This window comes from Equus asinus, chromosome 2, assembly GCF_041296235.1.
Source record: "Equus asinus isolate D_3611 breed Donkey chromosome 2, EquAss-T2T_v2, whole genome shotgun sequence".
NCBI classification, from domain to species: Eukaryota; Metazoa; Chordata; class Mammalia; order Perissodactyla; family Equidae; genus Equus; species Equus asinus.
The window spans coordinates 163200747-163272835 of record NC_091791.1 but is presented as its reverse complement, the minus strand read 5'-3'; the positions used below and the strand labels follow the sequence as shown (position 1 = coordinate 163272835).

Here is a 72089-nt window from a genome sequence, read left to right as displayed (position 1 = left end):
CAGTGATATTACAGAGATCTGGGATTGCCAGACTGAGCACATGGCCTGGGGAATTATTGTCCATGATTGTTTCGGTTTTCCCAGGGTAGTCAAGCAGAGAAGCTGTTAACGAGAGGAAATAAGAGGTTTGTACTTTTGTTATGACAAAGAGACTTATTGCCATATTCTAGAGCTATTTTGAATCTTTATTTTATGGTGACTATATAGTCATTCCATAGAAATATTTAAAGTGAATTTTTAAATTTTTAATCATTTTATGATAATTTGAATAGTGCATATTCATCTTAAAAATGTGAAAATACAGAAAAGTATTTTTAAAACCTTGCATACATAATTTTTTGAGCTTACTTTAAAAAGAAGAACATTTTAAGATGTGAAATTAAAGCAATTTTGGAAATCAATCCTTTTGTGTGTTATTTCATTGAATCCTCAGAACGGCATTGCAGAGCAAGTCTTGTTTTCACTGCATAATTTCAATCTATGAATTAAAAGGAATTATATAACTAATAACACTTGGTTTCATCTTTAAACACAGAAGTGAAAAATTCTGTCCTGTGTTTCTCTATGGCATACCTCTTTGACGCAAATTCTGTCAAAGTACTGAATAAAGGTGCAGTGTCGCCCATTTATTTTATAGGGAAAAATCAAAATATCAGGCATGAGCAACCACCGCAAGAAAGAAAATTAGCTGTTAGATCAATTTTGAGAAAAGGTACAGAATTATAGCTCACTTGGGCAGAAGAAAAAAATATTTCCTCCTCTCTTCCTTTTAAGGCAATGTAACCAGTGTCTAAGTAAACCCTTACCTCATTCATTATAACCCTTCCCTCCTGTGCACTCAAGAACCACTCTTGCTTTTCCTTGGTCGCTTCTATATGATCAATGTTTCCGCTGTGTTTTATCATCCCCTTCAGCCCTCACCATGTGTTATATCTCCTACCATACTAAAATCTCTTGATCCACCTTCCCTTTCTGGATACTGCTCCATTTCTCTAAAGACCTTTCCAGCAAAATTTCTCAAAAGAGTTGTCTCTGCTCCCTTTGTCTAATTCTTCTCTCCTTGTTTTCTTTCAAATCCACTCTAATCAAAATTTACCAAATGTACCTCGATTAAAACTTGTCTTTTAGTTCCCCCGTGACATTTATATCTAAATCCAGTGATCAATTCTCAGTCTTCATCTTTTGATCATAGTTATTTCCTCCACCCTTCACACAAATTTTCTTTGTTTGTCTTCCCAGGCACCACACAATCCTGGTTTTTCTTCTATGTCACTGGGGGCTCCTTCTTAGTCTCCATTCATAATTATTCACCCTCTTTCTGATCTCATAATCTTTGTGAATACCAAGGCTCAGGTTTTTAACCTCATGTATTTTCTCTCTGTACTCATCTCTAGGTTATCTCATCTAGTACCATGCCTTTAAACAACATCTATGTGTCAATCTCTTGCTCAGATTTCTACCCTGTATATCACACTTGCTTATCCAGATGCCTACTTTACATTTTCATTTGGGTATCCAGTAAACATACTGAATTCAATATACACAAAATTGAGCTTCTGCTTTTACCAGCTCCTCTATTGTAAGTGATGTCAAATTCATCCTTCCAGTTGCTTAAACCAAAACACTTGGAGTCATTTCTCTCACGTCCAATATCTCATCAATCAGTAAATCCTGTTTGCTAACCCTTCAAAATCTCACCACATTTCCCATCTGCATTGCTCCCCAAGCCACCATCTCTCTCTTCCATTAATTTCTGCAATGCACTACTAACTTTTCACTCCCTGTACCATTACCCCATCCTTCCACAGACTATTCTTAGCAGGAAAACCAGATACAAAAACAATTTTAAATGTAAGTGATATCACGTCATCTCTCTGCTCAGAATCGTCCAGTGGTCCCCCCTGCCTAAGAGTAAAACCCAAATTATTTACAATGGTCTAAAGAAACTTACATGACTTGACATCGTTTAACCTCTTTGAATATTCTGCTACAATTTTCCCTCTTTTTTACAGTGACAAAGTCACACTGGCTTTCTTGCTATTTCCAGAACACAGAAGTCACTGTAGGCCTTTGTACTGGCTATATCTTCTGCCTTCCTCACTGATATCTGCATTGCTCACTCACTCGCCTATATCAAATGTTTGCTCAATGACATCTGCCTGATGCCTCCCCTGACTACCCTACTTAGAAGTGCAACCTACTCCCCCAACTCTGGAATTTCAGATTCATCTTAACCTATACTAACATATTGCTATTGCACTCATTTCTTTTTAACTTACTTTAAAACTTGCTTGTTTAGTTTCTTTATTATTTATTCTCTGGATAGCTCTACTAAAATATAAGCTCTACAATAGTAGAAATTAATTTTTATTTACTGATGCATCCCAAAGCATACAATAATGCCTAACACTTATTAGGCATTTGATATTCATTGCATGAGTAAAAAATTGAGAGAGAAAGAGTAAAGGGGGACGGAAGGGAGTGGGAGAGAATCAATCTTGGATATCTCGTTTCCGTGACAGGATAGATGATATCGCAGGAAGATACAGTTTTCAGTGATGATCATGAGGACCGTTTTGAGTCTATTCAGTCAAAGGGCATACGAGGCATTCAAGAGAAGATGTCAGAAGGGGTATTAAGTATGGCTCTGGATCTCAGAAGAGACAAGGACCATATTTTATGTAACAATATAGCATAAAAAGGTTACAAATCTGAAGGAGATGATTATTCATTAAATGGCACTGAGAAAATTAATAAGTAAACTTTAAACATGTATATCCTCTCTTATCTTTTACACCAAAAAGAATTTTCATGTGGATTAACTATTTTAGAAATACATGTTCATGAATATTCATTAGATACTACAACAGCAAAGGGCTTCCTAAGAATAAAAATTATGAAGTCATAGTTAAAGAGCTTCACAGAGTTTGAGTCACAAAAACTACAACTTTAATATTGCAGAATATGATAGCTAAAATTAAAAAGAAAACCTGGAGGAAGTATTTTGTACACAAATATGATAATAAAGGAGTTAATATTGTTAACATATATTGGGACTGGTAAATCAATATGACAAAACTAATATGCTCCCTATGAGTATGGGGAAGATGAAGCCTTCAGCAAAAGATATTAATTTCTATTTCAAATAAGAAAAAACATATGTGACAACTGTTTTTGTCTGCCTTGAGTCACTTTTCACTTTGCACTGATGGCTATACCCTACCTCCCCTATTTGGGAAGTGCTCCTCCTCAAATTCATGTAATTTTTTGGAGGCTGTCAACCAGGTAACCTTGGCCCCTGCCCATTGTGTTGGGTATGTGATCCAGACCTGGCCTGTGAGACACCTGGCATGGAGCTAAAACAATGCCAGTTAGTATCCTTTCGCTGGGTTTTAATAAGGATGCTGGATAAGAAAATCTTTCCACATTCTATGAGATTGCTCTACTGGAATGTTTTAAATTTTGAGTTATTTGGAGCCTCTCTCCTCTCCCCATATCATACATAAAGAAATCCATGTAAAAAAAAGAAAATAAGGCCAATGAACAAAGATCAACAGAGTTAAAAGACAGAGAGGGAGGAAAAAAATTAAGGAGAAAAGAGAAAGAGAAAGAGAATGAATGAGAGAGCAAAATCTAAAAATGTTAAATTGAGTGAACCCCTGGAGTCTACGAGGCTGGCTCTGTTACCAATAGTTCAGTTTCTGATCCCGATGCCAAGCCAAATAACGAAAATAGAGTCTTGGGTGGAAAAGGAAAGGCTTTACTTTGCCAGGCAGAGGGAGTAAAGCAAGGGCCAGAGCCCCAAAAGTTCCTTGCTTCCCATTAATAAGTGGATAGGGGTTTCTATTTGGGGTTTTAGGCAGGGGACGCGGGCCATCATCAGCATTTTCCCATTGGCCTGTGTCTGGGGCTGCTTCCAGCAAAGGAGACAAAGGTGCCAAACACTCAGATGAGTGTTTTTGGCTGTTTATCTCCATGGTGGAAGGTAGACTCTGACTTCAGGGAGCCAAGCAGTTGGGCCTGGGAAGCTTCAGTTTGTTGATATTCTCTGGACGTTAGTTTCTCTGTAAAAGAAATTCAAGGTCCTGTGATTAGCCATAGCTTTAGTGGGAGCCCAGTGTGAGGTCTTCTGGATTTTAACAATTTGTAACTTTTATTTAGCTCTATAGCTCAGGGAGTTGGAGGTTAAAGAACCATATATTTATGAATCTTCCTCACAAAAAAAAATGCATATATATGTTACTATTTTTAATTGCAGTAAAAAGAAACCACACCCACATATAGCATAAAATTTACCATTTTAACCATTTTTAAGTGTACAATTCAGTAGTGTTAACTATATGCACATTGTTGTGAAACAGTTCTCTAGATCTTTTTTCCTCTCACAAAAGTGAAACTACACATTTCTTTTTTGTTTTAGTTATTTTAAGATTGTTTTGATAGGATTCCAGACACACACAATTCAAAATGTTCGTATTAGTAACAACATTTGAAAAGGAGACGCATACAAAACTTGAAGAAATTTAAAATAAGATTTTCATCTGTTTTGTCTTCTAAAGAGAGAGATTTTTTTTTTATTTTCTTCTTCTTTTTTTATTGCAGTAACAGTGGTTTATAACATTCTATAAATTTGGGGTGTACATTGTTATATACTTTGATTTCTATGAAGATTACGATGTGTTCACCACCCAAAAGACTAATTACAATCCATCGCCACACACATGTACCTAATTACTCCTTTCGCCCTCCTCCCTCCTGCCTTCCCCTTGGGAACCACCAATCCAATCTGTTTCTATGTGTTTTCATGTCATTATTTTTATCTTCTACTTATGAGTGAAGCCGTATGTTATTTGACTTTCACCCCCTGACTTATTTCCCTTAGCATAATGCCCTCAAAGTCTGTCTATATTGTCACAATGGCTGGATTTCATCATTTCTTATGGCTGAGTAGTCTTCCATTGTGTACATCTACGACGTCTTCTCTATCCATTCGTCTCTTGATGGGCACCTAGGTTACTTCCAAGTCTTGGCTATTGTGAATAAATCTGCGATAAACATATAGGTGCATATATCTTTATACATTCATGTTTTCATGTTCTTTGGATAAATACTCACCAGTGGAAGAATGAAACTAGACCACTATCTTACATCATACACAAAAATTAACTCAAAATGGATTAAAGACTTGACTGTAAGAACTGGAACCATTAAACTTCTAGAAGAAAACATAAGCAGTATGGTCTTCAACATTGGTCTTAGTGGCATATTTTCAAGCACCATGTCTGACTAGGCAAGGGAAATAATAGAAAAAATAAGCAAATGAGACTACATCAAACTAAAAAGCTTTTTCACAGCAAAGAAAACCATCAACAAAATGAAAAGAGGCAAAGATATTTAATAAATGATCATATTCGGTGCTTTGGGATGGGTCCTAAAATGGAATACTTCTCAGCGGGTACAAAACTTTGGGGAGTAAGTACAATACAAATAAAGGGTTTAAAATATTATTATACTCTATTAATTCCAAATAAATCAATCTACAAAGGAAGTAATACGAAACATAGACAGAGGTATATGCAAGCGTTTTTAAGGCAAAGCAAAACTAAGGACAATATAATTGTTGTTTGAAGACAATCAGACAAGCAAATCTATCGTTGGATAGAGGAATAACAAATATAGTATAGCCATATGTTGTAATACTACGTATGTGCTTAAAATTATTTTGTACTGCAAAATTTAATAATCTGAGGGAATTGTCAGAATATAATATTAACCAAAAAGGCAGAATAATGGGGCCAGCACTGTGGTGCAGCCATTTATTTAACACGTGCCACTTCAGAAGCCCTAGGTTCACTGATTTGGATCCTGGGTGTGGACCTATTCACCACTCATCAAGCCATGCTGTGGCAGGAATCCCACATATGAAGTAGAGAAAGAGGGGCACAGATGTTAGCTCAGGGCCAGTCTTCCTCAGCAAAAAGAGGAGGATTGGCGGTGGATGTTAGCTCAGGGCTAATTTTCCTCAAAAAAAAGAAAATTAATTTTAAAAAAGGCAGAATAAAAATGTAGAGATCAAAACTTCCAATTTTCTAAAAATTTATTTATATTTAGGCATAGAAAAACACTAGAAATAAATATACCAGGAGATTATTAATAATTTTCTCCATATGGTGACTTTATAAGTGATTTCTATGTTTTCATCTCTAATTTCCAAATAAATTTTGCATAGTGAGTATGTTTTCCTTCTATTAGAAGAAAAAATAATATTTTCTTAAAGAAATAAGAGTATAATAAAGGGTGTCACCTCAGAAGTAATTGAAAATACAATCTCCTTAGAATTGGAGAATTATTTATCACTACCCTTTTAATTGTAGATGACAGAACACAGCTTAAATTTAAGGAAGAGGGTGCATGCATTATCTCATTTATCATTTTAGCTAATAACCATATTGAGTGGAGGGCTCATATGATGAAGATGAATGCCCAAGACAGGTGGAACCAGGAACTTGAATATCTCCAAGCATCTCTCTTTGAATGCTATACCTTTTCTCACATATCTTTTTTCATTCTCCAAAATTTTATTTCTGACAGCAGAAAAGATGATTACCAGCAGTGTCTACATAAAGCAAGACTAAGGCTTGCTTTCTCTCTATTTTCAAGTCCCATATCTTGGGGAAAACCTCAGATTTGGCCCCCGTCTTGATCAGAGGCTCATACTTGTACTATTCAACTCTGGCTAGAGATACATTCCTATGCCTTGGTTCAGCAGCCCAACTTTTGACCAAATAGTATTTATCAGAGAGATAGGACCTATATGTCATCTTTTAATCATAACACATGGTTACTGCTAGAGAAAGATACATTTACGAGAAGAAGGAACTTGCTGATTTGGGCAAACAACAGAGCAGATTATCTCTTTAGAGATAATCTAAAAGCAGTTATCTCTTTAGAGTAAAAAGAATGACCTTTAACAAAGTTTTACATCAATGGTACAGAAAATCTTCAGTCACTAAGCAGTTGGGGAATCCATCTTGTCATAGATACAGACCTGGCAGAAAGGCAGAAAGAGAAAAGATTGGTAGGAGTGTGCACGTTTTCTAAATTAACATACATAAACAATGCAGAATCTGGGAATCCCTACTAGATCTATTGGACATTATTTAATCAATAGAAGAAACATCCAGAGAAATTTCCATTTTAAAAAGTGCCACTTCCAAGCAAATTATAAGGAGGCTGAGTATAAATGCTAGCTAGTAAACTGCATATGCATGTATGTATTGGTATGCGAAGTGTCCAAGGAAGGACTCAAAGAATGAATGAATGATATAAGGGCAATGGAAATCAAGAAAAAGACAAATAAATTATCAAATGATGTAAATTAGGAAGTAAATAAGGACGACTTATAAGACAATAGGAATATTGATAAACTGATTAAGTTGTATGGAGTATGTATCAGGATGTACAAGGTTTAGAGTCATTTGCTTTATATCTCTAGCCGAGAATGAGCCTTGGTTCCTTTGTTGAAATAGATATGAATCAAAATTTGTAAATCTATACATGCAAATCCTTCATTCCTATAGAATGGAATATAGTCGTGTCAAATACTTCTCAAACTAAAATTTATCTTGCTATGACTCAACTCATGAAAATGCAACATGAATATCTTACATCAGCAGAAGGAAAAGGAACAACCTGGCTAGTTACATACGGAAATAAGAATGAATCTTTAAGAACATAGGGGTTAGCCAGCCTGGAACATAGTACAAATGAGAATCAAGAGGTAAGTCTTGTGATGACTAGACAGCACCGTCCAGACAAAAGGGTGGCCTGGACTAAGGATCTTATTTTTCAGATTATGGTGACACGCATATCCTAGTGTGGAGATATAGGCATTAGCTATCAAAATCTGATATGATTAAGTGTTTGAATAATCCAGCTAACTCCTCTTGCTCTGATTCCCTGGTCATTAATGTTCTCATCATCACTTGACTACCCAGAAATTTTCCTATATTGAAAGAATGCGCTAGTCGTATCTGGAGATCCAGACCACTTGACCAATTATTTTGTACAACATTCATAAACTGGCATCTTGATGTATATATTTTCTTCTAGTGTCAATTTATTTAATGTCAATCAACATCCCCTTATCTACCTCACTCTGACACTGAAGAGACTCACTTTTGAAGTCTAGACTACAGTAAATTCATCGAGGTTAATGTCTCCTGAAAGACAAGCAATTGGTCTTCTCCAAGAGATACCTCTTACCACATCATGTTCTTCCTTTAACCATAGGCAGCAACACAATTTCTGAGTTAAGATTTTAAAAACAACCGTGTTGTTTCAATCTGGGACAGCTTAATATTAGTAAGGTACTTGGAAACTCCTGATATTGAACTAATATAAATTTAATGTTACTCCAAGTCAGTAAGGAAACTTCATACTACTTTTTTAATTTATGAAATCCTTCTACAAATAATGAATTTACTGCATTCTTTCCTCATTGCCACTTTCAGTTCTTTGTTCCTGGATGTACAGGTGACTGAATTTAAAAAAGGAGTGAGAGTTGCATGAAGAACAGCAACAAATTTGTGAAGGTGTGATTTGGGGTGAGGCCAGATATAAACAAAGATTCAAGGGCCGAAGAACAAAATCACCACAATGATATGAGTTGACAAAGTGGAGTGGACCCTGGATGAACCACTTGAAGATTGTTTCTGAATAGAGATCAGGATAAAACTGCAGGAGATAATCAATATAAAGAATGAGCCCAGAGATATAAACTCACTGTTGGCTGAGACCATGAACTCTAACCTGTAGGTATCTGCGCAGGCAAGTCCGATGAATTGAGGAAAGTCAGAGTAAAAGTTGTGTTGTACATCATGGCCGCAGAATGGCAATTTTGCAACAAAAACTAGCTGAATCACAGAGTGGATCAAATCATCATGTTATACACCTTAAACTTACACAATGTTGTATGTCAATTATATCTTAATAAAGCTGGGAAAAAAGAATTAGCAGTTCAAGTAATTTAGTATTCACTAATTCCAGAAATATTTATTGAATACCTACCACGCGCCAATCACTCTTTCAGATCCCAAGGATATTGTAGAAACCCCAAAAGTCCTGTATTCATAATATCTACATTCTATTGGAGGAAGAAGAAAATAAATAACATAAATAAGATAATTATATAGTATGTTAGAAAATAATACAGAGAACAAATGAAGCATGAGGAGGGGAGAGCCTCTTAGGATGGGTGATTATGATTTTAAATAGAGGGGTAAAGAAAACCTTAAAGAGAAGGTGACTTTTAAACAATATCTTGAAGTGAGAGAAAAAACTTTATAGATATCCAGGGGAAATGCATTCGAGGTGAAAAGAATAGTCAATCATAGAAACCAGAGATATAAAGAAGTGTAAGATGCTGGAGAAACAGCAAGGAGGCTAGCGTGGCTGCAGCACTGAAAGCAATGGGCAAAGTGTAAGACGTGATGGCGGAGAAAGAATAGGTGAGAGCAGATCATTTATGGCATCATAGGCTATTGTAAGGACTTTAGCTTTCACTGTAAGAAAGGATCAGGGGAGGTGTTTAAGCAGAGAATAAAATGATATGGCTTAAGGGATTTTTAAATTTGAAAATATTGTACCTACAGTTATGCATATTATAATTATAAAGTTTATTGAATTATTAAGGTGTGCACATCCATTTAACTATCACCTTAATAACAGAAATAGAACATTACCTAACATCCAAGATGCCTCATTGTGACCTTTCCTATTACTACTTCTCTCTCCAAAGTTACCTCTATCTTCAATACTATAAATTTGCCTGTTTCTGAAATATACATAAATGAAAACATAACAGCATCTATTCTGCATTTGGAATTTCTCATTCATAATTAAATTTGTGATGTTTATCCATGGTCTTTCATAAACTGTAGTTCATTTATTTTCATTACTGTATAATATTCTTTTGAATGAATATACAACGTCTCCACTCTATTGTTTGGACACATGGGTTGTTTCAAATTTGGGCTGTTATACAAAATGCTGCAATGAATAGTATTCTGCAGATCTCTTGGTGTATACTTGCAAGAATTTATGTTGCACACACACGAAATCAGTTGGTCCTATGGAAAGCATACATTCAACTTTTAACAGATAACATCAAAGAGTATATTACAAAATGGCTGCCCAAATGTACATTCTCATGAGTAGTAAATGATAATCCCTATTATTCTGTCATTTTTGCAAGACTTGGTTACGTCAGTTTTTTTAAAAAAACATTTAGGAAACACATCCTGTGCAATATTTGGATATACTCTTTTTTTGAAATGACTTTTCAAGAATCTTGCCCATTTTTCTATTGGGAATTTGCTGCTACTTTAAAGATTTAAAAAATACATTCTGCAAATAAGCCTTTCAGCAGTTACATGTATTCACACACATACATATGTATATGTATTTTCTCCCATTTATGTGGCTTATTTTTCCAGTTTCTTAATATTTTTTAAGAAACAGAAGTTCTTAATTTTAGTGTGTTCAATGTATCAATCAAGTTTCATTATAAGTAATTCTTTTTTGCTTAAGGTCATGCAAACATTTTATTTATTTTTTAGCAGTTTTAATGTCTTTCCTTTTACATTTCTGATCTGTAATCATCCTGGGCTTAATTTTGGTGTATGTTGTGAAATAGAGGTCAAAGTTCATTATTTCACGTGAAAATCCATTTGACCTAGACACGTTTTGGTTATATTTTTGCTAAAAAATCCTTCATTCCACCCCTGCTATGCAGTGCTAATCTTGTTATAAATTGTGTCTATACATGCATAGATTGGTTTCTGGATTCTCTATTAAATTCCATCTTTCTTTTTGTACCTGTTGCACCTGTAGCACATTCTTTTAATTATCATAGCTCTATAATAAGTTTTGACATCTATTAAGGTAAATCTTCCCAATTTATTTCCCTTTAAACTTTTTTGTCAATGTTATAATACAGATAGATGATGATGGGGGTTGTAACATGGAGATCTGTAGCCAATTGCTAGGATATTTTTAGAGTTTATGAACTGGCTTGTCGACTTCATTCTGAAATTGGCCAATTTGAAGTCAATTTCTCATCACCTCCTCCTTTATTCCAGTTGGGGATCCTTCTAATAAATGAAACAGTGGGGCTGGCCCGGTGGCACAGTGGTTAAGTGCGCATGCTCTGCTTTGGCAGCCCAGGGTTCGCTGGTTCAGATCCTGGGTGTGGACATGGCACCGCTTGGCAAGGCATGCTGTGGTAGGCGTCCCACATATAAAGTAGAGGAACATGGGCACAGATGTCACCACAGGGCAAGCCTTCCTCAGCAAAAAGAGGAGGAGGATTGGTGGTAGATGTTAGCTCAGGGCTAATCTTCCTCAAAAACAAAATAAAATAAACAAACTAACGAAAGTAAAAATCAAAGCAGTGGGCAAGTCTAAGCTTTTTCCAAGACTGGTATCAACATTCTGATTCCTCAGAGTTTCTGTGTCATTTATCCCCTGTTTCTGGTTGCTCACTGTCTGGCTGAGGTCCCCTCACTCCATTTTTAAAAATTTTTTTTCTACCTTGATTAAGAAATAATTCTCATACATCACTGTATAAGTTTAAGGTGTGAAGCATGATGGTTGAATTTACGTATATTGTGATTACCACAATAGGTTTAGTTAACATCTATCATCTCATATAGGTACAATAAGGAGAAAAGCATTTCTTCTTGTATTTAGAACTCTTATAAATCTACTCTCTTCACAACTTTCTTATGTGTCATACAGCAGTGTTAACTATATTCATCATGTTGTACATTACATCTCTGGTACTTATTTATCCTATAACTTAAAGTTTGTACCTTTTGACCACTTTCCTCAAATTCCCCCGACACTGACCTCCACCTCTGGTAATCCCAAATCTGATTTCTTTTTCTGAATTGTTGTTGTTGGTTTCTTCTTTTTTTTTTTTTAAATTCCACATATAAGTGAGATCAAACAGTATTTGGCTTTCTCCATCTGACTTACTTATCTTAGAACAATAACTACAAGGTCCATCTATGTTGTCACAAATGGTAGGATTCATTGTGCCTAAGATCTAAAGACAATCTCGGGCACCTTGTGGTGTGGGGTGAGATTCAAGAGGACAATCAGGAATGATTCCTGCGTATCTAAACAGACAGGCCTGGAAGGATATGGAGAAAGCTAAAGACACAACTACAGAGGAAATTAAGCTTGTTAAATACACAAGTCAGGTCACTTTCCCACACACAGTGCTGATGCTGATAGAGCCCTGAGGAGGACACTGTCTCAGGGAGACCACTGCAAAGGCCTGAGACTCGCCAGCCTAAATCTCTCCCAAAATACCTCTTCTCGTGCACTCCCATCCCCACAATAACACCAGTAACATCATTCACACTTATATAAAGGTTTTAATCATTTCAAGTTCATACCACTGCAGGATGTTTCCTCTTTGACTTGTTACTAGGCAATTACATGGTGTCAGAAAATTATATACAATTTAAATGACTAGTTTAGAAAATAAAACTAAGAAAAACTGACAAATGTGACAAAACATAACGAAGTTATTAATGGCACTACTAGTCTATCTAAATCAAATTGTTATTAATACCTTGCTGCATTTTTCCCATTCCTACTCTATTTTGAATCATACTACAATAAATTCGAATCTTATTTTTCTCATTTCAAAGAGTATCTTATGTCTTTCCCCATTTTTTGGGACAATCTTTGAAATTATTTTAATATTGGTAAAGTATTCTATTATTTATACATACTACAGTGGTCTTAACAATTTATTAATTGGAGGATGCATAGTTTATTAGCAATTTCAGATCATTCTGCAGGGCTGATTTTCTATGAGGAAGCTTGAAGTGTTGAGATAGATAAGAGGAAATGCAAATGATATAAAAGAGAACTGGTTTGAGGAAGGAGCACAAAGCTAGAAGTGGGAAATCCTGTCCTACGTAATCTACTTATAAGTGATGAGTTTATACCACCTGTGCTATTGGGAGGACTCTGATGAGGTCCCCAAAACAGCACATGCAGCACCAACACAGAACCTTGTGTCCTAAAAGAGTTCAGAGCAGCAAGTAAATTTTCCAAGAAAATTTGTAGGAAATACAAGACACAACGAGTTTGTTTGTGTATTTTATGTATATGTTATTTTGTCCTTAAAGGATTAGGTATGTGTTCAGTGTATTGATTCTGAACCAATTTTAGTTTTGGGGATAGGATCTATCACCCAAATTCTTTCTAGATTTTACTGATGAAAGTTCTTTAGTGGCTGCTGCAGCCAACAGCATGTGGACGCCAGACCATTTCCCACTGTGTTGACTCAGCTTCAGTTCCTGAAGCAACACCCCCCATTTCACTCTGAGGGAGCAGTTAGAAATAAGAATAAACCTTCTTTAATGGTGTTCAGAATTTTGAGCTAACATTTTTTATTTCGGTGAGAAAACATAAGAAGCTTATCATGGTAAATTTGTAAAACACATTAAGAAGCAGAACAAAATCACCCATAATTTTATTAAAATATTGCAACCATGAAATTTTTTTATATATTCCCTTCCTGTACTTCCTTAATTACAAAATAAGTTTGGAAACAATTATGTAAGTCCTTTCTATCTTGGAAAAAGAGAAATTAAACTTAGCATTACATTGTTAGCATTTTCCCAACTCATCAAATGTTTTTCAAAACATGATTTTTACTGTCTGTATGATATTGTATAATTTGGATGTATGATAATTAAGTTAATCAATCTCCAGTTACTGAATATTTGAATAGGTAAGATTTTCATGTTATCATTATTTTCTTTTCATTAAATTATAAATTAATTTTGGATGCAATGACATATTTATAACATTTACTTGTTATATCCAGAACATGGTAGATATCTCCATTTATTCATATCTTTTTTGTACTGCTTTAAGGTAAGTATTTGCAATTTTCTTCATATACATTTCATTAGTATAATATTTTGTATGTCTACTTGGCATCTGGCCACCATTTTAAAGTTTCTTATTGATTTTAATTATTCTTTGAAATTATTTTTATGAAAATTCACATCAAATATCAATGTCTTTGATACAGAAAAATAGGCAGGAAAATAAGTACTAGGGTGAGAGCAAATTTCTGAGTTTCAATTTAAGAGAGAATTGATGAGTGTTGATGTGCCATATTTTAACCCCTACCTTATTCTCCCTATTTCCTTTAGGAGACTTGGAGGGTTAAACACTTGCCTCCCGCTTTCGTTCAATACTTCAATGAGAGACTATAGGGAAGGCTGCATGGGGCTCACTTCTTCCCTCCCCTACCAAGGGATATTGCATAAGGCTCTGCAGGTTGTTCCTGGAATAAGAGAGCCAGTTCAAGCCAGGGAGTGATGACTGTCACCCAGCTTGTGCCTGGGAGCAGAGATGTGCACCCTGAAGTGTGTGGGGCCCACCTGAGGAAGAGGTGCATGAAAGCACTTCTCATCAAGACTTGCAGCTGAGGGGCTGCTTTGTGATCCTGTGATCTACACAAAGGGCCTCAGAGACTAGCCTTGGCCCTGCACCCAAGCTTTAAAGTAAGTCACACTTTCACCCCCCACAGAACTTGACTTTCATCTCCCTTGCATAACTAAAGTGAAAATACACAAGCAAATTTGCTTTTTTGTGCTCCTATAGAACTGGGCACAATTCCACTAGTAGCTGAGATTGTGCCTTCTCAGAGTAAGACTTATTTACTAAGATGCAATATGATAATTCCAGGAAGCCACCTTGAAAATTAACTGGAGAGTAATACACCTAATTTCAGACCTTGGCCATACTATCTTATTACTATCCTCAGACTCACACACACTGTCCTCTCTGCATGTTTAGTGTTTGTTCTAATACATGCAGAGAGAAAAGCACTTTAAAATCATGAAGCACTTAAACTATGAATCATTGCAGTTTCTTTAATTTTTTCCATGTAATCTCATTTTCAAGTCTCACCTCTACTCTGTTTCAGTACATGTATCCTTTTGAATTGAGTGCTTCTTGCTGGTTCTAAGATAAAGAAGGAATATATCACATTATAAGAACCTAAAACATCCTAAAAAGTAACCAGTTGGAGAAAACTACTTTCTAAAGATCACGTTCAAGAGTTGAATTTGCCTAGAAGAAGTTTTTTGACAAGCCCGCTTGAGGAAGAATCTCAAATCTCAAAAGACGTACACATGGACAGAATTATTTGGAAAAAGGAAGGGAAAGATGTTCTTGTCACTCTTGTAGATGGTGGGAAGAAAATGAGGAAGGAAGAGAAAGAGGCAGCACCAGGTATAACATGAGAGGTTGAATGGGTGTTCAGCACAGGGGCCCTTCCTCTGACTCTCCCTAACCCCAACCTCTAGTCAGGTTAATAAACCTACACTAAGCTGGAATGAGTTTGTTTTGGGATAAAATTTTGAAGGGCATGAGTGCCATGTCTAGGTTGATGTGATCAAAACAAGACATCAGGTGGATTCAGGAGTGGGAGGAGAAAAGCACGCAGGAACATGTTTGTATGGTGTGTGTGTGTGTGTGTGTGTGTGTGTGTGTGTGTGTGTGTGTGTGTGTAGGGAGATAATAGTGGGGACTCCAGACATCTAATCACTATGAAACTGGAGCTTGGAGACCAATTTACCTAAATCTGCAAAAGATAGAAACTGACCAGTTGCCATCTGGTTTACTCAGGATTTTTTCTTCAAAAATGCCTGAGAATGTCTGGCATTTTCCTGTTTCCATGCACTACACACAGGAATGTTAATATAATAAAGCCTAGTACAAATAATTTATGCAAGTTCCAGTAAGTTCTTATTTTCTCTTTGCCTCAATGAAATGCATCCTTAAAAATATTCCACACAACATAGGAAAATATTTGTCTCTCAAATTTACTTAAGATCATTAAGTTCCTGTTATTTTATACCACTCTGTGTCCTCCATGTCTTTGGATTCTAGTTCTTCAGAGGCTGTCTTTTGCCAAATCTTATAATCCTTAACAGTTTCTCAGGGCCTCCTTCATTTCCTTATTCCAGAGGCTATTGATCAAGAGATTGAGAAGTGGAGTCATCACAGAATAAATTAAAGTTACAGTTTTCTTAATCCCTGGTGGATCGCCTGCTGTTGGCCTCACATACTTCACCATGATGGAGCCACAGAACAGGGACACCACGGCCAGATGGGAGCCACATGTGCAGAAAGCCTTATGCCAGCCTTCTGCTGAGGGGACCCTCAACACAGCTCTGATAAACAGGGTGCAGGAGATGGAAATGAAGAGGAAAGTGGAGAAAATTAGGACTGAGTTAAAGATTGCACAGATGATCTCAGTGGCAGGAGCTAGCACACAGGACAACTTCATAAGGGGATCTAAATCACATAAAAAGTCATAAGATAACCTGGGAGGCGAAAACGGGAAAACCGCACACCCAGGGGTAGGCTCCCTTTCTGATGCAGCGTTGAACTGTAGTGACAATGGGATAGTTCAGGGGCCTGCAGATTGTGAGGTACCTGTCAAAGGGCATGGCAGACAGGAAGAAGGTCACAGTGGTGCCCATGGAGAATAAGAACTAAAACTGGAGGAAGCAGCCAGAGAAGGAAATGGTGTTGGTCTCAGAAAGCCAATTGGCTAGCATATTGGGGACAGTAGAATGACATAACAAATGAAAAATTGGCCAGTAGGATGCACATGGAGATATGGAGATGGTGGTCCCATCACATTGCACAGATAACGCACAGGTTTCCAATTAGCATCAGGACATAGATCACAGAGAAGACCTAGAAGAGAGCATCCTAATCTCCCAGATACACGTGAATCCGAGAAGAATGAATTTGCTCACAGGGTCAGAGTGATTATTCCCTCCTGGGCTTTTCGTTTCTTTTTTCCTGAAACTGCAATAAGAAGACATTACCATGTTACAAATGACTCTACAGAAGTTTTCTCATGAAGATAGTCTCTGAATTTCTTTACAATTCAATTAGCAGCATAGTATTAGATTACTTAAAGATTTTTGACGTTATCATTAAATGACACCTCCGTTTACTCAGCTGCTCAGGCCACAAACTTTGGCCACAGCTCACCACCCCTCTCAGTACCTACATCCAAACCATCAACAAATGTTCTAGACCCCATGATCCAAGCTTTCAGAATTGAACAATTTTTGGCATTCCCATCAGCTTTCACCCTGGTAAATGCTACCCTGAAATTCTCACTTAAATTACTACGAAAGCCTCTTAAATTGCCTGTTTCCATGGTTACGTGTTTGTGACAATTATCCAAATGGTAGCTAGACTGATCGTTTTTTAAAAATCTGATTACATCATCTTCCTGTTCCCAATCTTTTGAACACACTTAAAGTAACCCCCAAATTCCTTGCCACAACTTATCTGGCCGATGAAGCCTTTCTCTGTGCCCTCCTTTCCTATCACTCTTCCCTTTACTCACTCCACTCCAGCTGTGCTGACACAGTACTCCTCCCTTACACGAAATTTCACTTTTTGGTTTCAATTTTATGCAGTAAACAACAATCTGAAAATATTAAATGGAAAATTTCAGAAATAAACAATTCATAAGTTTTAAATTCCGTGCTGCTCTGAATAGCATGATGAAATCTCACCCCATCGTGCTTCATCCAGCCTAGGACATGAATCTTTCCTTGTCCCCAATTCCATGCTGTATATGCTAGCTGTCTTTTAGTCACTTAGTTGCCCTCTCAGTTATCAGATCAACTGCTGGGGTATCACAGTGCTTGTGTTCAAGAAACTCTTACTTAACGATGGACCAAAGCACAAGAGGAGTGATAGTCACAATTCAGATATGCTAAAGGGAAATGATAAAGACCTCCCTTTGAGTGAAGAGATGAAAGTTCTTGAATAAATAAGGAGAGGAAAAAATCGTATGCTGAGTTTGCTAAGATTTACAGTAACTTCTATTATAGTATATTGCTAATAATTGCCCTATTTTATTATTAGCTATCGTTGTTAATCTCTTAATGTGCTTAATTTATAAATTAAACTTTATCATAGGTATAGACTTATAGAAAAAAACATAGTGTATATAGTGTCCAGTGCTATCTGCGGTTTCAGGAATCCACCGGGAGTCTTGGAACGTATACCCCACGATAAGGGGGGGATCACTGTAATAGGTTATGTCAAGTGTAGCCCATGGCAAGTCCTGGAATGTCCTTCTCTTTCACATGCCTTAATTTGTTACTTCATTCAGATATCTGGTAAAAATTAGAAACTCAGAGAGGCCTTCCTTAATTTACCCCATCGTTGCGTCTCTATTTCCCAATCCTGCTTCAGTTTTCTTTGAAGATCATGTCACTCCCTGGCATTTTATTATAAACTTAGCACATATTTTCTGTCTGAACTACCAGAATACAAGAGGAGGACATTATTTTGCTCACTGATGTGTTCCCAAAATCTAGGATGGTGTCTGGTGTGTTATAGGTGCTTATTAAATATTTGTTGTTTCAATCAATGCACATGCCCTAATAGTAACCAATTAGAAAACAATTGCTTGCAATCAGGGAAAAAAGGTGAAAGAAAATGCAAAGACTGGAATCTCCAGTTTGCTAAAAACAAAAGCAAGATGACAAAGGTTTATTTAATATGGGGATATACCCTCTGGCCAACTAAACGGGAGGATCTGTATGATAGGAACCTCCTCAAGACAACCCCATCGAAGCTGCCTCTCTCTTTGAATCACTTCATCTTTCTTTATGTCCCTTTAATCCACTCTGCTTTATGACCTGTGCTTTCTTATTGTTGTTAAATTTTTATTATTCTCAAAGGGGGTTTGTGTGTCCGTGTGCGTATGTGTGTAGACACACTCTGCTTTTTGCTGTCTTCTCTCTCAGTCTGTTTCCGTACCTAATTGCCTGTACTATTAAATGATTTTTTGAATGGCTTTTATAATCTTTTCTTGTTATTTTTAAATAAGTAAGTGAACTGTTTTAGATTTCTGACCCCAAGGAAAATATGTTTATATTCTGTAATGGATAATTTTTTTTCTATGTTGCAGCCAATGTTCTTTAGTTTAGAAAAATGTTGTTCTCTTACTGCCTGATATTTTCTTCTGCCCCACATTCAGGGTCAATAAATCTGGTATATGTGACTTGAACAAGTAATAAATTATAGAATAAACTTGTCATTCCACAATTTTTTCCTGGCCCATGCGGTTTTTTGGTTCGGCTAACTTCTCAATTTCAGTAAAATACTGTTATTTTCATTAAATATATTTACTTAAATACTTATAAATAAAACACATGTAACCTAACATTTATGTAGACCAGTTCTGATGCTGGAGGCTATGTTATATAATAGAGAACATAGTCAATTTCCATTATGAGGAAGCTGTTCTAATTTACATTTTCTTATGGAGAAAATACAACACAGGGTTATAGGAGTGAAAAAGAAGTAAAGAAGACATCACAAAGAAATCTGAGCTGCAATTTACCTGAAGCTGTGGTGTGAGAATTGCAGAATCTGGTGGAGGGCAGATATCCAAATTTAGGTCTCTCTCTCCTAGAGTATGCAGTCAGCCTCAACTCCTTGTTCTCTCATTTCAGCAGGAGAAAGTGTGCAGCAAAGCCAAACACAGTGATGCTTGCCTCTAAGTTTCTCAGAAGGCCTCTAAAAGGGGGTGAGTGTTGGAAGATAATATTATCAATTATAGCAGTTACTTGTTGCCCACAAAATGGCCATGTTGCTTAAACAGCTTGAAAGGTGGTTATGTACAGTTGTAAAGGGCACTATGATCTTTCCTGATTTGAGAAGGACCAACTACTCTCCTCGCTCTAATGGAGAGTATATAGCAAACACATTCTGAGTTGTGGCTATTCTGTCCTTGACAGCCCATCTTGAGGGCTGGTGATCCAGAGCTCTCTGTATGTGCTCTCAGGCCTTACCAGTGAGCTCCAGTATGATGTACTCTTTTAATAAATGTGCCAAGGTTTGTTTTTGACCTTCCTGGATTACTGAGTTTTTTTCCAGTGGCCTCATCTGGAGATAACAATAAGAAAGTTTTGGCCAGATCTCAGAAAGTATTTCTTTAACTGAGATTTAAATTGGTTCAACCTCTAGGGGCAAAGGGAAAGATGGTGAGGGCTGGGTCTAAGCTGAAGAATAAGTTGGCCTTGAGCCTTGGATCAGAATATTAAATACAGGCATAGCTTGGAGATATTGTGGGTTCAGTTCCAGACCACTGCACTAAAGCAAACAGTGCAATAAAGCAAGTCACACAAAATTCTTGGTTTCCCAGTGAATTTAAAAGTTATATTTACAGTACACTGTAGTCTATTAAGTGTCCAATAGCACTGTGTCTAAAAAAAGAACACACATACCTTAATTAAAAAATTATTTGTTGCTAACAACTGCTAACCATCATCTGAGCCTTCAGCCACTTGTAAATTTTGGCTGCTGGAGGGTCTTGCCTCGATGTTGATGGCTGCTGACTGACCAGGGTGGTGGTTGCTGAAGGCTGGGGTGGCTGTGGCAATTTCTTAAAATAAGGCCACAGTGAATGTTTGCTGCATCTATTGACTCTTCCTTTCATGAACGATTTCTCTGTAGCATGCAATGCTGTTTAACAGTATTTTTCCCGCAGAATTTCTTTCAAAATTGGAGTCAATCCTCCCAAACCCTGCTGCTGCTTTATCAACTAACTTTATGCGATATTGTAAATCCTTTGTGGTCATTTCAACAGTCTTCCCAACATCGTCACCGGGGGTAGATTTCATCTCAAGAAACCACTTTCTTTGCTCATCACTAAGAAGCAGCTTCTCATCCATTAAAGCTTTTTCATGAGTTTGCAGCAATTCAGTCACATCTTTCAGCTCCACTTCTAATTCTAGTTCTCTTTTTATTTCAACCACATCTGTAGTTACTTCCTCCACTGAAGGCTTGACCTCTCAAAGTCACCCATGAGTCTTGGAATCAACTTCTTCCAAACTCCTGTTAATGTTGATATTTTGACCTCTTCCCATGAATCATTGGTGTTCCTAAAGGCATCTAGAATGGTCAATCCTTTCCAGAAGATTTTCAATTTACTTTGCCCAAATGCATCAGAAGAATCACTTTCCGTTGCAGCTATAGCTTTACAAAATATATTCATTAAATAATAAGTCTTGAAGGTCAAAATTATTCCTTGATCCATGGGCTAGAGAATAGATGTGTGTCAGCAAGTATGAAAAGATTAACCTCTCCATCAGTGCTCTTAGGTGACCAAGCACATTGTCAATGAGCCGTAATATTTTGAAAAGGGTCTTTTTTTTCTGGGCAGTAAGTCTCAACAATGGGCTTAAAATATTCAGTAAACCATGTTGTAAACAGATGTGTTGTCATCCAGGCATTGTTGTTTCATTTATAGAGCACAAGCAGAGTAAATTTTGAATAATTCTTAAGGGCTCTAGGATTTTCAAAATGGCAAATGATCATCGGCTTCAAATTAACATCACCAGAGCTGCATTAGCCCCTAACCAGAACGTCAGCCTGTTCATTGAAGACTTGAAGCCAGGCGTTGACTTCCCTCTCGCTGTGAATGTATAAAGTGAGGAAATAACATAATCTTGTTTGAGTCTACAGAGATCAGATAGAGAACTCTTCATAAGTTCTGGGCCACACAATTTAAGTACATGGGCAAACTTCAGTGACTTTGGAGGAAAGCAGCTTAGAGGGGCTTGGAAGTATGGAAAATGAGTACCAGAGGATGGAGCTGGGGTATTTAAATTGGAGAACAAAAGACTCTATCAGAAGACAGGAAGCATGATCATTTAACAGAGCAATTCAATTTGTCCAATTTAATCATTTAATTGGAAGAGGAAACAATTATTGTGGTTGGGTGGAGGAGACTGGGGGAGTAATTATGACATAATACAGGTTCTTTTAAAATGCTTTCTGGGTCATTTGTAAACTCAGGATTCCCTGATTCCCATGGCGTGAAGGATGCTTGGGAACAATAAAATCTCTATAGATCTGAAGACTCTATTTTAATGTATATAACTGGAACCTATTTAGTGGACTCTGCTGTTGCTGGGGAAGGTAGGCTGGGTTCTGGTACCCGCATTATGAACTTTCATTTTCTCTAAGTCTTTTTCTTTTCTGCTTTTAAAGAAGTTGTCTTTCTAGGGGCCCAATAAATTTCTGAGACCACATATTTATGTTTCACAGAGGGGAGTTGAAAGCAGGCAGCAGAAGGGTCTAACATTTTTTTAAAAATCTCTGTGAAGCAGCTTCACTCATGATCAAGGAAATTAAGATTTAGACTTTTTGGTAGCATATCTCGGCCTTTGTAGTGTGTTTTCAAAGTTGTGTTGGACTACATGAGCCCATAGATTGCAAATGCATAAAAACAGGGAGACAAAATAAGAATTCTACTATGCGTAAAGGTCTTTGATAGATTCTAAAAAGATAAGTCTATGAATCTAGTACCAATTCAGAGAAAGCAAACTTTATTATGATCAATTAAAAACAATGGTTACTAATAATGATTGCATATTTTTTGACCAGGGTTGTTTTGCTGGTGTTCTTGAAATTTCATTTTAGGAGTAAGCCTCTGCTTGAGAATCTAACAATTGGCGCCTTGGATTAAATGTTAAGAATGTGTTTTTTTTCCCCGGTGAAACTTATTGCAGTGTGATATTTCCTCCCTTTCCTTTACCCTCACATGTAATTCATCAGCAATTTCTGTTAGTTTGCCTCCAAAATAAATCTCATGTCCATTCGCTTCTCTCTGTTCAAAACCTCATCTTTCTCCCCTGCACCACTGTGATGCTGTCCTAACCAATACCTCTTTCGTCCCTGGCCTCTCTACAACCTGTTATCCATGCCACAGCCAGAGAGACTTTTTGAAAAAGAAAATCAGGTAAGTCTCTTCCCTTGCACACAGAATTCAATTAGCTTCCCAACACACTCAGAATAGAATAGAATCTCCAAACTGGGGTCTTAGATTTGACCCCTCTTAACATCTCCGACCTCATCTCATGATTCTATTAATCAAATACACACACATTTCTGTCTCTCTCACACACACACACACATGCATAGTCTGTTGTGCAAAGGAGGCACACACTGCACTAACATAAACACTCCAAATATAAAATGGGATTTGACAAGTAATGAGTAGCGCGGTGTACACCACCCATTGTTCTCTCCTCACTCCACTGGCAGGTGTGTATATTTGCACTATACCCACATTAGCCAGCATTTCAGTAGAGAGGGACATGTTTCTGTAATGCTCTACACAAGAGGTCAGCAAACTTTTTCTTAAATATTTTATGTTTGCAGGACATATAGTCTCTGTCACAACTACTCACCTATGCTGTTGAGTGAAAGCAGCCAAAGACAATACCTAAATGAATGCACGTAGCTGTATTCCAATAAAACTTTACATCCACTCAAATTTGAATTTCATAAAACATTCATATGTCACAGAATGTTATTTTTATATGAATTTTCGAATTTATATTTAAAAATGTAAAAATTCTTAGCTCACTGGCCATACTAAACCAGGAAATAGGCTTTGGGTGCATTGGCCATAGTTTGCCGAACCCAGCTCTATGCCTTTATATGGACAGGAAAGCAAGAGTCATCCATTGGACTGTGGAACAATGGGGGCTTCTTGGCCCAGCAAGCGACTTAATTAGGAAGAGAGGGTACCTCTAGAAGTCAGCACCTGGAATCAGCCTGTTCTTCTGCTGAGCTAACTGATCTGTTGAGCCAGCTTTCAGGTAAATTACAAAATGAGTGTCCAAAGCCCTCAGGATTTGCCTCTTTCTGAACAACACTCACACACGGTTGTACACTCACACACATACACACACTCACGCCTGCATGCCCACCTTCCCTTCTCCACACAACAGTCAGTAATATAACATTTACCTTCTTTTACTTACTAGAAACAGCCAAGTACTTTCTTGGTTCAGGGTCTACGCTCCCGTTATCCTTCATGTCCCCTCTTTATCACCAGTACCCAGCACAGTTTGAGGCAGATAGTAGGTATTTTGTAAATATTTGTCAAGTATATGATTGTCTACACTGTTACAAATGTAGAAGAACAGAGACGGATGATAGATACATATTTACTAATTAGTTAATTTGAACTCAGAAAACCTGTGAGATGAAATTTTAGGGAATAAAATACACAAGAAAGGCTCCAAATGACCTGAGGTTACAAGAATGTGGACTAAACTTAAGAGGAATTCCATTCAAAGAAAGTGATGGGAGGTTGAATGTTCTGGGTGGTAGAACAAGTCCCACCCCAGAGGGGTTCCTCTCTGACTATTAAAGATAATTATGATCCCACAGCTCTGGATGTTGAAGTAGGAGATGAGAGAGGGATTGAGATTGAGGGATGAAATTTGAGAGAGGGATGGAAATTCTAGATTCAGTGTCGCAACAAAGTAGCTTAATGACTCTAGCAGAGTCTTTTAACTCCTATAACCTTCATTTTCTTTATATGAAAAGGGAGTAGGATTATATGATTTTTAACCAGATTTCATTATAAAATGCTTATTCCTATTCCAACTATACCACAAGTACACATGATATCAAGACTTTACAGATCTAGAGGAGATATTTTAGTTACCTTTTTCTCTCAGGTGAAAACATCAGCTGGGTAGTTTGTCACATATACATGAACCCAAAGGTCCAGGGCAACTCCCTCTCAGGGCAATTCTCCAACTTTGAGATCTGACAAAGCTGCCCTAGAAAATAAGAAGGGTGTGAAAAATGATTCTCTGTGTGCCATCACTATTTCATACTTGATCTAAGGAAATTAACAGCGGGTGAGAAAAAAGGTATTTCCATGTTGTTAAAAGGTAAGACCATGTTGTTACTCACCTTTTATTGCTTGGCTCCTTTTGCAGAAAGCAGCAGTGGTGTTAACCTGGCGCAAGGCTAAGATGGAGTTGTCCAAAGTCTCAGGAAGATTCTCCTAAATCAGCTGCAGAGAGCACTGTGGCAGAGGGAGTGTGAATATGGATACAATGCTGTCAAAGCTGTGTTATGTTTACAGAATGTTTGTACTGAGTTAATTAACAAAGCCAAACAAAATAAACTCTACCCTCACCTCCATTATCTCGTGGAAAGATTGAGATAGGGCAATGTAGGCTAGCCAGGTATAATATATGAGAGAAAGACATTTTTCTGACATTTTGCTTTCTTCCCAAAGCTAGTCTAAGAGGGCACAATGGTGTCAAAAAATTATTGACCTGCTTTCACAGTAGCACATCCATCCACTTCATTTGATCTTGTCAGGAAATTCTCATGCCTGTCCCATTTCTGCAAGGCCCGTGAAAATAACAACTCCCCCACATGTGAGAAATGGTTGGCAGCTAAGTCATAGTAGAAAAGCAAAGGATTTGGAGTAAGGAGTCTGAGGTTTGAATTATAACTCATATCTTACCAATTTTGGAAACTTTCAAGTCAACTATATAAAATATTTCCAAGTTCCTTCAACTGTAAAATGGGCTCAATAACACTTTCACCAGAGAGTTGATGACTGAGTAAGATAACTTTTGTGCAAGTGCTTGTCTAAGGCCTGATACAATAATGTTTAAGAATTTTTAGCCATGTAATATGCAGCTGCATCAGAGAAAAGGGAGCCTTATTCAGAGAGTAGTAGTTCGTCTGGCTCTTTAATGTTTATTTTCTGCTCTAGGCATTACATCGTCTCCTTTTATGGACAAGACGGGGATAAACACCTGAAGCTTCTCTGACAGTGTCTGATCTTCCTGGAGAGGAGAGGTGGTCTCCTCTACAATAACCATCCATGAGTGAAAGAGCAGATATAGGGTGAGGATTTCTCAGTGTTTACTGGAGGATGGAGGGATTATAAGGAAAGCTTCCAGGGAGTGAGTGCTTTTCCATGAGGAATAATTTACTTCTTCTAGAAGAACACTTCTGTGTTAGTTCTTCCCTTTCCCTGTGGCTTGACTTCTCTTATTGCCTTTCTTTTCAGTAGAGTAGAAAAATATTAGCTTTCCCCAATTTCTCAGGGGCAACATGAGATCTAATCAGTCTTCAAGCCTACTCAGAGCATCTAGAAGGTATCCAGGGGAAATTCTAGTAGAATAACACAGGGTGTGGAGGTTACAATGCGGGAAGCTATTCACTGGACCTCTCATGAGTGGAGTCAGTTATAAGTTTTGGGATAGAAACTTCTCTGATTTTCCAGAAGTAGAGATGGACTGGAGGTATGATGAGACCTCAGGCATGGAGGGCTGTACAGTTACATCAGAAATCAATCTCCTTCCAGGACCACCCTGGCTTTCTTATAGATTATCCCTTTCTTGTTTGTGGTGGCCCTGGGAGTCTCAAGCAGCTGCCTCTCAAGGCACACTTCATGGATCCAAGAGAGGCCAGAGCAGGGCATTTCACTGCCCCACTCCAGCAGTTGCATATTGGAGTTGAACTCTAAGTCTTCCTTGCCTCTGGTGGAGCTGCAGGTCTTCAGCACACCTCATTCTCTGTCTGTCTATCCTGAAGTGTGGAGAGAGCTTCATCTCAAAGACTTATAGTTCATTTTACTTCCTTGTTTGAATAGATTTGATGTTTCCCTCTATCCTCAACTGAGCATTCAAAAATGGTGAACAAGCACCCTTGCAGTTTAACCCAAACTTACTATTATCATTACAATTTTTGTTCTTGTTTTACCTTTTCCCCACAATTTCTTGCAGATATCCTTGTGTCACAACAACGTTGTGTTAATTAGGCACACAATGGCAGATCACATAATTTTGTTGAGTGAATAATTTTCCCCACTGAAAAATAGATAAAGAACACTCTACACTGATGACTGGCAGTGGGAGAGTTAAGCCCTGTGGAATGAGGGACCCAGGAGATTAATTTACTCATGCGGATATAGAGAGCTAACTTATGAAGTGTCCTGTTTGCCTTCCTTTTCTTTCTTAGCCTCTCTTCTCATTGTTCCTCTCAGCCCAGATATTTTCTCACAGAATTCTCGGAGGTCATGTTAGAACAGCATGACAGAAGTCGTTGGTTTCTTGTCCACATTGCCTCCTTCTTTCCATGTCAGTGCAACTGCCAGCATCTGCATTTATTTCCCTAAGTTTTCATTTTTAACTGAGAAATCTACTTTGCCTGCCTGTCCTTCATTCTTCCAGGCCAGATGTGATGGGAAACTAATGACATTTACACACCCCAGAAGCCCTCAATTATGGACTGCTGGGAATTGGGATATCAATATCACAGCTCACTTGCCCCTATAGTGGGATGACGCTGGACTGTCTGCTTGACTGCCTCGAGGTTCTGCAGAGGAATTAGCTCCACCTCCCACAGTGGTGCTTGACTTAACAAGGCATGCATTGTTGGAAGACTTCCTTTTCTTCTTTCCTTTTTCTCTGTAAATGTTCTCTTTACTACCCAAATGAACTACTTACACTGAAATCCTGGTCTCAGGATTTACTTCTGAGGAGACCAACAAAGACCAAGGGGCCGGTACATTATGGCTTAACCACCATTTGTAACTGTTTAGATTAGCAAATTTATTCCAATTTTCAAACTACCAGTTGATTTTTTTCCAATTAAACTTTTTGATATCGAAAATATTAATTTTGTCAGATAAGCGATCTTTGTTATAATGGTTTCTTGAATATTACTATTCACTTTATTTGGAAAGGTGAATTATGGAAGTTTGTGAAACAGAAACATTAACAACAAATCAAGACTTCAAAATGTCTATAACTACCTCATCTCCACCTCTTCTTCATATTTCCCACCCCAACACATTTTAGGAGAAAGTACAAAACATTGTTGCTTTAAGTAATTCTGCTGTCTACTTTTCCTTGCTTATAATACTGGAAAAGATTAGATTGTGGTTTTCTATTTTTGTTTATTCTTTTTCTGTTTTCCTTTGTGCTAATTATGAAACTAAACTGGTATACCTCCTCAGTTTAGTGTTCACCAATGAGTTCTGGTCAATACCTGAAAATAGTTTCTTTTCTTTTCCTTATGAAAACAAACCGGAACTTTTTGTTGACTCTGACCAGTACCTGACAGGTTGAATTCAGAGTTTCCTCCTCTGTTGTGCAAATAATTTATGCCCCACAGCAGCCAGATTTATTTTCAAATGTAAAAGTTATTTTTAAAACAGAAGTTGACCTTTCTATAGAGTTCTCATGGTTTTACATGTTCATGAAGTAGTGATTTTTCTTTTAGAAATCTACTTAGTACATTGAATTTGTCCCTTTACTATTACATACAAGGCTATTTTGCATAAAAAAATGGTCAGAATACTTACATTTATTAAGATATTAAGATGCTTTTGTTTTTAGTGCCGCAAGATCACTTTTTCCTTTTTATTGCAGCAGTATTGGTTAATAACCTTATATAAATTTTAGGTGTACATCATTACATTTTTCTTTCTGTGTAGATTACATAATGTTCAACACCAAAATCTAATTACAATCCATCACCACACACATGAGCCTAATCACCTCTTTACTGCACCTTCCTCCCCTCTTCCCCTCTGGTAACCACTAATCCATCTCTGTCCCTGTGTTATGGTTTGTAGTTGTTTTTGTCTTATACTTATGAGTGAGATCAAAGTATTTGACTTTCTCCTTCTGACTTATTTCACTTAGCATAATACCCTCAAGGACCATCCATGTTGTCACAAACGGCCGGATTTCATCATTTCTTATGGCTGAGTAGTATTCCATTGTGTATATGTACCACATCTTCTTTATCCATCTGTCCCTTGATGGGCACCTAGGTTGCTTCCAAGTCTTGGCTACTGTGAATATTGCTGCAATGAACATAGGATTGAAGGTATCTTTTTGCATTTGTTTTTTCTTCTACAGATAACTAAACTTTGACTTCAATATAAATGTCAAAAGACCTTGGACATTTTGAAGTCAATAAACCAAGTGGGAGTTAGGGCTTATAACTTATGGATCCAGGTCAAAAACCATGAATTGGAACTATATTTCTCTTCTTGGTGCCATAACCTCTTGCTCTGGGAGTAGACTAAGTCAATTTATATCTATGTTCTTCCCCTGGCTGATTAGTGCAGGGGTCTGTCCCCACCACAGGAGAAATGATTTAATCCTGCTCAGCCAGGACAGACAATCTACCCTAGGGACAGGTCCAACTAAATAGTAAGCCCTTGGGCAAGTTGTGGGCCCAAATAGGTGGGATGCCTGGAACCTCCAAAACCAGATGACTGGGTCCCCTCCTGTGATAGAGGGCATGTGCAAGGGTGGGCCTGCACTGGTGGAGTGTATGAGGCTTTTGCAGTTGGGAGACTGAGTCCACTTCATTGCGTCAGGGTGCATGCATGGGGCAGGACTGTGTTGATGTGGTGTGTGGCCCAGCAGGCAGTGGGGCCTGTCAGCTACAGCAAGAGTTGTGCTTCTAAAACAGCCACTTAAGGATTAGCCTCACATTCAAAGCCTGAAACAATTGGGCGCTCCCAAGCCTGTGGCCAGTCCCACTCAGCAACAACCCTGAGATAACTGAATAAAGGCTTGTAAGCCAGAGGATTACAGCAATTTTAAGACCCTGAACCTCTAGCAACCAGCCATGCTGAGGGCCTACTCAGTTAACAGAAAAAAACTGCAACAGGAATGTGCTATTAGACCCTGGAGCCAACTGTGCTAGGGCTCCCTACACCTGACAAAGAGACTGAAAGGATCATATCAGCCACACATTTGTGTTATTCGTAGAAGACAGGATCAGAGAAAGATGGATAAATGAACTTCATAGATAATTTCAAATATCATTGCCTGTATTTATACTGCCACCACCTCTATTACTAGCTCAAATGTCGAATTTAAATAACCTCTTTCATCTCTCTATTCACCTCAAGTTATATAACACGTAAGGAGACGGAGGAAAGAGGAGGAATGAGGAGCCTGGGCAATCCATTCTGAAGGAACTTATAAGGAAGCCAGATCTTCCTCCATACCCCAAGCACTTCCTCAAGATGTAAGCCAGTTGCCCAGGGAAGAGCACTCTTTTTTATAAATGCAGAGATCCTTTTCCTTTAAATATTTATATTTTTAACGTTAACCTATAGATAAATCCAAAAGACAAGAGAGTCAGGTGGCTTACTTCTTTCTCGGTTGCCACTTGCCGCATGTCATTTGCCAAGAACTCTGAAAAAATAAGAACAGACTGCTTTTACTACTATTTCAGAAAAATATTTGTCAATCAAAACTTAGATATAAGAAACAAAGTGGCACAAGATTCAGGCTGCATTCTAACTGAAGGAAATTTAATGCCCCCCCCAAAATATCCAATACATTTGAGCAGTACTTTCCCTAAGTGAGTTGTACAGTGGGGGCTCTGTGATACCAGAGTGAGCTCTAACTATGACTGTATCACCCCAAGCATTCTTCTGAGTGTTTTGGGAGAGAGAAATGCAGGACCTAACAAATTGATCCTACAAAGAACAAAGGAACACAGAAGTAACGGATTTATAGAAGAACCAGCATGTTCTTAGTAGCTGACAGTAGCGGGTGTGCAAGAGCAGCGATGCACTGATGCAGGAAGACTTTCCTTATGTACCTGATGGTGTTTCTGGCTCCAGGAGGAAGAGATGTGAGACAAAATCCAGCCACAAGACTGTCCTCGTGACACAATCTAAAATCTCATTCCTGGATGGAGAACAGTGTTGGTGGCTCCAGAGACTTTCTTCCTTGAGTCTTCTGAATCAAATGAAATGGATTTCTCATGTCTTTTTCCTTTAAATATTCATATTTTTCTTGTCAGTTATTATTAAGTGCTCACAAATCTCTCCTCGAATAGTATCCAGAGTTCCCCATTGGGCTCACTGGGAGGCACCTAGTTCCCTGTGCATGTGTCTCTCTGTATACATCGAATCCTACCTACATTTGTTTACATTTCCTCCAGTGGTCTGACTAGCTGAACACAGTGGTCAGGAATAATATCCAAGAGAGGCCAGGAAAAGTTTCCTGTTTGTGGAGATATCCTTCCTCTAAGGAACTGATCTGCCTGGGTACTGGGTTGGGGGAAAGGAGCGAGTGAGACAGGTTAATAGGAGAAAAGAGAAAGAGAAAGAGAAAGAATATGTGCGTGTTTGTGTGTGTGTGATCTTCTCTCCCAAGTAGATCTGTTTTATTCTTGGCCCTAAACCTGTCAGCACTGAAATTGTCAAAAAATTGTATTCTATACATACTTTACTTAATTTTGTTATATTCAACATAAGGCAAAGACTCTCCTTTTCCAATTTTATGTATAGCTTGATCTCTTTTGTTTGAAAAATATTTGTCTCCTTTAAAAGCAGAGTTGTAATGTTGTTCACTCACAGGATGCAATACTAGCGAGAATGAAAGTTTAGCACTGAAATGGCTCAGAGGTAGGATGTAAGAATCTTTTTCATTGACATCAGGGAAATGAAGACAAACAAGACAAGGCAGAGAATCTGAGGGAGAGATGCATTCAATCACAGCAAGAGCTCAAGTAGAGAGCATTACTGAGTTTAGGAGTAAGGCTGTGTAAGGAGAGAGCAAATTCTCAAAAATGTAATCCTTGTACAAGAAGTATTAACATCATTTGAGAACTAGTTAAAATGAAAGTTGTCAGGCCCCATCCTGTCCTAGTGAATCAGAAACTGAATGTGGGCCCAGCAACCTGTTCTAACAGACTTTCCGTGTGTTTCTGATACATGCTGAAATTTGAGAACCACTATGTAGATGATAGAGCAGTAGATTCTGGGTTAATGAAGGGTATGTTTGAAACAGGTTCTCAGTTTGGAAGGATGTCAGTAGGATCAGAAATTAATTGAACATGGTTTGGATACAGGGTTAAGAATGATACTTGTAGTGATAATTGGCACTTGAAGCTGACTTATAGGTGATGTTTCATCTGGAAAAGCAGGATTGGATTTAAGCATCTGGGAGGCTTTTGAAAGAGGCCTGGGATGGGCAGGAAAATGGTGGAGAATATTATTCAGGCATGATATGAAGCGGAGTGACTTGGGAGAAAAAGAGGGCACTGGGTGGTAGCAGGGTTGAACCTGAAGAGAAAGTGTTGGGTTAATAGATAAAAAACTGGGACACAGAAAATCTACGTCCTAGCCTGAGTGTTTTCACTTATTAGCCATAAGAGCTTCGTGAACTCTTTTCTTTAAATATTAGCTACATGTTCATCTTTCTTGTGTACCCCACAGGGCTGATAGAAGAATGAAATGAGGCAATAGATATGAAAATATTTTGTAAATTTCTATATAATCATAATATGATTAAATGTGGTTCAAGAGCCTCAAGAATATATCCCCAACTTTCCATCATCTCTTAAGATTGTTACGAAAACATCATTTTAGAATTAAAATTTCTTTATTAGGCTCTAAGATGATTCTCCATTCCTCTTAGGCAAAGGTAGCTACCTGGCCTTTCCCCCTCCCCAAATATATATCCTCATGGACCAATTACAAAGATGCAAATTCCTTTAAAAATAAGCAATTTTTTAAATTTAAAAACTAGAACAAGGAGTTTTAAAATGGCTTCTCTCTGGTCCATTGTCAACAAAACAATCAGGAGAATGACCCTTTTATAATATAAATGGGCCCAGGTTACTCCTCTGTTCAAAACTTTCCAAAGGCTTCTCATCTAATGCAGAATTAAATGTCCTTGCTATGGCTTACAAGTTAGTGCAGAATCTGGCCCTCTGTTCATTCTCTTTGACTTCATCTCCAGCTCTCTTTCCCTGAATCTCTCTCCTGCAGTCAAACAAACCTTGCTGTTCTTTGAGCACAATCCTACCTTTGGGTCTTATAGAGAACTTGCGTCCTTCTGCCTGGAATGCTCTTCCTTCAGCGATGGCTCATTCCCTCATCTCCATCAAGGTTTTGCTTAAAGAGTGCCTTCTTAGTGTGGCCTTCTCTGATTATCCCATTTAAATTTTAACAATGAGATATCATTGCTAACAAAACTTTGAGTAACTTAAAAGACCAAATTGGCTTTTGATCACAAAAATTTGATCACAAATCACATCTAGCAAATAGAAAGCAGCTCTGTCAATCTACAGACAAACAAAAGGTTTTAAAAAGCAGACAGGGTGAAGAAAAAAGGAAATTATTAGCAAATAATGCACTACTTTAGGCAAGGTCGCTCTCCTAAGGGGAACAGAAGAGGTCTGTTACTGAATTTCTTAGTGCTGACCAGAAAATTTCAGGGTTGGCTGATTAAAGGTTACATTTCTGAGGGAGGTTGAAACTTTGATTAGGTTAGGTATTAACTCTTGGTTTGCTGCCATAACGCCTAACGCAAGTGATTTCATTTTGGGCCCACTGTCTCCTTTGTAACTCCATTGTAGGCTTATTCTGCCTTTTTCTTTTTATGAATGAATTAATGTTCTTTCCATATGTTTAGGAGTCTTTTCTGTATGTTATTTGCTTATATCTTTTTTGCTTATTTTCCTGTTGGGACGTTGTTCTATTCTTTTACTGTTTACAGAGCTATACACAATTAAGAAACAAACGTTGAACTGGCAAATAATGAAGTCTTAAAGATAGAAACATAGGATTAGTTAGTAAAGAAAAAGTAACTTGGGCTAGTGAAAAGGGTGGTAGATAGCGAATTTTTTCTTTTTTACCATTAAAGTTACTATCCTCAGCAAATCACTCCTGATTCTCAATCCTCATTTTCTTCCCTTGCAGAATTGGTAGTTGAAATGGTAAATACAATTCAATAATAGGATTGCCTTTCATTAGGGCCTAGGAGGGAGTTCAAGGAGAACTAGCTCAAGGCCCTAATGCAAATCCCAAGTAAATATTTTTAGACCGACAATTGCTGAATATCTCACATTTAAAAAAAGTAGGGCCTAAATCTATTCTTAGAAGGCCTGGTTTTACCTCTTATTTTACTGTATCCACCCCCACCCCCCTAATTCTCTTGCAAAGGTGGAATCCTTGGAAAACTAGAGCTCTTTGCAATGAAAAGAAAAGCAGGTCCTCATCCCAGACTTGTGTTTATACTAATCCCTATCGACTTCTCTCTGATATGTGAGTTTTTGCATAGTTATGCTATAAAATCATCTACTGAAAGGGAGAATGTGTGGAATTTAGATGTAATAGAAAAGAATTTTTGGTATAGTCATGCCTAAGCAGCTTGTATTAAACTAACCATTCCATCAAAAGTAACTATAAAATCTGGACAAAATGCTTAAAACAACCATTTGAAGACACTGGACAGCATTCAACACAGGCAAGACGTTGAGGGCTACAATTCCAAGAAGGTAGGGTCAAGGAGAGGACTTCCACATTCACCTTGGATGTTTTTCTCTGAGGACATTTGACAATTAACTGGGTTGGGGCAGTATGTGGATATGAAGTGTGTGGGAAGGAAAGGGAAAGGCAGCATAAAGTCTCAGCAGAAAGCAGTAGTTTTACCGAACTGAGGAAATCAAGGATTTGGTGTTTGTTGCTACCAAAGCAGCTGGGGTTTGAGAATCAAATCTTGAAGAGAAGAGGAACATAGAAGAGTGAAGCTCAAAATATGATCAATATCCCTTCAAGGCTTTTTTTGATTTCTAAGCCATTCATGTGTGAGATGAGATTTCAATAAATCTAGTAGGAAACAGAAACTGAGAGTATGAAGAGCTGAGCAGAAGTTTCCGGATTCACGGGCTTCAAGGAGGACAGAAATAAGCAATTGGGCCCATTATGGTGAAAGGGACCTGAAACAATCCAGGCTAGAAGTTGACATCTCAGAAAGGCCATGTTCCTGGTGTAAGGGTCACGTTACAGAAAGAAGAACAAAACTGGTATAAACTATTCTTACAACATCTAAAAATAGTCCCTACAGGAGATCAAAATAATCTGCCTCTGCTCTATCTACTGCTAGAAGAAAAGTGAACTTTTGTTGAGTTAGTATACCTATTATCTTTACAATTTTTTAAATATAGTGAGTGTTCAGCTTTCAATTAAAAAGACAAGTCACTGTAAAAGAAAACTGGACAAATGATTACGAACAGAGAGAATAAATAAACAAAACACACATGTTCACAGGTGATTGAGGTTTTAGTGAATACTAGAATGAACAATTATCTGAATAAAGCAAGTTTTTCTTAACCTGAAAATGTTTAATACAATTTTTATAAATTTGTCTAAGTAAGTTAAATACACTTTTGGGCTTTAATTGCCCAAGGGCATTTTTGATGAACATGTTTTATATTCTCAGAAATTTGTGCAGGGCCTTTTTCATGTCTTTGTTCCTAAGACTATAAATCAAAGGGTTAAGGAGTGGGGTCACAACAGAATAAAACAGAGTCACAATCTTCTGTGTTCCAGCTTTATGCTCAGTTATTGAGCTCCCATACATGACCAGTACTGAGCCATAGAACAGTGAAACCACAGCCAGATGAGACCCACAGGTGGAGAAAGCCTTTCTTCTCCCAGCAGCTGAAGGGACTTTCAATACAGCTCGTAGGACCAGAGCATAGGACCCCATGATGTAGAGAAAGAGAATGACAATGGGCAGAGGACTTAAAGTGGAAAAGACAAGCTCCATCATAGGGGCTTTTTTGCAAGCGAGTGCTAGAAGAGGGCCTGGGTCACACAGGAAGTGGTCGATAATCCTGGATCCACAGAAAATCATCTGGGAGACGATGACGATGGGAATCAAGAACCAGAGGAAACCAAGTACCCAGCAGCTGACCACAAGATTAGTGCAGAGACGTCCTGTCATAAGAGTGGGATAATGTAGAGGCCGGCAGATGGCAAGGTATCGATCAAATGCCATAATAGCCAAGAAAAAGCATTCTATACAACCCAAGGAGAAGAAAAAGTAGAACTGGAGGAGGCATCCAGAGAAGGAGATGACTTTGGTGTTGGAGAGGAAGTTGGCCAACATGTTGGGGACAGTGGAGGTGACGTAGCAGATCTCTAAGAAGGAGAAGTTGGCGAGCAGGATGTACATGGGGGTGTGGAGTCTCTGATCCCAGCGCACAGCACAGATGATGGAACAATTGCCCATGAGGGTCAGGAAGTAGACAATAGAGAAGAGCACAAAGAGGAGAATCTGCCCCTCCCTGGGGCAAGGGAAGCCCAGGAGGATGAAGCCAGTGATGGTGCTGGAATTATTGGGAGTGTTGGAGATTTTCATGTGTCTGTGGGATGTGAAAGAACAAGGAAATATCAAATGACTGTGTATAGACAGATGAGGACTCAGATTTATATTCAAACCATCTTTGAAAGAAAATAAAGACATATATCCATAGCTATTTTTTTTTTTTTAGAATTTCTTGTCTTTTTTTTTTTTTTTTGAGGAAGATTAGTGCTGAGTTAACTGCTGCGAGTCCTCTTCTTTTTGCTGAGAAAGACTGGCCCTGAGCTAACATCTGTGCCCATCTTCCTCTACTTTATATGTGGGAAGCCTGCCACAGCATGGCTTGCCAAGCAGTGTCATGTCTGCACTTGGGATCTGACCCAGCAAATCCTGGGCCGCCGAATGTGCACACTTAACCACTGTGGCACCAGGATGGCCCCATAGCTACTTTTTTTCTTAAAAATTGAAATATTGACCTGGGTTGCTTCTTTATTCTCGTTCATATTTTCACTATGTACTCAAGAAAACTTTTGGTCCGAATTGATAAGCTCTTGAAGAAGCATGTTGTAGAGATGTTTGAAGATTAATAGACTTTAAACTTAAGAATCTATCTATTTATCATCTATCTATGTACCTATCTATCCATTCTCACCAAAATGGAATTTTTTCCATTTTCAGAAATGATGACATCATTGCAGTTGTGACAGAAACTGTGTCAAACTATGTAACTATATAACAAGAGCTCATAGAACTTTTTAAATTCCTTCTTTTACGTGACTTTTGAAACTGGCCTTATTTTAAACTAAATGATTAACGTGTCAGTTTAATTATATATACCAATTTCACGTGTAAAACAGATTGAATAGAGGAAATTAGCCTTAGTTTCTGTTGTGTTAAAGCAGCAATCCTAGCCATCCACAGTAGAACAAGGTGAAAGACTCATTAACAGACCATATTGAAACAGGTCTGTGCTTACCTGGAAAAGAGATATGAATCTGCCCAGTCTACAGTTATAGATATAATTCTATTCCAATAACGCACACTATGGGCACTATTGGTAACACAGAATTCTACATAGCAGTGGATTCTTAGGGGATGGAAAGCTAAAACTTTGTTCCATCACCCAGTAACTACTTGGAAGCATCTGAAGTCAGAGTAGCTTTTAAAGACAGAATATCTGCATGATGCCTTTGTTTTGTTCTAAATCAGAGTACCTTTGTTTAACAAATATGCACTCAAGCCTTGTAATCAATTAGAACCCTCTGTAAATAAATGTAAAATTAGCAACATAAAAAAAGTCTATGTTCTCCACCACTTCTTCTATGTTAAATCCATATTTTGAGTTTTTAAATTTGGCACAGGGACACAGGGAGTCTAATAATTTCTTACTAGGAATATTCGAGTTCTGAGAAACCTGTAGGACCAAGAGTAAAAGATGGCAACAGCAAACTCACACCTCTTCTCAAGAATAGGTCATCTGTGTTGGAGGAGGAATACAATTTTGGTGGTTGAGGGAGGAGAAAGGAAGAGTAATTATAACACAATAGATATTCTTTTAAAACCTTTTATGGGTCCTTTGGAACTCAGGATTCCCTGATGAGAGGGATGCCTGGGGCCAATAAAATCTCCACATATCTGTCAGGCCCTATTTTAATGCATATGATCGGAATCTATTTAGTGGACTCTGCTGTTGGTATGGGGAAAGTAGACTAAGTTCTGGTGCCTGCTTTATGAACTTCCATTTCCCATGAGTCTTTTCTGTTTATTGCTTTTAAAGTCATTTGACTAGGGGCTCAATTAATTTCTGAGGCCACATCTTTATCTTTCATAAAAGGGAGTTGAAAACAGACAGCAGAAGAGTCTAATATTTTTTTAAAGTCCCTCTGCAGCAGCTTCACTCATGATCAAGGACATTAGGCATTGAGCCTTTTTTTTCAGCATATCCTGACCTTTGTAGTATGTTTTCAAAATTATGTTGGAGTCACATGTGCCCATTGATTGCTAACATATAAAGAGGGACACAAAAGAAGAATTCTGCTATGTGTAAAGGACCTAGGTGAATTCTAAAAATGGTTAAGTCTGTAAATCTAGTACCAATTCAAAAGAAGGAAACTTTATTATGATTAATTAAAAACAATTGACACAAGGGGGTTAGCCCAGTGGCATAGTGGTTAAGTCCACTCACTCTGCTTCCATGGCAGGGGGTTGGACGGTTCAGGCCCCGGACACCAACCTATGCACAGCTCATGAAGGCATGCTGTGGCAGGCATCCTGCATTTAAAGTAGAGGAAGATGGGCATGGATGTTAGCTCAGGTCCAATCTTCCTCAGCAAAAAGAGGAGGATTGGCAGCAGATGTTAGCTTAGGGCTAATCTTCCTCAAAAAAAATTTTTTTACTAATGATGATTAGGTATTTTTTGACCAGGGCTGTTTTGCTGGTGATCTTGAAATTTCATTTTAGGAGTAAGCATCCACTTGACAGTCTAACAATGCACCCCTTTGATTAAATGTTAAGAATTTTTTTTTTCATGGCAGAACTTATTTCAGTGTAGTGTTTCTTCCTTTCCTTAACCCTCACATCTAATTCATCAGCAATTTATGTTAGTCTCCAAAATAAGTCCATATCCACTCACTTCTGTCTAGTTCGTTCCATCATCTTTTTTCCCCTAGACCACTGTGATGCTGTCCTACCAACACCTGTTTCCTCCTGGGCCTCTCTACAACCTGTTGTCCATGCTACAGCCACACAGACTCTTTGAAAAAGAAAAATCAGATAAGTCCCTTTCCTTCAATTCAATTAGCTTCCCAATACACTCGGAATAGAATAAGATCTCCAAACTGATGTCTTTGATTTGACTCCTCTCAACATCCCCGAACTCATCTCATGATTCTATTAATCAAAGCCCCACACACCTTTATGTCTCACACATACACATGCACAGACACACACAAATGTAAACTCTGTTGTGAAAAGGAGGCACACACACTCCACTAACATAAACACTGCAAAATATAAAACAGGATTTGACAAGTAATGTGTAGCAGGGAGTGCACTATCCACTGTTGTCTCCTGAGTCCACTGGGAGGTGTGTGTATTTGGACTATACTCATACTAGCCAGCATTTCAGTAGAGAGGGACATGCTTCTTTAATGCTCTACATCAGGGATCAGCATTCTTTTTCTTAAATATTTTAGGCTTGCAGGACATATAGTCTCTGTCACAGTTCCTCACCTTTTGTTGTTGTGTGAAAATAGACAAAGACAATCCTAAAAGAATGCACATAGCTATATTCCAATGAAATTTTATGTCCTCTGAAATTTGAATTTCATATAACTTTCAAGTGCCACAGAATGTGATTCTTATATTAACTGTTAAACTTTAAATATGTAAAAATTCTTAGGTCACTGGCCATATGAAAACAGGCAGCAGGCCAGATTTTGCCCATTGGCTATAATTTGCTGAACTCTGCTCTACGCATTTATAGTGACGGGAAAGCAAGGACCATCTATTTGACTGTGGAACAATGGATACTTCTTGGTCAAGAAAGGGAGAGGACCTTGACAAGTCAGCAGTCAGAAATCAGTCTGTTCTGCTAAGCTAAGTGATATGTTGGGCCAGTTTTGAACTATATTACAACAATGAGTTTCCAAAGCCAACAGGATTTGCCTCTGTCTCAACACATGCACCCCCCCCCCCCCCACACACACACACGCATGCACGCACATACTCACTCATGCATGCACACCTTCCCTTTTCCACACAACAGTTCAGAAATATAACACTGGCCATCTTTTAGTTCTACAAACAGCCAAGTACTTTCCTGGTTCAGGGTCTGTGCTCTTGTTGTCCTTCATTTTCACTCTTTATCCCTAGTGCCCAGCAGAGTTTGAGGCAGATAGTAGGTATCTTGTAAATATTTGTCAAAGAAATGATTGTCTACACTGTTACAAGCAGAGGATATAATTGATACTAGATAGATGTTTACCAGTTACTTCACTTGAACTTCAAAAAACCTGTGAGATGAAACTTTAGGAAAGGAATTTATACAAGAGAGGCTCCAAATGACCTTAGGCTACCAGAGTGGTGGCCCAGACTTGAGAAGAATTCCATTCAAAGGAAGTAATGGGAGGTTGAATGTTCTGGGTGGTAAAACAAGTCCCACCCCAGATGGGTTCCTCTCTGACTACTCAAGATAACTATGGTCCCACAGCTCTGGATGTTGAAGTAGAAGAGAGAGAGGGATGGAAATTCTAGATTGAGCCTTGCAACAAACTTGCTTAGTGGCTCTAGTGGAGTCTTTTAACCTCTATAATCTTTGTTTTCTTTATATGAAAAGGGAGTAGGATTATATGATTTTTAACCACTTTTCATTGTAAAATGCTTATTCCTATTCCAATTATACCACAAGTACAAAAGATATCAATACTTTATATACCTAGAGGTGACATTTTAGCTACATTTATCTCTCAGATGAAAACACTAGTTGCGTAGTTTGTCACTTACACATGAAGGCAAAGGATCCAGGCCAACTCCCTCTCAGCACAATTCTCCAACTTTGAGATCTGACAAAGCTGCCCTAGAAAACGAGAAGGGTGTGAAAAAATGATTCTCTGTGTGCCATCACCGTTTCACGCTTGACCAACGAAATTGACTGTGGGTGAGAAAAAAGATGATTCTAACAAGACTGTATTGTTTCGCACCTTTTATTACTTGGCTCCACTGTTCAGAGAGCTGCAGTAATGTTCACCTGGCGTAAGGCTAAGCTGGAGCTGCCCAAAATTGCTGGGAGATTCTCCTGAATCAGTTGCAGAAAGCACTGTGGCAGAGAGAGTGTGAATATGGATACAATAGTGTCAAGGCTGTGTTATGTTTACAGGATGCTCAGATTGAGTTAATTAACAAAGCCAAACAAAATAAACTACACCCTCATCTCCACGATGTCTTGGAAAGGTTGGGAGAGGCCCAATCTAGGTTAGCCAGGTCCTGAGCTATAATATATAAGATGAGAGAAAGACATTTCTTTGATATTTACTTTTCTCCCCAAGGTTAGTCCAAGGAGGCACAATGGTGTGGAATTATCATTGGCCTGCTCTCACAGTAAGACATCATCTGCTTCATTTAATCTGGACAGGAGGTTGCCACACCTGTCTCATTTCTGCAAAACCCTTCAAAATCAGAACAACTTTCTCATTTATGAGAAATGGTAGACAGCTAAGCCATAGTAGAAAAGCAAAGGATTTGGAGTAAGGAGCCTGAGATTTGAATTATAACTCATACCTTACCAATTGTGGAAACTTTGTCAAATCAATTATATAAACTGTCTCACTTCAGTTCCTTCACCTGTAAAATGGGCACAGTGAAGCTTTCACCAAGGGGTTGAGGACTCTGAATGAGATAACAAATGTGGAAGTGCTTGTCTAGGGCCTGACGTACAGTAATGCTTCGGAATTGTTAGCCTTATAATATACAGCTGAAGCAAAGAAAAGGGAGGCTTATTCAGAGGAGAGAAGTTTTTCTAGCTCTTTAATGTTTATTTTCTGCTCTAAGCATTACATCATCTCCTTTCATGGACAAGAGGGGAATGCAAACCTGAAGTTTCTGTGACAGGATTTGTTCTTCCTGGAGAAGAGGTGTGGTCCCCTCTACAATAACCATCAAAGACTAGATATAGGGTGAATATTTCTGTGTGTTTCCTGGAGGATGGAGGGATTAAAGGCAGAGCCTCCAGGGAGTGAGTCCTGCTCCATGAGGAACAATTTACCACTTCTAGAAAGAGAACATTGTCAGGAGACTGTTGTGTGTTAGTTCTTCCCTTTCTCTTGGGCCTGCCTTCTCTGGAGACCCTGATGCCTACTGCGTTGATTTTCAGTAGAGTAGAAGAATACTACCTTTCCCAAGTGTCTCAAGGACAATATGAGATCTAATAAATCTTCAAGCCTACTCAGAGTGCCTACAAGGTGTCCAACGGAAAGCCTATTAAAGTAAAACCGATGTGGTGGTTGTGATGCAGAAAGCTATTCACTGGACCTCTTGTGAGTGGTGCCAATTATAAGTTTTGGGACAGAACCTTCTCTCATTTTCCAGAAGTATAGATGGGCCAGAGGTGTTATGAGACCTCAGGCATAGAGTGCTGTACAGTTACAACAGGACTCAATCTCCTTCCAGGACCATCTTGACTTTATTACAAACCTTATCCTTTCTTGTTTGTGGTGGCTCTGTGAGTCTCAAGCAGCTGCCTCTCAGGCCACACTTCCAGGTCCAAGAGGCCAGAGCAGAGCATTTCATCACTCCACTCCAGCAGCTGCATCTGGGAGTTGGGCTCTAAGCCTTCCTCATCCCCGATGGAGGTGAAGGTCTTTAGCACAACTCATTCTCTCTCTGTCTATCCCCAAGTTTGGAGGGAGTTTCCTCTCAAAGATGTATCAGTTCATTTAACTTCCTTGTTTGAACACCTTTGATGTTTCCCTCTGTCCACAACATAAAATTCAAAACTGGCAAACAGGGACCCGTGCAATTCAACCTAATCCTATTATTATCGTTACTATTTTTGTTGTTATTTTACTTCTCCCCACCATTTCTTGCAGATGTCCCTGTGACCCAGTTACATCATGTTACTTAGACACACAATAGAAGATCATATTTTTTTTTGCTTTGAATATTAGACAAGAACACTCTGCAATGATGACTGACAGTGGGAGAGTTAAGTTCTACTGAGTGAGGGACCTGGGAGATTAATTACTCATGAGGATGTAGAGAGCTCATTTAGGAATTGTCCTCTTTGTCTTCTGTTTCTTTCTTAGCCTCTCCTCTCATTGCTCCCCACAACACAGTTATTTTCTCAGAAAATTCTTGGAGGTGGTGTTAGAATAACATAAAAGAGGTCATTGGTTTCCTGTCCATATCCCCTGTATGTCCTCCTTCTTTCCACTTCAGCACAACTGCCAACATCTGCATTTATTTCCCTGAGATGTTTTTCTGACTGAGAATCTGCTTTGCCTGCCTTTCCTTCATTCTTTCAGTCCAGAAGTGCTGGTAAATTAATGACTTTCACACTCCTCAGAAGCCCTCAACTTTCAATATCAATATTGCAGCCCCCTTGTCTCTATAGCAGGATAATTCTGGAATGTCTTCTTGATGACCTGGAGATTCTCCAGAGGAATTAGCTCCAGTTCCCACAGTGGTAGCTGTCTTGACAAGGCACCCTTCGTTGGAAGACATCCTTTCTTTCTTTCCTTTTTCTCTGTCAATGTTCCCTTCATAACCCAAATGAGCTACTTGTACTGGAATCCTAGTCTCAGGATTTACTTCTAGGGAGACCAACAAAGATATAGCAGCAGGTACATTATGGCCTAAGCGCCATTTGTAACTGTTTAGATGGGCAAATTTGTTTCAAGTTTCAAACAAATCAGTTAATCCTTTGTTTTTTTTTTTTTTTTACAATTAAACCTCTTGACAACTTAAATATTAATTTTGTTGGGGGGCGCTATTTGTTATAACGGTTTCTTTAAGAATACTATTCACTTTGTTTGGAAAGGTGAATTATTAAATTTTGTGAAACAAATTCACTTTTGGGTTTGTCTTACCTCTCTAAGTAATACTTTTGAGTGGGATCCCTTTCAAGATGTTCCAAGTTGGTTACCTTCCATGAGCTCTAACTAGGCCAAATGTGGGTATTCTAAATTTGCTCTCTTACTGGTGGGACTTCACTTGGCTCCTGTTATAGCCTGTTTCTTTGTTCTCTGCTCTCAGAGTCAGCTGTTCTATAATACTTAGATCTTTTTCCAGGTATGAATCAGGGACAGTGTAGGTATCACTCAAACTCCAGGGAACAAAGTAAAGTTTTCTGAGTGGTTCTCTTGATATCATGATCATTTTTCTTATGAGGATTGCATACTTACAATTGACCAAAGATATTCTTACTCATGGCTTCCATCTAACTTTCAGCCTCCTCTTGTACACTGTTGATGAGAATAATGAGCTAAGAATTTTTAAACTGGATTTATAATCTCTGAGTGTATCCAACATTGATGTGTGGGGTTTCTGCCAAAAATTCATGACAACAGGCATTTTATGTGTTATATGTCTTTAAACAAAGTTTTAGCCTGCTATGTGAGAAAATAACCAATTTTATTCACATCTCTTAGAGTTGTGTAGACAGAGCTTGCACATTGAAAAAGTCAAAACCTTCCTGGAAGTAAATATTAAGTTTTTTATGCATGATTTTTACCATGTGTTGGGTGGCAATCTCTTCCCAAGGAAACAGATTTATCAAACTAAAAGTACATCAAAATATGATCAAATTCATGATGAATTTTACTTTGCACAAAAGGTCCATGAGGTTCTGAATAAAGCCAAGTCAGTCTAGGTTAGAAGATTATTCTTCCACTTGCAGGAAGAGTCAATGGGTTTCACAAAACCTGTTCATGAGGTTTGGATAATTCTCATTCTACAAGAGACCTAATGGAGGACAAATTTGAAGTCCCTTTGTGTAGGCTGTAGAAGAGTGGGTTTAGGACTGGTGTCACTATAGAGTACATCAGTGTAATGATCTTATGCATAGGAGCTGAGTTGCCAGAGGTGAGACCCCATACATCACCACTATGGTTCCACAGAATAGAGACACCACAACTAAGTGAGATCCACAGGTAGAGAAAGCCTTTTGCCACCCAGCTGAAGAAGAAACCTGAAACACAGCTGTGAGCACCAGAGTGCAGGACCCAAGGATGTACATAATGGTGAGAATGATGATAAGAGAACTCACAGCATGGAATACATGGTCTATGATGGATTTCGAGGTACAGGACAATGCCATTAGTGAGTGCACATCACACAGAAAGTGTTCAGTGATGTTGGGCCCACAAAATCATAGCTGAGAAATGAAGAAAATAGGAATTAAATATCCAAGGAAACTAGTGAGCAGCAAAAAGACATCAGATCAGCACAAAGCAGTCTAGCCATGATGGATGGATAGTGCAGTAGACGGCAGATGGTCAGGTACCTATCATAAGCCATGACACAGAGGAAGAAGCATTCCATTGTTCCTAGGGAAAAGAAGATGTAGAATTGAGTGAAGCAACCAGAGAAGGATATGGCCTTAGTTTTGGAAATAAAATTGACCAGCATTTCGTGGACTGTGCAGGTCACATGCCAGATCTCTAGGAAGGAGATGTTGGCCAGGAGCATGTACATAGGAGTACGGATTCAGTTGTCCCACCTTACTGCACAAATGATGGCCATACTCCCAGTCAATCAAGATATAGACAAACAAAATCATTGAGAAAAGAAAGATCTGTATATACCAGGGACCACGAAAGCCCAAGAAGACTATCTCTTTCATAATGGATAACCCTGACTTATTCATGGGCCCAAGACAGTGGAGAGAAATCAGAAAACGACAAGTCACTCTGCTGCTGAGGCCTTGAAACTTAACTTAGAACAGGGAGTTTGATTCATGCAGGCAAATGTATTGAATATTCTAAAACAAGACTGAATAAATCCTGTCCTATTCTGAGTGAGCCCTTTGGCCCTGATTCATTATAATTCTAGGAAGCTTGAACATTGTCAGTGGAAAATCAGTTAAATTTCATCTCCTTTTGATATAAAGAAATCTTGAAATAGAGACAAAAATTGTTTGTCTTATGTCTATTTGTTTTTCAGTGAAAGCATTTCAGATATAGCAATTAGTGCTGTTTACTTCAAAATGTGAGGACACACATGCTATCATTTTATAATAGATTTGAATCTGACAGTTCTTACATATTTGAATGGCTTGGTCTTTGACTTTATATCAGCTTTTCCCTCTTTATTTCTCTCTCTCTTGAGTTATTTCCACTAGGAGAATTTATTTTCTATCATTTATTTCTAGGATACCAGAAGAAAATCAACAAAGATATTCAGACAATAAATTCTTTTTGCATCTTACTATTAAAGACATTTATATTGCACTCCAGCTCATTTACAATTTGATATTTAATCATTTGTTTTTAGCAATGAAAAGTCACTACTATTCACTCTCTGATGATTAATTTCACATGGAAATACATCATACTGCATATATATTTAAAATGAATGTCATTAAAGAGGAATATAACATATGAGATACATGGAGAAGGAAATTAAAATCACCAAGAGGTTCTTTTCTAAAGTTTTCTTACTGATGCCACAAATTTCCCTTAAAATTCACTATGGGAGATTTTACTTAAATCTGTTTAAGAAATAGCTCCCAATTTTCAAATTAACAGAAAACAATGGAATCAAAGATATTTCAAAAATAATTATGTACCCATATTTCAAAATTTGCCCTTATTCTCTTTAGAACACCATCACCAAAGTAGGTGTCTTTTGTGTATGTGTGTGTGAAATACGGGAAAGATTGGCCCTAAGCTAACATCTGTTGCCAATCCTCCACTTTTTGCTTGAGGAGGATTGTTCCTGAGTTAACATCCACACCTATCTTCCTCTACTTTGTATATGGGATGCCGCCACAGAATGACCTGACAAGTGGTGTGTAGATCCACGTCTGGGATCCAAACCTGAAAACCCCTGGGCTGCTGAAGTGGAGTGCGCAAATGTAACCACTATACTACCGGGCTGGCCCCTAAAGTAGATGCCTTTTTAAGAATCAAATACAACTCATAGAAAAGAGCACAATGATAGCTTTAAAATATTGTAATCCACATAAATTTTTTAACAAAATATTTTTAACTTTTTTTACTGATAAGAGGAGAATTTTCCTTAAAAATAATTTTGATAGAAATGGCGTATATAGAATATTTATAACAATCACTGAACATAATCAAGTAGGAAAAAACCCCTTATATTCAGTGAGGTCATATTAAATAAGATAAATATATTTCTAATGATGCAGCTGTTGCAGGTTCACTAAATTAGTAATGCCTAAAGTGAACTATAAACCTATTCATCTAGAAGGAAACATAACTTTTCTACTGGGCTGGTTGTGTTAAAGCAGGTTGACATCTTGTGGACACAAAAACAAGAAGATAAGGAAACTTAAAGATGAGGATAAATCCTTCGTAATTTTTTAAACTAGGATGATTATGAAGAGCTAAACTAACCTGCACTGATGATCATTTTGGTTCCCCACTATGGAAACTCTGCGCTTTCCAAGCACCAGACTACTCTTCTCAATAAGACAAGAAAGCAGTGTTGCCGAGGGCAGCACTTACCCATGGAACAGCAGCAACCATGACTTGAACTCAGATTCACAGACTTTGACTCAAAATCAAAATGTGCAAGATTTAGCTCCATGTATTTGAGGTATAGACTACTGTTTCTGACATTAAAAGAGAAAAAAAGGTGTTGGCCCCATAGCCTAGTGGTTAAGTTCCATGCACTCTGCTTTGGCAGCCTAGGTTCACAAGTTTGGATCCTCAGCACAGAACTACACCACTCATCAGCCATGCTATGATGGCAACCCACATACAAAATAGAGGAAGATTGGCACAGAGGTTAGCTCAGCGTGAATCTTTCTCAGGAAAAAAAAAAAAAGGAAAGAGAGAGAGAAAAATCCTCACAGAAAAACTATTAGTCAGCTGTAGGGAAAGCATGGTAAATGAATTTCACAGATAATTCCCAACATAATTGTAAGAAGCAGTTCCCAGTATAGTCACCATTAAACTCTATGTGAATCTGTCCTTATACACACTGATTTTATTTTACACTTAAAAAGTTTTTAATGCTACTTCTCCTGAAGGAGTTAATTGAGCATGGTTTGGAGACAAGGTCAAAAATGACATGTGTAGGAAAAATTGTCACTTGAGGCTGAGTTATAGGTGATGTAGGATCTGTAAAAGCAGGATTGGAAATAAGCACCTGAAAGGCTTTTTGAAAGAGGTCTGGTATAGGCAGGGAAATGGTGGAGATGATTATTCAGATATCATATGAAAGGAAGTGATCTGGGATAAGAAGAGCACACTGGGTGAGAGCAGAGTGGAACTGAAGAGAAGGAGTTGGATTAATAGATAGAAAAGCAGGCCAAAGAAAATCTAGGTCCTAGCCTGAGTGTTTCCACTTATTAGCCATAAAATCTTGGGGAGCTCATTTCTTTAAATAGAAGCTACATACTTCCCTTTCTAGTATACCCTATAGGGCCAATATGAGAATGAAATGAGATAATAGATATGAAAATATTCTGTAAAAGTCTATATAATCATAATAAGATGAAATGTGGTTCAAGAGCCTCAGGAGTGGATTCCTAACTTTCCATTATCTCTTAAGATTGTCATGAAAATATCATTCCAGAATGAGAATTTATTTTCTTAGAGTCTAAGAGTCTAAATGAGCTCCCTGGCTTGTCTCCCTCCCCAAATATATATACACAATGACAGGTTAAGATAAAAATTCGTTTTAAAAGCAGCAATTTTTTTATTTGACAACTAGAAATAAGACTTTTAAAATGCCCATGTCTCTTTCTAGTCTATTAACAACACAACAATGATGGGGATGACCCTTTTATATTGTAAATAGGACCATGTTATTCCTCTGCTCCAAACTTTCCAAAGTCTTTCCATCTCATGCAGAATTAAATGTCCTTACTATGGCTTAAAAGGCCCGGCAGAATTTGCCCTCTGTCCATTCTCTTTGAATTCATCTTCTATATTCTTCCCCTTAATCTCTCTATTCCAGCCAGACCAAAATTTCTCTTCCTTCAACACAGTCCTGCCTTAGGATCTTACAGAGAACTTGCTTCCCCCATCTGGAATGCTCTTCCTTCAGCTATCTACATGGCTCATTCTTTCATCCTCTTTAAGGTTTTGCTTAAACGTTCCCTTCTCTGATCATGCTATTTAAAATTTCTGCCCTTTCTCCCACCCTTCCTGCCCTTATTCCCTTTTCTCCACAGTGCTTATCACTCTCTGGTATACTATGTGTTTTATCTATTTATTTTTTTACTGTCTATTCCCCACTAAAAAGTAAACTCCTCATGGATAGTGGGTTTTGACCATTTTGGTCATAGTATATCTCTATTACATAGAAGAGTGCCCGGAACATAGTAAATGCTCAGTAAATCTTTGTTGAAAGAATTACTACTGTTTTATCTGATGTTAAAACATGTATCACTTATATAAGCATGAAACTGTCAGTCTATCCCTAATCTGGAAGATTCTCAAACATGAAGAGCCAAGGGGATAAGAAAGTTGTTGCTAAATCCGCATCCATTAGGCACTTTAATTAGATTCTTTATTCACTTTTAAAAATATTGAACTGTCTAAAGACATGCCAATGCCTTGAGTATACCAACAATGATTCACCTGGGATAATTCGTCTTGTTCTACATTCCACACCCATCCCCAATAATGAAAACTGAAACAGTATGAAATAGCACAGATATAATGCCCTCATATCACTATCTACTGGAGTTGTCCATTTTGAAAATATTGTTGTTACACTTGGAATGTAGTATGTATCAGCTACATAGTAACTCTGCCCAGGTTAGTTGAAGAATAAAACATTGAGGGATCCCACTGAAAAGTATCTTCTTTAAAGCATGCATTGGAGAATTAGCAGGAGTGAATCAAGTTTTTCTTGCTTATTCTTTTACGTCTGGACAATGATTTACTTGGTGTCTTGTAGATTTGTCTATGTTCATTTTATCCTCAGGACTTTCTTCAGTGCAACCTTCATTTCTTTGTTTCCTAAACTGTAAATCAGAGGGTTTAAGAGAGTAGTTGCCATGGAATAGAACCAAGTCATGATCTTCTGCATTTCAGCTGAGTTATCAGCTGTGGGGCTCACAAACATTGCCAAAAGGGCCCCAAAGAATAAGCACACCACTGTCAGATGTGATCTACAGGTGGAAAAAGCTTTCTGCCAGCCTGCTGCTGAAGGGACTTTTAACATAGCTATTGGTAAAAGGGAATAGGAGCTAAGGATGTACAGAAGAGTGAGGATTATAATGAGGGAGCTCAGGACACAGAAAATGATCTCAGTGACAGGAGATGGGGCACAGGACAGAGCCATCAGTGTGTGCACATCACACACAAAGTGATCAATGGTATTGGGCCCAAAGAAAGGCAATTGAGAGAGCTGCGCAGTTGAGACAGAGTAACTAAGGAATCCAAACACCCAGGAAAGCTACATCAAGATAGAGCAGTCTTGGGTCATGACTGTCAGGTAGTTCAATGGGCAGCAGATACCCAGGTACCTATCATATGCATGATGCAGAGGATATATTCTTCATTTGTACCAAGGAAAGCCAAAAAATATAACTGGAGGAAACAGTGAACGGAAGAGAGAGATTTTTGTCTCTGAGAGGAAGTTGACTAGCATACTGTGCACAGTGGAGGTAATGTACCAGATTTCAAGGAAAGCAAAGTTCCCTAAAAGAATATACATTGCAGTATGGAACTATGGACGTCACAGCATAGGCAATGGCCCCATTTCCCATCGTGGTAAATATATAGACGCCAAAGAACAGTGAAAAGAGGAATCTTCGCACTCCTAACAACCAGGGCAGCCTAGGAGGACAAACTCAGTCCCAGTGCCTGTTGCTGAGTTGTTAATGAATCCTAGGACTGCAGAGAAGACAGAAAATATCATTATACAAGCTGTTTTGTTTCCTGAAAATCTTGTAGGAAACGTATGCGAGGTAAATATGGTGACAATTTGACAATTACTTTCGAATAACCCATCTATTCACTCTTAGCTCTTGTTTAAAAGCCACCAATCAAGAATCCTGGTGATTCTAAATTTCGATAAATTTGGGTTCATAACAATGGAATATTTACCTTATTTGGACTTTCTTTATCCATGGTTAGGTTAAAAAACATCTTCTCTGGGCCGGCCTGGTGGTGTAGTGGTTAAGTTTGGGCGTTCCACTTCAGCGGCCTGGGGTTCTCTGGTTTGGATCAGACCCATGCACCGCTTATCCAGCCATGCTGTGGCAGGTGTCCCACATATAAAGTAGAGGAAAATGGGCATGGTGTTAGCTCAGGGCTAATTGTCCTCAAAAAAAAAGAAAAACATCTTCTTTTTCCTTTGAAATTTTGGAAACTCAGGAGTACTACCATAGATGAAAGGCAGCAAAGTGGTTATCAGTTTGTATTTCTTTTTCCCACCCCTGGTGGAATTATTTCTAATAACATAGATTTTAGTCTGAGTTTACTTTTTAGCCAAGAATTAGGAGTAGAATAACTATTTTTTTGACATCTCTCCCGAAGGAGAAAGTACTTGACGTACTTCTCCGATACTCTAGAGCTGTGTGTGTCCATTATACACTCTGAGGTGTTCACATCAGAATATTTTCTCTCATCACATGTTAATGAATTATAGATCTCAACACTGAAAGAAAGAGGAGTGGTCATATTAATATTTTTCTGGAGAGTAGAGAGTTAATGTTTACCTCAGAATATTACTTGAATTGACTTTATGCTTTTATCTTAAGTCCCCTAATTTTTCAATTGAATATCCACTATCCTAAACAAATTAAGTGTTTTAAATCATTATGCCATAAGTCTCTCATCAAAATAAACAATTTGTTTCAAAATATATGGTCCAGCTACTTAAAAGATTTCACTCTTACTTTGTCTATGTTTAATGGGTGATGGATTTCAACATTCATGCCTGCAATCTCACCTACCCACCTGCAGGAAACTCAGAATATTAATAAGCTGGGAAAGATCAATTATCAAAAGTCAGATATAGGGGCCGGCCCCGTGGCCAAGTGGTTAAGTTTGCGTGCTCCGCTTCGGCGGCCCAGGGTTTCACTGGTTCAGGTTCTGGGCGGGACATGGCACCGCTCATCAGGCCATGTTGAGGCGGCATCCCACATGCCACAGCTAGAAGGGTGCACAATCAAAATATACAGCTAGGTACTGGGAGAATTTGGGGAGAAAAAGCAATAAAAAGAAAAAAGATTGGCAACAGTTGTTAGCTCAGGAACCAATCTTTAAAAAGTCAGATATAAAAACAAAAAAACAGATATTACATAGGTTTAAATGTTACAAAAGGTCAATTCTTGCTGGAAATAAATTATATATTTTTTTCTCTCACTTTGGGTATACATAAACCACATGTAAAATGCATTTAATAAGCCTTCTCCAAATGCAAGGATATGTTTTAGCATTAGATTATTCAGTACAACATTTCAAATAATCTAAAATGCTTATATCTTATTACTTCAGTTTTCAATGCTGCAAATTCTGTATATGCTACATTTACCTTATCAAAATAAAGTGAACTTCCAAAATAAAAATGCCTTTTTTAAAAAAAAATTAAGAACATGAAAAATATAGGAACGGACAAAAAATACCACTTCCCATATTAAAGAAATTGTTACTCTTTGGTGAATTGCATTTCTCTCTTCTTTAATAATTGAAATGAGATTTTTCAAAATATGTTGTTTTATAACCTGTTTTTTAACAATGTATTTGAGTCTTTTTTCTGTGTCAAAAATGTAACTCTATGCTATCAATCCAGCGACTACATTGTCTTCCATAGATTTAATCAACTCCCTAGTGACAGATTTAGACTGCTACCAATGTTTTGTAATATAATAAGCACTGTATCAATATTCTTAAACAAATATCTTTATATACCTGACCCTTAAAGTGAGCTTATAATGATTTGAAAAATTTGCAATTAGATGAATCAATGTACTATGTCTTAGTTTTTGATGAAGATTTTAGGTATCCTTTTGATACCTACCATTTACTAAAGTGATAATGTCAAACCCTATTGCATATAAAACAAATTCATGCTTAATATTTCCATAGCATGTTTTATATCTATCTACTAGAGCGTGTGCCATATTGACCTAATCATGTGCTTCCCTCCAGACTGAAAGCTTCTATACTTCATGAATTATGTTAAATTTAACTTTACATTCTCAGTTGACTGAGTTTCTGGTGCATAGTAGGCCCTGACTGAATGATTTAATGATTGAATGAATGTTCACACTTGCCAGTGCTGTAACTGAAAAGCTAATCTGCTGAGTTTATGAACATCATGATAACCATGCACCCAATCTGAACATCACTGGGCAGTTTTATGTGGCTCTTATGTAACCAAACTTGTAGCAAGGTCACATTTAAACCTGTGCCCCAATAATCTCTCCTTGCCTCATATCCCTGTCATGTTTGACTGTCCACTCTGTCAGCCTCCCTAGTCATTTACCCTCTTTTTTATTTTCACACCTATAATCACCATTGTGCTCAATACTTCTTATTCCATCCTTTCCTTCATAAGAGTTGTCTCCTGCTTTTGTACTTCCTTCTTAGTGAATGGCTCCACTCTCCATTTTCCAATCCATTTAGCATCTGCTAAAGCCATAAACCTGAGAGTCATTCAAGACAATTCCTAATTCTGTTACCTCCTATATGCAACCAATCACCAAATCCTGCTGCTTTTCCCACTCCAAAATGTTTTTCAAATCTGTCCTGGACACATAGGAGATCAATGTAAATGCTTTCTTTGTTTGGATGGTCCAGTAGTGGAGGGGAGGAGAGGTACGCATATAACCTAGAAGGAAAAATAGGACTCTATAGGAAGGACTGAGAACCCAGTTTTAGGAGGAAAGCCTATGGCTTGGTGAGGGAGGAAGAAATCACCCACCCTGACAATCCATGTGGTGACATACCACAGCTGGATCAGGTTCACAAATGATTGACTCAATCCAGTAATACTTAACAACTCAGTAGTGCTGTTATATCACTGTATTTAAAAGAAAATAAATGATAATATCACATTGATTTGGTTTCAAATACCATATAATATACTAGTGCTCTTGGTTAAGGTAGCACCTATATTTCAGCTCTTGCAAAAATACTGTTGAATATATATGCCTAGTTCAGTTCCTGGAATATACCAGTGGCTGAAAAATTTATAGCTGTTGTTGTTAATAACACTACTACATGAACAAATATGATTACCAAGTGACTAGGATATATTCTTTTTAGCCTTTTGTGTTTAAAAACCTAAATTAAAAACAAGAAATTTAAGTGAACCTGAAAGATTAGATTAAAAAGTTACTCCGTTCCCATGTATCACACAGAAAAACTATGGGCAGCTCTCTTTGGTTGCTGAGATTTATTTTACTGACTTTCTTATATATTCTGGCATCAAAAATATACAGCTTGGTCTGATAGTAAGGGAGAAGACATTCAATCATAGTACTGTTAATAATTCAAGATACAGAAAATAAATGAATAAAAGAAAGGCATTACATTACCTGTGATGTACCTAAGAGTTAACTGGGAGTAAGTTATATTTAATTGGGGGCATTGTAGAAGAAAAGTTATTGAGCACAACTCTAAACAATCTTCTAATACCAAATTATGTAATTTATCAAATTTCCGAATAATGGCGCATTCCTTTGTGAATCATTAGGCAAGGAAGTTTCAGGGGTTGTTAATCTCAGGAAGATCTGAGGAGCTGGACAGTGGAGTCAACAGTTAATATAACATAACTTATTATTAACTTTCTGGGGATACTGTGGATGAAGTCACATATCCAGAAATATAAAACCCACAAACGTTTGCAAAAACGTATTAATTAAAATGGGATTCGACTGGAGCTAACAGCCATTTGTAGATGTCTTAGAAAAATTGCAGCGAGCCTAGACAAGAAGAAAATTTACTTACCTTTCATGATGGGGCTAAGTGTGGGCAAAGCTTGGCATAAACACTGAATCTGTATCTTCTCATCGATGTCTCTCTTTCCTTCACATGGAATCAAAACCCAGGGGTCTGCCTCAGAGAATTCTGGGATAGATACAGTTAACTGCTGAAACTCCATTATCTGCCTTCCTGAAATGCTCAACAAAACAAAACAATTACAGCAATATGGTACTTCTGTTGGCCAATAGGATAGGCAGTGAAAAGAAGCACAACCCTATCAGTCCTTGAGGTGTGAGCCTCAACTGACATTGATATTCTCATCAAGGGCAATATAAGAAACCTCAATCACCCCCTGGCACCCAGATCTTTCACTTGTTTTGCTAAGCAGAGGAAATTCAACAGGTGAAATTTATATATTGGTTACTTTTGCTGTAGAGTAGCTGAAAGAAGTGAGGTAAGAAAATCATGAGGCGATTTCCAAAAGGCAGTACAGATGAATGAAGGGGAAGGGAGTATTGTTGAGACTCCCGAGGGTGCAATTAAAGTTTCATCTTAGAGATTATTGTGATGTGTTCAGTCTCCCCTTGGGCTGGTTTATAACTCCCCCACGACTCCCTGGTTTTATGTCCTTTCGTTATCTATAGTTTTTTTTTTATAGTTTAGGTTAAATTGGCTCCCAGAGAGAAGGCAGGAATGATGTCTTAAAGGCAAAGGTGAGATGTCTGTGTTGATTTCCAGAGAATTTCTTTTTGTTTTCTGGAAAATCTTTTTCACTGTGAAATGTAGAGAATGTTCACAATGTACATTGTTTATCCTCTCTGGGACTGTGTTTTCTTCACACACTTGACATCTGTAAATTTTTGCTTTCAGTTCTTAATTACTGATAGATTATTTGTTTTCTATTTGTCCTATCTGTTCTTTGTTCATTTATTTTTTCTCTCATGTTTTCTCTTGGGTTATTCAAGTATTTTGATTGTTTCACTTTTCTCTATCATCTTTTTTTGATGATTTTAAAATATTTTATTGTGGTAAAATATACATAACATAAAAGTGACTGTTTTAACCATTTTTAAATGCATAGTTCTGTGGCATTAAGTGCATCTACATTGTTGTGCAACCATCGCCACAATCCATCTCCAGAAACTTCTCATTGTCCAAAGCGAAACTCTGTACCCATTAAACAATAACTTCCCATTTCACTCTTCCCCAGCCCCTGGAAAATACCATTCTACTTTCTACTTCTATGAATTCCCACCTGTGTAGGTGGAATCACACAAAATTTGGCCTTTAGTGACTAGCTTATTTCCCGTAGAATAATGTCTCCAAGGTTCATCCATGTTGTAGCATGTGCCAGAATTTCCTTTTTTGTAGAGCTGAATAATATTCCATTGTTTGTGTATACAGCATTCTGTTTATCTGTTCATCTGCTGAAGGACACTTGGGTTGCTATGAACATGGGTATACAAATGTCTGTTTGATTTCCTGCGTTCAGTCCTTTTACATATAAACCCAGAAATGGAATTGCTGGATCATATGGTAATTCTATGTTTAATTTTTTTGAGGAACTGCAATACTATTTTTCACAGAAGCTGCACCATTTACCATTTGCACCAGCAATGCACAAGTACTCCAATCTCTCTACATCCTTGCCACTTCTTACCTTCTTTTTTATTTTTGATAATAACGATTCTAATGGGTGTGAAATGGTATGTCATTTTAGTTTTTATTTACATTTCCCTTATAATTAAGGATGTTGAGCATTTTTTTCATGTGCTTATTGCCCATTTGTATATCTTCTTTGGAGAAGTATTTTGCTTTATTCAAGACCTTTGGCCATCTTTAAATTCTTTTTCTTGTTGTTGCTGAATTACAGGATTTCTTTATACATTATGGATATTAATCCCTTTTCAGATATGTGATTTGCAAACATTTTATAGCATTCCATGGGTTGCTTTCTCATTTCATTGATAGTGTCCTTTGATATACAGAAGTTTTTAATTCTGATGTGGTCCAATGTATCTAATTTTTTTTCTTGCCTGTGCTTTTTGTGTCATATCTAAGAAATCATTGCCACATGCAACGTCATGAAGCTTTTCCCTTATGTTTCTTCTAAGAGTTTTATAGATTTTGGTCTTATGTTTAGGTCTTTGACTCATTTTGAATTAATTTTTCAATACAATAGCATAAGGATCAAATTTCATTACTTTGCATGTGCATATACAGCCTTCCCAGCATCATTTTTTGAAAAGACTGTCCATTCCCCATTGAATGGTGCTGGCACCCTTGTCCAAAGAATCTGACTGTAAATGTGAAGACTTATTTTTGGGCTCTCTCTTCTATACCATTGTTCTACATGTCTGTTTCTATGCCAGTAACATATTGTTTTGGTTACTGTTGCTTTGAAGTAAGTTTTGAAATCAAAACCTGTGAGACCTCCAACATTGTTCTTTTTCAAAATTGGTTTGAATTTTTGTGGTCCCTTGAGACTCCATATGAATTTTAGGATGTATTTTTCTATTTCTGCAAAAAATATCATTGGGATTAGAGATTGCCTCAAATCTGTAAATCACATTGCACCATTATGTGCATATTCTGCCTTTTTCCTTTTTTGAATGTATTAGTGCTCTTTCCATGTGTTTGAGTATTTTCTGTATGTTATTTGTTTATATATTTTTGCTCTTTTTCCTTTTGGGATGTTGTTCTGTTGTCTTACTGTTTACAAACCTTTATATATATTAAGGAAACAAACATTGTTTAACTGGCAGTTAATTGAGAAGTACTAAAGATAGAAGTATAGGATTAGTCTGTAATAAAAAGTAACTTGGGCTAGTGAAAAGGCTGGGAGATAGGGAATTTTTGTTTTTTATCATTAAAGTTAATATCTTCAGCAAATCACTCCTGATTCCCAATCCTCATTTTCTTTCCCTGTGGAATCCAGTAGTTGAAATGGTAAAGACACTTCAATAATAGGAAGACCTTTCATTCAGGGAAAGTAGGGAGTTCAAGAACTAGACCATTACTAATACAAATCCTAATGAAATATTTTTACAGATCTAAAATTGCTGAATGCCTCCAATTAAAAAATAAAATGGCCTAAATCTGATCTCTGTGGTCCTGGTTGTAGCTCTTATTTTGCTGTGAGCCCCCTCAACCCCACCTCACTTGCAGTGGTGGAATCCTCGCGTATCTGGAGCTGTTTGCAATGAAAAGAGAAGCAGGTCTACATCCCAGACTTGTGTTTATAACAGTCCCTATATCCACTTGTCTCTGATTTATGGTTTTCTGCATGGTTATGCTACAAGATCATCTTCTGAATGTGAGGGAAGAAGTGAGAACTTACGAATTTAGATATAATAGAAAAAATTCCAGTTATGGTCAGCTTGTATTAAACTAACCCATCCACCAAAAGTAACTATAAAATCTGGAGAAAATACATAAAATAACAATTTGAAAGCACTGGAGAGCAGTCAACATAGACAAGACTTCAAGGGCTATAATTCCAGGAAGGAAGGGTCAAGGAGATGAGGTCTACATTTACCTTGGGTGTTTTTCCCTGAGCAAATTTGGCAATTCACTCAGTTGGGAAAGTATGGGCATATGGAGGCATACAGGAAGGAATGTGGGTAGGCAGAATAAAGTTTCAGCAGAAAACCGTAGTTTCACTGAATTGAGGAAATAAAAGATTTGGTGTTTGCAGCTGCCAAAGCAGCTGGTGTTTGAGAAACAAGTCCTGAAGAGAGGAGGACCACAGAGAAGTGAGGCTCAAAAAATAATGCCATATCTATTCAAGGCATTTTTGGATTTCTAAGCCATTCATGTGCAAGATGAGATTTTAAGAAATCTAGAAGAAAGCAGAAACTGGGAGTCTGAAGAGCTGAGCAGAGGTTTCAGGATTCACGGGGTTCAAGGAATACAGAAATAGAAGTCAGGCCCGTTAAGGTGGAGGGGTCCTGAAACAGTCAAGGCTTGCAGTTGAGATCTCAGAAAGTCAATATGCCTGGAGTAAGGGTCACATTCCAGAAATAAGAGCAAAACAGGAGTAGACTATTTTTACAATAACTAAAAATAGTCCTTATATGAGATCAAAGTGATCTGCTTCTATGTATGGCAAAAAGAAAACTTAACTTTTGTTGAATTACTAAATCAATTTTCTTTACAATTTTTTAAGTATAATGTTCAGCATTTAATGAAAAAAAAAATGAGGCATGGTAAGAAACAGGGCAAATGATCAAGAACCAAGAGAAGAAATAAACAAAAAAGATGTTCACATGTGATTGAAGTTTTAGTGGAGACTAGTGTGAACACATATGAAACAAGTTATTTTTTAATTTGAAAATGAGTGAAATACAATTTTTGCACAGGTTTGTAAGTAAGTTAAATACAATTTTTGGCTCTAAGAGCCCAAAAGCTTTTCTGATGAACACTTTTTATATTCTCAGAAATGTCTGCAGGGCCTTTTTCATATCTTTGTTCCGAAGACTATATATCACAGGGTTCATGAGTGGTGTCACAACAGAATAAAAAAGAGTCACAATCTTCTGTGTTCCAGCTTCTTGCTCAGTTACTGAGCTCCCATACATGACCAGCACTGAGCCATAGAACAGTGAAACCACAGCCAGATGAGACCCACAGGTGGAGAAAGCCTTTCTTCTCCCAGCTGATGAAGGAGCTTTCAATACAGCTCTTAGGACCAGAGCATAGGACCCCATGATGAGGAGAAAGAGAATGATGACGGGCACAGCATTCAAAGTGGAGAAGACAAGCTCTACCACAGGAGCTTTTTTGCAAGCGAGTGCTAGAAGAGGACCTGGGTCACACAGGAAGTGGTTGATAATCCTGGATCCACAGAAAGACATCTGGGAGACGATGATGATGGGAATCAAGAACCAGAGGAAACCAAGTGCCCAGCAGCTGACCACAAGATTAGTGCAGAGACGTCCTGTCATCCAAGTAGGGTAATGTAGAGGCCGGCAGATGGCGAGATATCGATCAAATGCCATAATAGTCAAGAAAAAGCACTCTGTAGAACCCAAGGAGAAGAAAAAGTAGAACTGGAGAAAGCATCCAGAGAAGGAGATGACCTTGGTGTCAGAGAGGAAGTTGGCCAACATGTTGGGGACAGTGGAGGTGACATAGCAGATCTCCAGGAAGGAGAAGTTGGCGAGCAGGATGTACATGGGGGTGTGGAGTCTCTGATCCCAGCGCACAGCACAGATGATGGAACCATTGCCCATGAGGGTCAGGAGGTAGACAATAGAGAAGAGCACAAAGAGGAGGATCTGCCCCTCCCTTGGGCAAGGGAAGCCCAGGAGGATGAAGCCAGTGATAGTGCTGGAGTTGTTGGGGATTTTCATGGGTCTGTGAGCTGTGAAAAGACCCATAATTATTAAATACCCCTGGAAATCAGAGGGACTTTATTTTCTTTGTGCTTGCAGGAAACTGATATTTCTTTGTTTATTTATTATTAATTTAACATTTATAGAATGTTATTATTTGCTAGTTATTTTTTCTAGATACTGTGCATACAGTAGTGAACAAAATAGATGAAAATCCCTATATCATGTAGCTTACCCCATGTAGGAGAATGCAATGTAGACTGACATTACAATGTATAATTCTCCCTTTATCTCCTCTTAAACTAAATACACTGGGTTAGCTCTCTTCCTGGCAAATACCTTTGTAAAAGTAGGCCGAAGTTATTGCTATGTCAAACAACAGTGTCATCAAAGTGACTGGGGACACACATGATTCTTGCATTTAAAAAGGTTTCCATAATTTTTTTTAAAATGAATGGTTAAGTGCATTTTCTAAATACTCATGAGCAGTCTCCTAATGCAGCTGCTTTTACGCAGGTGCCTTGTTGGCTCATGTGATTCTGGAGCAGGAAAATACTGGGACTTTTGATGTCACTTAGAAATTACTTAATAGTTGGCTATATTTCAAGCTAACCTGTCAATTTATTCTCTCTAATGCCACTATCTATCAGTTCAAGAATAAAGCCATCAACGTTTTCTGGGGAAAACTACCTGGAACATAGCACATAAGGCCATCTGGATAGGTATCCTGAAAGACAACATTAACATCAGTAATCTGACCATCTTGAGATAGGTCTATTCTCTGGGATAAGGAGGCAGGGGTGTGCTAGAACCCTTTCTCTAGGTCAAGTTTGTTTATGACTACTTGATTCCATGTCAAGGGGCACTGATGTGTCCAATAAGAACTCCTGTGATTCTAACTGTCTCTGCCTTGATGTCTATCACCACAGGACTTTGCCGCCTCAGCTAGGGTGGGATGGTGAGGTGAAGGTAATTGCGTTAGGAGCTCTGTCTTCCATATGCTTTTGCTCAGCTTTTAAATTCATCTGTCTAGGGGATCAGATTAAGTTTCAAATGATAATATATTTATTTCTTATGAAGGAGAGCTGAAAGCAGATATTATGAAAATATCTCATATTCGTGAAATGACTCTCTGCTATATTCATTTGGGATTAAAACATTCAGGACTTTGCCTTTGTTGAAGAAGTTTACTTCCCCCCCTCCCCCCCCCCCCAGTAATTTGCCTTATCTCTTTGTAGAATGTTTTAAAACTAATGTTGGGGTCATTTGGCACACTGCTTACTCATATATGGCAGAAGGCAAGATTTGATGTAACTGATGAGCACAGGTAATTTTGATCTCAGAAGTTAAAACAAAACAAAATAAACATTTTACGAAGATTGTGAGTTTGTACTATTAACTTTGAGAAATGACACCTGGCTTTTATCAATTCAAAGTAACTGTTGCTTAATGGTGGTTGTGTATTTTTTTTAACTGAACATTTTTTTTTATTTGTTCATAATAGCTTACATCTTGTGAAATTTCAGTTGTACGTTATTTCTTGTCCATCACCACATAAGTGCTCCCCTTCACCCCCTGTGCCCACCCCATCCCCCTTCCCCTGGTAACCACTGAACTGTTTTCTTTGTCCATATATTTGTTTATATTCCACAGATGAGTGAAATCATATAGTGTTTGTCTTTCTCAGTCTTGCTTATTTCACTTAACATAATACCCTCCAGGTCCATCTATGTTGTTGCAAAGAGTAGTTGTGTATTTTTGATTTGGATTATTTTGCTAGTTTTCCTCAAATCTCAATTTATGTGCAGTCATCTATTTGACCATCTTGTTCCTGGATATGTGGATAGTTGAGTAAATATTTGAGGACTTTCTTTTCTTCTCTTATGTTTTTACATCACATCTCCCTTTCTCTTAGCTTTCATGCAAAACACAGCAGCAATTCCTATTTGCTGTAATTCTGAAAGAGAACTTGATTCATCTGCTTCTCTCTCTTTCCCCTGCACTCCTCTTGTTCCAGCTATCAGTATTATTTCTCTGGATGACTACAAAGGCCTCCTGAACGACCTCTCTGCTTCCTGCCTTTGCTTCTCTACACAGCAGCCACACTGACATTTTCAGAAGGTAAATAAGATCATGGTTTTGTGTGTGTAAAACCCTTCAGTAACTTCCCTATCTAGAATAAAATCCAAGCTCCATTTTGGCGCTTGGGCTTCAGAAGGATCTGGCCTCCACCTACTTCATGAATTTCTTCCCTTCTCCTTCCCCCTTCCTGGTCTACCTTTCCTTCTTTCTCCTCCTTCCCTTACAGGCCTTCTTTCTATCCTAGAACAAGCAAGTCCTTCTCTAACCAGGTTCTTTGCTCTAGGCATTCTCTTTGCTTGGAAATCTCATCTGGAGCCCATTCTGCAGTGTCCAGCCTAAATATTCTTTTCTTCTGAATATCCCAGGTAAATTCCCTTGTTATTCTTTTGTTCATAAATTTTTGTTTTCTCCCTAGTCCTTATCAAAATCTAAAATTGTTTTACTTCTTTACTTATTTGTCTGCCTTTGCCAGTTGAATGAGGGCAGGGAACCTGTCTGCTGAATTCATGGCTTTGTTATAGTTGTGGCACATAATAGTTGTTTAATAAATTGTTGTGTAACTGCTTTATTTTTCCTCAAATATATTTTTCTAATTTTAAAATATGTTTATCATAGAAACATTGGAAAATGCATGAATTGTAATGAAGATAAGTAAAGGTCCTTTTAAAAATGTCAATAAATAGAAGACATTTTGAGAAAAATGTGTTCTAAGACTTAAAGCAATATTATTTAATGAAAATTATTTTTATACCAGGTCAACCTAAAAAATAATGTGAATAAGATTTGCAGGAATGTGTAATTTAAGAGCTTCTCTCTATTACTTGAAGTTACTAGAGTACAGATATAGATTCAGGGAATTCATTTGAAAGTTGGTTTTGAGAGATTGAATGTTCTTGGTAACAGATGCTGTTTGAGTCTAACTGATTATCCCTTCAACTGCCAACAGGTGTGCAGCAGAGTGGACAGACAAGGGCCTAAATTCTGTTAATTGTTTTTTAAACTAACTTGCTTTATGGAACGAACACACTTTTTTTTTTTTTTAACATCTCTAAGTTTTAGTTTCTTAAATGTAAAATGGGAGTTGTACTACATTATTCTTAATCCCATCCATTTCTGAGATGTTTATTGCTATTCTAGGAATGCCCAGACTACACAGGTCAGCTAGACTTGCAAATCTAGAAGTGATATATCATCTGGGAAAGAAAACCTATGCTGGATATTGTGTTAATTAGATGTGAAGGTACAGAATTCAGGGCAGTTCCACTTCAGGATAGTTTGCCAAGTAGAAGCCTGACAAAACTGTCCTGGAAAATAGGAAATGTGTAAAAATATTTTATGCTAAACTTAATAAAATTGTGTGGATAAAGGTAGAGATATTTCCCCTAACCTCTGTTGTTTCTCATCGTTTGTCAGTTAGCTCCTAAGCGTAGAAAGCCGCTGCTGTGTTAACCTGTCAGTGTAAGTTGGCTTGGTCCCCCAGCATTGGCCGCAGTGGGTGCTGTGGCCAAAGTGATGAGAATATGAGCACAGGGGCCTCGAGGCTGTGTCTCTGCGCTCAGGCTGGTTGGACAGAGGATTGACCAAACAAAGCAAACAAGCTTTACTCTCAAACTTGTGAAATTAGTCTCCAGAAGTCTGGATGCTACATGTGTATCCGAACTTCCAACTTTTGGATGCTAATTTAACAATCTGGATTTTTTTTTTGGGGGGGAAGATTAGCCCTGAGCTAACTACTGCCAATCCTCCTCCTTTTGCAGAGGAAGACTGGCCCTGAGCTAACATCCATGCCCATCTTCCTCTACTCCATATGCGGGACGCCTGCCACAGCATGGCTTTTGCTAAGTGGTGCCACGTCTGCACCTGGGATCCAAACCTGCGAACCCCAGGCCGCTGAGCAGCGGAAAGTGTGAACTTAACTGCTGCACCACCAGGCCAGCCCCTGGATATTTTTAACTGATATTTTCTATTTCCCTAAAGCTGGTCCTAGAAACCCCAGTGGAGTGGAAGTCTTGGTGTGCTCACTAGTTAACTCTCTCAGCAGCCGGTCCAGACAATTCCCCTGTGAACAAAGTGCTCCACCTCCCTGGCCTGGAGAGGCTGTTCCGTGGAGGAGGACAGCTTCCAGAGCTTGACCATCCGGGTTTGAATCCTGCCTCCCCCACTTTCTAGCTGTGGATACTGGACAGGTTATTAACTTCTGTATACTTTGGTTTTCTTTCTGTGAGGTGGAGAGACAAAGAGTACTGACCACAGAGGTTGTTTTGAGGATTAAATAAGGAGTATTTGTAAAATGCCTGGCAACCAATTAGTGCTATATAGCCCTCTATCTCTTTGTATAAACTTTACTGAAAGCCCTTGAACAACATAAGTACACTTATCCATTGCTGGTAAGTGGCAGGCAATGGTGCTATACTAGAGTAGTACTGGATTTGACTATGGGATCCCAGCATTTGAATTCCAGAATTTACAGTGCATTGTTGTGGGAAATTCTGCAAGGGAATTATTTCTTGTCTCTTAGTTTCCTCAAATTTCATATGGAGATGACAACGCCTTCTGTGAATCGTAGTTATAAAGACTGTTGAATGAGATAATGAATTGACAAGCTGGAAGCCTTGCATCAGTATCTGACATATAATAATTTTAGACCTTTTGTGTAAAACTATAGCTGAGTTAGCAGGAGACTTTGTTTTCAGAGATGTAGATTCTCCAGCTATATTTGAATATTTTTTTCTCCTCTAAGCACTACATTACCTTCTTTCTTGAAAGCAGGAAAGGGAATCCCAACTGAAGCTTCTCGTCAGATTTTCTGAGAGTAGAAGTAGTTGTCTTTGTAGTAACTAGCTGGGAGAGAAGGTGTAAAAATAGATTTGGATGAAGATCAGTGAATGTGTGTGCTGTAGGATCCAGGGATTATAAGCAGAGCGTGTCTTTTGCTCTTTGGGGGATTCATTTACTGTCTCTGGAAGGAGAAAAGTACCAGGAGACAAGGCTGTGCCAGTTATTCCCTTGCTCACTCCCTGTCTTCTCTGGAGTCCCTTGTGCCTTCATTTCTGCCATAATTTTCCCCAGTGGTGAAGGAAGTAATATCTTCCACTGGATCTAAATCTCTTAGAGGTGGCCAGAGACGCAATCAGTAGACTCATCCATCACTCACCAAATCTGTTCTGAAAATCTGTCATCTGCTCAAGGAATTCTGTCAAACAAGACACAAGATAAGGTATCTGTATTGCAAGAGTTTCTTTTTTGGTCTTCTGATAAGTTGCTGTCAATTGTGGGTTCTGGGCACAGATACCTCTCTCTCTACCAGAAAGAGGAGACCCTTGGGGGAAGTAATGGACAGCCAAGGGGGCTGTGGAGCTGCTCTCTTCCCACAACCTGCCCTGGCCTCCTCAGTGATCTTTCCCTCTCTTTTCAGTTAGAGCTTCTGTGTCACAACAGTGCCCCTGAAGAACCCTGCCCCTCATGGGAGGGGCACTTACTGGGCCCGATGATACTCTTGGCCAAGGGGCCACAGAGCAGGGTCATTCTGCAGTGGCACTGTGCAGCTTCAACTGGGGATTGCACTTCAAGTTTCCTTCATCCCCAACAAAAGAGCAGGACTTCTAGCACAACTCCTCACTTGTCCTCTCACGCTTTTTGAAGGAGTTCTCGTCTTAATCATCTCACATCTTGTTTAAGCACTTTGATGTTTCCCATACCCACAGCATAAAACTCAAAGTTCGTATCCTGGTCAGAAAGGTCCCTGCAACACAGCCCTGCCCTATCTGTCAACTCTTGCCTCTCTGAGTTTCCTGTGCTTTTCTCCCTATGATCCAACTGTAGTTACCTATGCAGACACAAAACTCTAGCCATGTAGTTTTCCGTGAGTCATTTTGCCCTCTGAAAGTCATGAAAGAATGCTTTGACTCTGAAAGTAGGACACCCCACCTCTGTGGAGTGATACACCAAAGAGCTGAATTCACACATTCAGGTGTAGGGGGTTTAGAAGTTAATTGCATGCAAGATTATCCATTTGTGGCTATGATTATTTTCTTTCCTTTTTATTTACCTTTCCTACCCCTCCTGGTACCTGTGATTAAATCTCAGAATACATTGATATTATGAGCGGATGTATTATGAGTTGAATAGGATATCACATGCTGACTTAAGCACCTAATCACAGTTTATAATGTTTAGACAGAAAAAAAAAACGTATTGCCAATTTAACGAGTCTTGATTTGAATTTACGTTTCCAGCAATGATTACTTAAAAGGTAAACACTTCATATGGGAAGCTTTTCACCAAAAAGGATACAAAACAAAAACATCAATGATAACTAAACCCTCAGAAGAGTTGATTATGTTTCATTTACATGGTATTACATATTCTTCCTTTTCCTTCACATTGCCAGTCAACTGCTTTTAAGGATGAAATTCAAGATATTTGTGCATCATAGTATGCTGTTAGTAATAGCAGGCAAAGATCAGGCTGTAACTAAATTCTCTGTTTCTCTTTTTGTTAATTATGAGTTTATACAAGCCCAGCAGCTCAATTTAGTGCTTATACTGAGCTCAGATGAATACTGGAAATCATTTTTTTTTCTGTAGAAAACGATTCTTAAAAATCTTGTGTAGAATATAAGCATGTATAATTTAAGTTTCAATGTTTCTTAATTTATTTGTGCTACAAAGTAGTTGATGTAATTTTCAGATATGAGAGTTTAACTCTGAAGAAAAAATTCCTTCCTTAAAATTCTATTGAAAGGATGATTTTGCTTTTAGAAATCTCTTTTAGGACCTTGAACTTTTCACAGATTTACTAGCACATGAAGGCTCACTTCATTTTAAAAATGCTCAATTTGTAAGCTTGATTGGATCCTGGGCTGGGAAAAGAAACTCTTTTCCTACCTCCCGCTATAAAAAATATAAATAGGATATTTGGGGAAATTCCAAAATAAGGTCTGTAAATTAGGTAATCATAGTATAGCAATGTAAATTATACTGTGGTTCTGTGAGAAACCATTCCTTATTTCTAGAAAATGTACACTGAAACATTGAGATGTAAAAGGGCAAGATGTCTGCAACTTACTCTCAAAAGGTTATATGTAGAGAAAGACAGACTGACGGAAGGACAGAGAGAGAGATAAAAAGAGAAAGAATAATAAAGCAATTGTGGTAAAATTTTAACAATTTGGAATCTGGATAAAGGGCATATAAATTTCTATATTTTACTTCTCTTACAACTTTCCTGTAAAACTGAAATTATTTCAAAATAAAAAATACAATAGATCATCAGATCATTTGTATCTATCAGGTATGTGTCTTTTTTGGGGGGTAGGTTCTCAAGTTCATGTTTTGAAGCACACAGTCTTTTCAAACATTTGCATATAAAATTCAACTTTCCTCATAATTATACTGGGTCTTAAATAAGACAACAGGAAGGAGAAAAAGCTTTAGGGAATTATTTCAGCTCTAGCAACATTTAAGTAGGTAGGGGAAATTCTGCTCTCTGATTCAGATCTTTTGTGGTTTATGGCTGACTGAGCATACAGCTTCCAGAAATCCATAAATAGCTGGTTAATCAACGTTTGCTATATATCTACCACTCTTCTGGACTGTGAATGACTATGAGAATTAGAAAAGTAGAGAAATGCAAAGAACGGAAAAGATTGTCTTCATGATTTCATTTATTTATTTTTGGATGTACATCATAATATATTTTGAATTCTGTGTAGATTACATCATGTTCACCACCTGAAAACTAATTATAGTGCATCCCCTCACATGTGAGCCTAATTACCCCTTTTGCCCTCCTCCTTCCCCCCTTCCCCTATGGTAACCACCAATCCAATCTCCAATGCTATGTGTTTGTTTGTCGTTGTTTTTATCTTCTACTTATGAGTGAGATTATATGGAATTTGACTTTCTCCCTCTGACTTATTTCACTCAACATAATACCCTCAAGGTCCGTCCATGTTGTCACAAATGGCCAGATTTCATCATTTCTTATGGATGAGTAGTATTCCATTGTGTATACATACCACATCTTCTTCATCCATTTGTCCCTTGATAGGCACCTACGTTGCTATAGTGAATAATGCTGCAATGAACATAGGGGTGCATATATCTTTAAGCATTTGTGTTTTCAAGTTCTTTGGATAAATACCCAGCAGTGGGATAGCTGGATCATATGGTATATCTATTCTTAATTTTCTGAGGATATTCCATACTGCTTTCCATAATGGCTGCACCAGTTTGCACTCCCACCAGCAATGTACGAGGGTTCCCTTCTCTCCACATCCTCTCCAACACTTGTTGTTTCCTCTCTTGTTAATTATAGTCATTCTGATCTGGAATGAGGTGATATCTCGTAGTTTTTATTTGCATTTCCCCGATAGCTAATCTTGTTGAACATCTTTTCATATGCCTGTTGGCCATCTATATATCTTATTTGGAGAAATCTTTGTTCAGATCTTTTGCCCACTTTTTAATTGAGTTGTTGGGGTTCTTTGTTGCTGAGATGTATGAGCTCTTTGTATATTTTGCACAATTCTTGAATGGCTAATGTGGAAGCTAAACTTACATACACTGTGAGCTAGCTGGTGTAGGTATCATGATTTTCTAAGTTCTTGTACAGTCTTCAACATGCTGGATGATTTTCTTTCTAAAACCATGCTCTTTCATATTCTGGTTGCTTCACTCTGCTCTACTTCTTTTCTCTTAGCACAACTGCATGATTCTTCTACTCTGTCATGGAAAATGGTCAGCTCCCGGTCATCTGCCACCCACGGCACTACCCCATCCTCATGACAAGATCTGTGGTAGGCTGATGGGTCTCTCTTGGCTCACTGATTTTCTCAAACACTCAATGCCTATTTTCTTTGTAAGTACATAGTGTTGTAGGTTGTGTTCTCTGGAAACAGAAGCTAAGATTTCATGCAGAAGATTTGTTGTAGAGTTCCTTTGGGAACAACAGCTGTACAAGAGTGAGGAAGTAGGCTGGAGCAGAAGGAGAAGTTGAACTGTGATAAAGTTGAAACAAAAGTCTCAGCTGATGCCATGTGGAACTGTGGAGCTGGGATGACTGTTCAGAGGTGTGACTGATTGAGGCAAGAGTGCCAGGCTTTTGTACACCTGTATTGACCAGTCACTGAATATGTGCTGACCCTGGGTAGGAGAGATTATCAAGGAAAATCATAATCAAAGAATTATGAAGAAATATTTCCTTGGTTCTAATTTCACAGTGAAATAGTTTTTTTTAAATTATTAACGTTAACATTAAATGTTGCTTCAATGCAACATGTGTATATAGAACAAAATTTTAAAAATGCAAAAGCATATACAGTGAACATGTTTCCTCTCTCTGTCTGCAGATACCAATTAGCATTCTCAAAAGCAATCATTGTTACTAGTTTCATCTTTCTCCTTCAAGAAGGATACAATATATTTATAAATATAAATATATACATAGCTATACAATATTTTTTCACATGAAAGATAGCGCAAGATACAGATCTATTTCATCTTGCTTTTCATTTCGTGATATACTTTGAGGGTAGTTTTATATCAGGAGACATGTACCGGTCTTCATTTTTAACAATTATGTATTATATTCCATTCTATAGATATATAATAATTTATCTGATAAGTCATTAATGAATGGGAATTTAGGTTAGTCTGATGTTTTGCTACTAGAAATAGTAGTCATATTCTTGTACATATGCCATTTTTCTTACATGTAAGTATAGTAGTCAAATAAATATCTAGGAGTGGAATTGCCAATTCAAAGTGAAAGCCCTTTAAATTTTGAGAGTTTTTGGCAAAATGTCCTCAAAAGATATAGTACCAATTTATGCTCTAATAGCAAAGGATGGGTTGCTATTTTTCCCAACATCATTTTTGATCTTTGTCAATTTGGTGGAGGAATAAATATATTTATTAGATTTTTCTTCATATTTCCCTAATTCTGAATAACACAGAATGTCTTTTTGGATATTTAAAAGCTTTTGCTGCTTACTTTTTCCATGTATTTGGTGCCTTTTCTATTGTTCTGATGCTATTGTTACTAGTCTGAAAATATTTATCTACCTATCTCTCTCAGAGATATTAATCTTTTGTCTATAATTGATGCTACCATGACAGATGTTCTAGAGGACAGAAATATAAGCTCAACTAGAAGAGTAAAGACAATTTGTTGTTGTTGAAAGAGTAACGGGAAACTTTAAGTTTCGCCCTAGGGTTATAATCTTGTGTAATTTGTAAGGGCAAATACAAATAAAAAATAAGAGGCTTAATTATCCCTGTTGAAAATAAGGGAAGAGAGGTGCCCCTTTCCCTCTTTTTAGAGCACTTACTTTAGAAAACTTGTAATTATGTTTCTCTGTCTTTGAAATGTATGTAAATTCTTTTAAAAGGTAAATAACCTCTTGCCAGCTTTATGACTCAGGAATGTCTTTGTCAAGGACTGGGGAAGTCTTTCTGAAATGTAATCATCAAGGTAGAAAGTAGCCAATCTCCTAGTTTCTGTAGGAGGGTAGAAGCCTAATTTTGATGGTCTTACTTCCAAGTTGCAAAGCTACATCCTGTTTTATAGATATGTTTATTTTTCCTTTGTATGAAGTGAATTAGCAAAGACAGATGGCTGGCTATCCTAATTCCCAGAGGAATCTAGGATGAACTGTGTGTGACAAATGGTGCTGTCAAGTCTTTTTGAGGACTAGTTATTATTTATTTTTTTAATTGAGTTCATAATTGTTTACATCAGTGAGAGATTTCAATTGTATATTATTTCTTGAATGTCAGCACATAAGTGCTCCCCTTCACCCTCTGTGCCCATCCCCCAGCCCCCTTCCCCTGGTAACCACTGAACTATTTTCTTTGTCCATGTGTTTGTTTATATTCCACATAAAAGTGAAATCATCTGGTGTTTGTCTCTCTCAGTCTGGTTTATTTCGCTTAGCACAATTCCCTCCAGGTCCTTCCATGTTGTTTGTTTCAAATGGGATGATTTTATCTTTTTTTATGGCTGAGTATTATTCCATTGTATATGTATACCACATCTTCTTTGTCCAATCATCAGTCAATGGGCACATGGATTATTTCCACATCTTGGCTATCATGAATAATGCTGCAACAACATAGGGGTGCATATGTTACTTTGAACTGTTGATTTCAAATTGTTTGGGTAGATACCCAATGGTGGGATAGCTGGGTTGTATGGTAGTTCTATTTTTAGTGTTTTTAGGAGTCTCCATACTGTTTTCCATAATGGCTGCACCAGTTTGCATTCCCACCAGCAGTATATGAGTGTTCCCTTTTCTCCACACCCTCTCCAACATTTGTTATTTTTAGTCTTAGTGATTATAGCCATTTTAACAGGCATAAGGTGGTACCATAGTGTAGTTTTGATTTGCATTTCCCTGATGATTGGTGATGTTGAACATCTTTTCATGTGTTTATTGGCCATCTGTATATCTTTTTTGAAATATGTCTGTTCATATCCTCTCCCTATTTTTTGATTGGGCTGTTTGCTTTTTAATTTTTCAGTTGTGTGAGTTCCTTATACATTATGGAGATGAACCCATGTCAGATATATGATTTGCAAATATTTTCTCCCAATTTGTGGGTTGTCTCTTTGTTTTGATTCTAGCTTATTTTGCCTTGCAGAAGCTCGTTAGTCTGATGAACTCCCACTTATTTATTTTTTCTTTTGTTTCCCTTGTCTGAGAAGACATGGTATTCAAAAAGATCCTTTTAAGTCTGATGTCAAAGAGTGTACTACCTATATTATCTTCCAGCAGTTTTATAGTTTCAGAACTTATTTTCAAGTCTTTGATCCATTTTGAACTTATTTTTGTGTATGGCATGAGATGATGATCTACCTTCATTCTTTTCCATGTGGTTGTCCAGTTTTCCCAACACCTTTTATTAAAGAGACTATCTTTTCTCCATTGTATGTTCTTGGCATCTTTGTCGAAGATTAGCTGTCTGTAGATGTGCAGTTTTATTTCTGGGCTTTCAGTTCTGTTCCATTGATCTGTGTGCCTGTTTTT

General features: G+C 37.9%; 2 protein-coding genes and 1 pseudogene across 2 annotated transcripts; all 3 read right to left on the bottom strand.

Annotated features, from left to right (window-relative positions):
- Positions 1-35186: 35186 nt before the first annotated feature.
- LOC106833417 (olfactory receptor 11G2) lies at positions 35187-36194 on the bottom strand. Its single transcript, XM_014844607.3, has one exon. The coding sequence runs from the start codon at positions 36120-36122 to the stop codon at positions 35187-35189; it is 936 nt and encodes a 311-aa protein (XP_014700093.3). The 5' UTR covers positions 36123-36194.
- An 8329-nt stretch (positions 36195-44523) lies between these two features.
- Positions 44524-45427, bottom strand: LOC106833342 (olfactory receptor 11H7-like; annotated as a pseudogene).
- Positions 45428-59068: 13641 nt separating this feature from the next.
- Positions 59069-60022, bottom strand: LOC106833418 (olfactory receptor 11G2-like). The gene has a single exon (XM_014844608.3). The coding sequence runs from the start codon at positions 60020-60022 to the stop codon at positions 59069-59071; it is 954 nt and encodes a 317-aa protein (XP_014700094.3).
- Between the last annotated feature and the right edge of the window lie 12067 nt (positions 60023-72089).

Coding starts and splice junctions, on each gene's coding strand:
- LOC106833418 (XM_014844608.3), bottom strand. CDS start 60,022: ATGGGTCTTTTCACAGCTCACAGACCCATGAAAATCCCCAACAACTCC.
- LOC106833417 (XM_014844607.3), bottom strand. CDS start 36,122: ATGAAAATCTCCAACACTCCCAATAATTCCAGCACCATCACTGGCTTC.